The 60948-nt window shown below is 42.9% G+C and overlaps 1 protein-coding gene across 2 annotated transcripts; it reads left to right on the top strand.

Annotated features, from left to right (window-relative positions):
* Window positions 1-21773: 21773 nt before the first annotated feature.
* Window positions 21774-60680, top strand: LOC105028952 (nerve growth factor). Of its 2 annotated transcripts, none has more exons than XM_010902020.3 (3): window positions 21774-21955; window positions 58421-58496; window positions 59416-60680. In XM_010902020.3, the coding sequence occupies exon 3, from the start codon at window positions 59427-59429 to the stop codon at window positions 60321-60323; it is 897 nt and encodes a 298-aa protein (XP_010900322.2). In that variant the 5' UTR covers window positions 21774-21955; window positions 58421-58496; window positions 59416-59426; the 3' UTR covers window positions 60324-60680. The 2 variants fall into 2 exon arrangements, with proteins under 2 accessions (XP_010900322.2, XP_034151985.1); XM_034296094.1 differs by lacking the exon at window positions 21774-21955 and adding an exon at window positions 36017-36089.
* The last annotated feature ends 268 nt before the right edge of the window (window positions 60681-60948 follow it).

Consider the following 60948-nt stretch of genomic DNA (forward strand, 5'->3'; position numbering starts at 1 on the left):
AATGAGATGTGTTAGGGTAGAAGGGAAGTGATTAAGATAATTAGATGTGTTAGGGTAGAAGGGAAGTAGTTAAGAGAATGAGATGTGTTAGGGTAGAAGGGAAGTGGTTAAGAGAATTAGATGTGTTTGGGTAGAAGGGAAGTGGTTAAGAGAATTAGATGTGTTAGGGTAGAAGGTAAGTGGTTAAGAGTGTGTGGAGATATGTTTAAAGTGTATAAAGGAACACACTGATGTGCCGCTGTTTACAAAACGGTGGCTAATGATGTAATGTAATGTTGATGTAAGCAAAAAGCTCTGTGGAACTGGACTGTTGTCAGACAGTCTGCGAGGCCCTGGGCACTTCCCAAATAACACCCTTTTCCAGAGTCCCATTTTTGAACTGAGAACATGGAGGAAAGGGGATGTACCTAACCATACTAAGTATTTTAATGATGCATGTGTTTAGGTGTTATGAGTTTTTGTACCAGGGGTATTCTAGGGAAACCACTGTTAGTGTTTATTCTACTAAACACGAAATTGCATGAAATGTGGCTCATATGTGTGTGTGTGTGTATGTGTGTGTGTCTGTGTAAGTGCGTGTATGTATGTGTGTGTATGTGTGTGTTTAAGTGTGTGTGTGTGCGCTAATGTGCCTGCATGTTGACATTGTTTTGGAGACGTGTCTACAAGGATTAACCTGGATTAAAATGGCATCTACATGTGTATATGAACTCAAAGATCTATGTACACAAAAGGCCTATTTCTCTCAAATATTGTTCACAAACCAGTGCGTCACACCTTATAATTTTGTTCAATATATATATTTACCAATACCACAGGTAATATAAAACCCAATCACTGCCATGTTGTCACATTTGATTCTTCCTGTAATTAGTGGGTTATTTAATGAGCCAGTGGACGTGCCTGAACTAGATCACCAGCCTGATAATTACAGTTGTCAGGTGTGTCATTAAAGTCCTTTCAGAACACTGATGCAAATGCAGGAATGTATTAGACAAATTGGGACAAATTGTGGTTTAAACAACCAATGTCTTAAAAACATCCAAGGAACTAAGACAAAACATTTGGATATTCTAAGGACCCCCTAATATCATAATTATTAACATTTCTAACTTAATCAACATCAGTCCAAGCATACTGGATGCTGAGAGAGACCTTCTACTCCGAAATAGTTTAGTCCTCTGGTGTTGGCCCCGACTCCTGTTGGCCCCGACTCCTGTTGGCCCTGCTGTGTTGGCCCCGCTTCTGTTGGCCCTGCTTCTGTTGGCCCTGCTGTGTTGACCCCGCTTCTGTTGGCCCCGACTCCTGTTGGCCCCGACTCCTGTTGGCCCTGCTGTGTTGGCCCCGCTTCTGTTGGCCCCGCTTCTGTCGGTCCTGCTGTGTTGGCCCCGCTTCTTTTGGCCCTGCTGTGTTGACCCTGCTGTGTTGGCCCCGCTTCTGTTGGCCCCCTTCTGTTGGCCCCGCTTCTGTTGGCCCTGCTGTGTTGGTCCTGCTGTGTTGGCCCCGCTTCTGTGGGCCCTGCTGTGTTGGCCCTGCTGTGTTGGTCCTGCTGTGTTGGCCCCGCTTCTGTGGGCCCTGCTGTGTTGGTCCTGCTGTGTAGGCCCCGCTTCTGTTGGGGCCGCTTCTGTTGGGGCCGCTTCTGTTGGTCCCGCTTCTGTTGGCCCTGCTGTGTTTGCCCCACAGTGTTGGCCCCGCTTCTGTTGGCCCCGCTTCTGTTGGTCCCGCTTCTGTTTGCCCCTCTGTGTTTGCCCCGCTGTGTTGGCTCTGCTTCTGTTGGCCCCCCGCTCCTGTTTGCCCCGCTCCTGTTTGCCCCGCTCCTGTTTGCCTCGATGTGTTTGCCCCGCTGTGTTTGCCCCACTGTGTTGGCCCTGCTTCTGTTGGCCCCACTCCTGTTGGCCCCACTCCTGTTTGCCCCGCTCCTGTTTGCCCCGCTCCTGTTTGCCCCGCTGTGTTTGCCCCACTGTGTTGGCCCTGCTGAGTTAAGGTTAATTATGTTTTAAATATTTTTTAAACATTTAAAGCTGTACTCTAACAATAAGTCTCAGACAATCTTCTTGTTCATATCCTCCTGCCAGTCATCATTAATGTGTATTAGGGCTGAGCTCTTCCTCCTGCCAGTCATCATTAATGTGTATTAGGGCTGAGCTCTTCCTCCAGCCAGTCATCATTAATGTGTATTAGGGCTGAGCTCTTCCTCCAGCCAGTCATCAGTAATGTGTATTAGGGCTGAGCTCTTCCTCCAGCCAGTCATCATTAATGTGTATTAGGGCTGAGCTCTTCCTCCAGCCAGTCATCAGTAATGTGTGTTTGGGCTGAGCTCTTCCTCCAGCCAGTCATCAGTAATGTGTGTTTGGGCTGAGCTGTTCCTCCAGCCAGTCATCAGTAATGTGTGTTTGAGCTGAGCTCTTCCTCCAGCCAGTCATCAGTAATGTGTGTTTGGGCTGAGCTGTTCCTCCAGCCAGTCATCAGTAATGTGTGTTTGAGCTGAGCTGTTCCTCCAGCCAGTCATCAGTAATGTGTGTTTGGGCTGAGCTGTTCCTCCAGCCAGTCATCAGTAATGTGTGTTTGAGCTGAGCTCTTCCTCCAGCCAGTCATCAGTAATGTGTGTTTGAGCTGAGCTGTTCCTCCAGCCAGTCATCAGTAATGTGTGTTAGGGCTGAGCTCTTCCTCCAGCCAGTCATCAGTAATGTATGTTAGGGCTGATCCCGTTGGGCTGTGTTTCCTACAGGCTAGCTGAAAATGTTTTTCATTTGTCGTTCATGATATAACAATATCTTTGATCCAATACTATTTTTTCCCAAAGTTTGCTAAGCACTGGTAGTGTCTGATTGGTCGGCTGTTTTAATCATTAATGGGGTGCTTTCCTGGGTAGCCGAGGACTCTGGGCCAGCTCCCAGGGGAACACACTGTCTTCGAGGCTCAATCATAAAATGTACTGGGCAGAACCAACTGCTACCAACCCCAGTTATTTAACATCCAGGTTGGAAATGGAGCTGGATGTTACTGTGTGTCTGTGTTCATTTGTGCGTGTGCACACTCCCACACACGTGCACTGGCATACATAGATCTAATTGTCCATGAGTAAAAAGTTGAGTCACACCATTGTCTGGGAACAATTCTGGACTATGGATTCCCTGAGCGAGAGAGATGTATTTGCATGTAATTGGTTGTGAGCGGTGAGGCCTCAATGTTCTGTTGCCAGACACAATTAACCCCCTGTAGTGGTCAGACAGACCACAGAAATCTCTGAGACGCTACTGAGGACCGCCAAGATCCAGACATCTGGGACTGTCTCAATGGGGACTTTATTTCTCATATAATGTGCTTCTTTAAAGGAAAACCCTATTCCCGGTACACTGTACTTTAGCCCAAAACACTGTTGCCTATATAGTACTGTACTTTAGCTCAAAACACTATTGCCTATATAGTACTGTACGTTAGACCAGAACAATATTCACTATATAGTACATTACATTCAATACAAACCTTCCTTATTGACTTTTTTGGAAATGAAAATAAAGGTGCAGTGGTCTCTTAATTATTTCCGGAGCTGTAGAATATTACTTTTTCCCTATATACTACAGTACTTTAAACCCAGACTTTATTCACTATTTAATTAATTACCTTAGACCAGAACTCTATTCACTATATAATACAGTACTCTAGACCTACTCTAAACTATTCCTATTAGAGTGCTCTACTTTGGACCAGAACCATATTCCTATTACAGTGCTCTACTTTGGACCAGAACCATATTCCTATTAGAGTGCTCTACTTTGGACCAGAACCATATTCCTATTAGAGTGCTCTACTTTGGACCAGAACCATATTCCTATTAGAGTGCTCTACTTTGGACCAGAACCATATTCCTATTAGAGTTCTCTACTTTGGACCAGAACCCAATTCCTATTAGAGTGCTCTACTTTGGACCAGAACCCAATTCCTATTAGAGTGCTCTACTTTGGACCAGAACCCTGTTCCTATTAGAGTGCTCTACTTTGGACCAGAACCCAATTCCTATTAGAGTGCTCTACTTTGGACCAGAACCCTGTTCCTATTAGAGGCCTATTGGCGCCACTGGGGCTGAGCCCTAATGTATTGTGATCCAAGCAACGCCTCTGGACCAGGGCCATTTTGTCAGTAACCATTTGGGCTGATTTCAAGACAACTTCATAACATCCAGACTAGTGGGTTTGCATGGTGTCTCTGTTTTTCCTCCCACATAGTTAATTGACCAATTACTGTTGAGCCTGCTTACTCTGTATCAACTGGTCTGAATCACTTCTTGATTAGAAGACAATGAAAAACAGAAATACTGTTGAAATGGTTGATATGGCAGTGCGATGCATTCTAAACATAGAGCTCTGCACATTTAGTACATAATCTGCATGTTTTATTTTAAAATTATTTTTATATCATAATTTTCTATCCTACTTGCAGATTAGCCTGGTGGTCTCATGGAGGGCGGCACATTTTGCTAGCACCATTTGGCTTTGGCTGGTTAGATGTTGAATGTAGTTGCTCTGGTATTTAAAGTGTACTGTGGCTACACTATGGAAATGTAATAGAACTTGTAGTGAGGATAAAATCTATGGACTGATGAGGTGAGTTTTGTTTTAGCACTTTACCAGCAGTAGAGCCATCACTCAGGTCCAGGCTACAGAGAGTCTGAAAACAACTTCAGGGTTAGTAAGACAACTACTACCATCACCTGAAAAATGTGAGATATTAAGACTGTGCAGAAATCAGAGCCAGCAAGACTAGATTAACATCATCTGGCATCAACTCATAATCTGATATCACCATCACTAACCAACATCAACCATCATTAACTATCACCTGGTATCACCATCACCAACCATCATTAACTATCACCTGGTATCACCATCACCAACCATCATTAACTATCACCTGGTATCACCATCACCAACCATCATTAACTATCACCTGGTATCACCATCACCAACCATCATTAACTATCACCTGGTATCACCATCACCAACCATCATTAACTATCACCTGGTATCACCATCACCAACCATCATTAACTATCACCTGGTATCACCATCACCAACCATCATTAAATATCACCTGGTATCACCATCACCAACCATCATTAACTCTCATGTGACATCTCCATCACCAACCATCATTAAATATCACCTGGTATCACCATCACCAACCATCATTAACTATCACCTGGTATCACCATCACCAACCATCATTAAATATCACCTGGTATTTCCATCACCAACCATCATTAACTCTCATGTGACATCTCCATCACCAACCATCATTAAATATCACCTGGTATCACCATCACCAACCATCATTAACTATCACCTGGTATCACCATCACCAACCATCATTAACTATCACCTGGTATCACCATCACTAACCAACATCAACCATCATTAAATATCACCTGGTATCACCATCACCAATCATCATTAACTATCACCTGGTATCACCATCACCAACCATCATTAACTCTCATGTGACATCTCCATCACCAACCATCATTAAATATCACCTGGTATTTCCATCACCAACCATCATTAACTATCACCTGGTATCACCATCACCAACCATCATTAACTATCACCTGGTATCACCATCACCAACCATCATTAACTATCATCTGGTATCACCATCACCAACCATCATTAACTCTCATGTGACATCTCCATCACCAACCATCATTAAATATCACCTGGTATCACCATCACCAACCATCATTAACTATCACCTGGTATCACCATCACCAACCATCATTAACTATCACCTGGTATCACCATCACCAACCATCATTAACTCTCATGTGACATCTCAATCACCAACCATCATTAAATATCACCTGGTATTTCCATCACCAACCATCATTAACTATCACCTGGTATCACCATCACCAACCATCATTAAATATCACCTGGTATTTCCATCACCAACCATCATTAACTATCATCTGGAATCACCATCATCAACCATCACCAACCATCATTAACTATCATCTGGTATCTCCATCACCAACCATCATTAACTATCATCTGGTATCTCCATCACCAACCATCATTAACTATCATCTGGTAGCTCCATCACCAACCATCATTAACTACATTCTGGAATCACCATCATCAACCATCACCAACCATCATTAACTATCATCTGGTAGCTCCATCACAAACCATCACCAACCATCATTAACTATCATCTGGTATCTCCATCATCAACCATCACCAACCATAATTTACTATCATCTGGTATCTCCATCATCAACCATCACCAACCATCATTAACTATCATCTGGTATCTCCATCACCAACCATCATTAACTATCATCTGGAATCACCATCATCAACCATCACAAACCATCATTAACTATCATCTGGTATCTCCATCACCAACCATCATTAACTATCATCTGGTATCTCCATCACCAACCATCATTAACTATCATCTGGTAGCTCCATCACCAACCATCATTAACTACATTCTGGATTCACCATCATCAACCATCACCAACCATCATTAACTATCATCTGGTAGCTCCATCACCAACCATAACCAACCATCATTAACTATCATCTAGTATCTGACTATTTCTCCATCTTTATCTATCAAAAAAAACTTGAATGTTTATTAAATATCATTATTTTAATCTGCTTGGAACACAAAGGCCTAAGATCATAAAGGCCTAAGATCATAGAGGCCAAAGATCATAGAGGCATAAGGTCATAAAGTCCTAAGGTCATAAAGGCCTAAGATCATAGAGTACTAAGAATATAGATGCCTAAGTTCACAGAAACCTAAAATGACTGAAGCCTAAGATCACTGAAACCAAAGCGCAGAGAAGCCAAAGATCACAGAAGCCTAAATATGTTTAGGGACATTTGTGATCTAAACAAGTTGCCATTCTTAAATGGCAACGCTTTTGCCAAAGCTTGCCGAACCGCTCAACCGCCATGCTGCCTGGGAAACAAGACCACAACCTGATTACACTCAGAGTACCTATACTGGGTCGGCAATTAAAACACACCGTTCTCATATTCTTCCATTATACAGTGAGGGGAAAAAGTATTTGATCCCCTGCTCATTTGAACACAGAGAGACAGAATAACAACAAAAAAATCCAGAAAAACGCATGTCATCAAAAAATATATAAATTGATTGGCATTTTAATTAATTAAATAAGTATTCGACCCCCCTGCAAAAGTTGACTTAGTAATAGCTGGCAAAACACTTGTTGCCAGTCACAGAGGTCAGATGTTTCTTGTAGTTGGCCACCAGGTTTGCACACATCTCAGGAGGGATTTTGTCCCACTCCTCTTTGGAGATCTTCTCCAAGTCATTAAGGTTTTTAGGCTGACGTTTGGCAACTTGAACCTTCAGATCCCTCCACAGATTTTCTCTGGTATTAAGGTCTGGAGACTGGCTATGCCACTCCAGGACCTTAATGTGCTTCTTCTTGAGCCACTACACTGTTGCATTGGCTGTGTGTTTTGGATCATTGTCATGCTGGAATACCCACCCACAGCCCATTTTCAATGCCCTGGCTGAGGGAAGGAGGTTCTCACCCAAGATGTGACGGTACATGGCCCCGTCCATCAACCCTTTGATGCGGTGAAGTTGTCCTGTCCCCATAGCAGAAAAATACCCCCAAAGCATAATATATCCACCACCATGTTTGATGGTGTTCTTGGGTTCATGGGCAGCATTCCTTCTCCTCCAAACACGGCGAGTTGAGTTGATGCCAAAGAGCTTGATTTTGGTCTCGTCTGACCGTAACACTTTCACCTAGTTCTCCTCTGAATCATTCAGATGTTGGCAAACTTCAGACAGTTCTGTACATGTGCTTTCTTGAGCAGGGGGATATTTCGGGCGCTTCACGGCATAGTGAGTTACCAATTGTTTTCTTTGTGACTATGGTCCCAGCTGCCTTGAGATCATTGACAAGATCCTCCCATGTAGTTCTGGGCTGATTCCTCACCATTCTCATGATCATTGTAACTCCACGAGGTGAGATCTTACATGGAGCTCCATACCAAGGGAGAGTGATAGTTATTTTGTGTTTCTTCCATTTGTGAATAATCACACCAACTGTTGTCACCTTCTCACCAAGCTGATTGATGGGTCTTGTAGCCCATTCCAGCCTTGTGTAGGTCTACAATCTTGTCCCTGACATCCTTGGACATGGTGGAGAGTTTGGAATCTGATTGATTGATTGCTTCTGGGGACAGGTGTCTTTTATACAGGTAACAAGTGTGCTCCTAATCTCAGCTTGTTACCTGTATAAAAGACACCTTGGGAGCCAGAAATCCTTCGAATTGAGAGGGGATCAAATACTTATTTCACTCATTAAAATGCAAATCTATTCATACAATTTTGACATGCGTTTTTCTGGATTTTTTTGTTGTTATTCTGTCTCTCACTGTTCAAATATACCTACCATTAAAATTATAGACTGATAATTTCTTTGTTAGTGGGCAAACGTACAAAATCAGCAGGGGATCAAATAGTTTTTCCCCTCACTGTACATTTTAAAGGTCCCAAAATGGGTCACTTCCCACAGAACTATTTTTTGGTAAAACACAACTAATTTGTATTCTGCTTTGATACTTTTGTGCTGTAGAAATAGTATGATATTGGGTCATTAGGTAGGTGGTATTATATGATCAAGTAATAAAATCCCAAATGGAACTCTGCCATCTCAGGTCACTAGACTAGCTATAAAATGTGAAGAAAACCAATAAAATTGCTATTAGCTCAGTAAGGCCTGTGAAAAAATGCAGACACCCTTTGTATGATTGTATTGTACTGTTACTTCTGTAGTTATGCTGTTGTGTCTGTCCATTATAAATTTTGTTATGAATTTTATTATGTATTTTATAGTTTTTTTGATAGATGTTTGAACCGCAGGGGCAGTAGATGTTGCTTCGGCTGGAGCTAATGGGAAACATAATAAAATACCAAACACTAATTCCTGAGTACACAGAAGTGCAAGATCACATCAGTATTCTCAGAGTCCTTGGCTGGACACCAGCATTTAAATTCACCCAAGATGCAGCTTTGGAGGTAAAATATTTTCCCTGGGAAATATTGTCCCTGGGAAAGGTCTTTCTGAGGCGGCAGAAAATATGAGCACCAGGCTGAAATGTACACACACACACACACACACACTTGGGATGAGGATGGATGAAAATGTATTAGGTGATTGCAGAGCTAATAGAGGTGTTTTCACAATATTGAGATTAACACTCAATTACAGACAAGCTTAATGGATTCAGAGGCTTGAATGACCATGATGGTTCAGATGTTTGTTGGATCTTGATGGTTCAGATGATCATTGAATCTTGATGGTTCAGATGGTCATTTGATCTTGATTGTTCAGCTAGTCGTTGGATCTGGATGGTTCAGATGGTCATTGGATCTTGATAGTTCAGATGGATGTTAGATCTTGATGTTTCAGATGGTTGTTGGATCTTGATGGTTCTGGTGGTCGTAGTATCTGGATGGTTCAGATGTTCATTGGATCTTGATGGTTTAGATGGTTGTTAGATCGTGATGGTTCTTGTGATCTTTGGATCTGGACGGTTCAGATGGTCACTGGATGTTGATGGTTCAGATGGTCGTTGGATCTTAGGGAAGGGAAGACAGAGTGGGCAGAGAAATGAGGAGATGGTGTACCAGAAGAATGAAGAGATGGGGTACCAGAGAAATGAGGAGACGGGGTACCGGAAGAATGAGGAGTTGGGGGACCGAAGGAATGAAGAGACAGGGTACCGGAAGAATGAGGAGTTGGGGGACCGGAGGAATGAGGAGATGGGGGACCGGAAGAATTAGGAGATGGGGGACCGGAGGAATGAGGAGTTGGGGGACCGGAAGAATGAGGAGAATAAGCAACATATGAGAAAGTAATTTATTTTTCAAATGTAACTGAGGAGGCATAAAACACTATTCTGAAAGATATTTAAGAGTCACACACACTAAACTAATACTAACACTAACACTAATCTAATAAATGGCCAGCTTGTTTGTACAGTACATTTTAAAATAATTTATGAATATCAAATACGTTTTCGTCCAACATGTTTTTAATCACTTATTTTTTGTTCAAACACTTCATAAGGAAACATGGATATTTGTTTGCCCACAATGTCCAACTTATCCTTGAGTTCTGCATTTGATCCTCTCATAATTGGAAAAGTACACTGTTATTAACCACTGCAAGCCCAGTCACCCACTATTATTAGCCACTGCAAGCTCTGTGACCCACCGTTATTAACCACTGCAAGCCCTGTCACCCACTGTTATTAACCACTGCAAGCGCTGTCACCCACTGTTATTAACCACTGCAAGCGCTGTCACCCACTGTTATTAACCACTGCAACCACTGTCACCCACTGTAATTAACCACTGCAAGTGCTGTCACCAATTGTTATTAAAACCACTTCAAGCCCTGTCACCCACTGTTATTAGCCACCGCAAGCGCTGTCACCCACTGTTATTAACCACTGCAAGCGCTGTCACCAACTGTCATTAACCACTGCAAGCCCTGTCACCCACCGTAATTAACCACTGCAAGCACTGTCACCCACTGTTATTAACCACTGCAAGCCCTGTCACCCACTGTTATTAACCACTGCAAGCCCTGTCACCCACTGTTATTAACCACTGCAAGCCCTGCCACCCACTGTTATTAACCACAGCAAGCCCTGTCACTCACTGTTATTAACCACTGCAAGCCCTGTCACCCACTGTTATTAACCACTGCAAGCCCTGTCACCCACTGTTATTAACCACTGCAAGCCCTGTCACCCACTGTTATTAACCACTGCAAGCCCTGTCACCCACTGTTATTAGCCTTCTCTGGGTTTCCTGAAGGGAGGTGGTCCTGTAGGAGTGAAGGGTGCCTGTGGGGCTGACCGTTAGGATGAAGGCACAGCATGCTCATCCTTGACCTGTGAAGGGTTTATTTCCATTTGTTCCTCTGGATATAAATGGGCGTAAGCCAGATGACTAAAATGTAAACGTAATTACTGACTGATTACCGCTGTCAGCTGTATCCACAAGGGAAGCTTCACAAAAACCCACTCGAAAGTGACTGGATCCTGCTCATTCAACCGGAACCAATCAGAAGCCTTAGCACTGGACTCACCCAGCACCAGGAAAAAATAGATTAACTAGCTTGTCATCACCAGCTACCTTGGCATGAGCAAAGCGTAGTTGCTTGAAAACAACGGTGCTACACCATCTTCCTCAACTCAACCACCCCAACCGTTCCCTGCAGGACGCCAGCTAGTCAGGCAAAACCATGACATCCCCAGAGAGGTTAGGGTTTCCCTGTTAGTTGATGCCTGTTGTTAATGAAGATGTGGAGAATAGCATGGGATTTGTATTAAACCAATGCTTGATGGAAACCTTTTAGCCAACCAGAATATAAGCCCAGGCAATGGCTGAATGTGACTCCATTGTTTTCCAGTGTTTCTGAATGTTTGCTCATAGCTAATCCTCCCTAGTTCAGCCATAGTTTTAGGTGTGTGGAATGTTTGTTAGGTGTGTTTCTGAGTGTTTGCTCGTAGCTAATCCTCCCTAGTTCAGCCATAGTTTCTGGTGTGTTGCGTGAGTGCGCCTGTCCGTTAGGATGTGTGTGTAGCTGTTTTTATGTTTGTGTTTGCTGGCCTGCGTGTGTGTCTCATAGCTGTCCTTGGCAGGACAATAGTTGTTCTTTACTCTGTATGTGTGTCCATCCGTTTGTGGGAGGGAGGCGCCTATTGAAGACTCGCTGAGTGAGTGACCTTCTGAAATCCGTCAGTGTTCGAGCCTGGCCAGACGATGAGTAGGAGGAGGACAACACACTTAAACAACCAATGAACAGCCTGTGTTGCGCGCACAACACACTCCCGCAACCAATCAACAGCCTGTGCTAGGTGAACAATTCACTTCAACAACCAATCAACAACCTAAACTAGGAGATCAAGGAGAGACACAGAAATCAGACGTTTTACATGGAAACACACAAGCGGGCACACACAGATATGAACACTATGCAGACCCCATTTCTCTTTTTCTCAGACACACACAACACAACAGGACAATCCAACAGCCTGAGTGAGAAGCCATTGTGTTGTGTAAACCTAGTTAGCTAGCTACCTATCTGTCGAGGATGAAAACAAACTAACAAAGGAACAGAGGCATTTCAAATAGACCTGCAATCCCTGCCCCTCCAGATGTGTGGTCTTTTAGATTATGGAAAGATGTCCAGACCTTCTGCATTCATTAATGTATCTGCAGATGGGAACATCACGGAAAGACATCCGATGTCTTGTCAAACAAAGACAAAACCACTCAGTATGACTTGTAGGCTTTGCTAAATGAAACATGACAATATTTTCAAAACTCGCTCACCTTTCAGTTCACTTGTGGCCTTGAAATGCAACCCAGCTGATGGCCCTGAACGCAGCACAGCTGATGGCCCTGAACGCAGTCCGGCTGATGGCCCTGAACGCACCTTGGCTGCTGGCCCTGAACGCAGCCCAGCTGATGGCCCTGAACGCACCTCGGCTGATGGCCCTGAACACAGTCCAGCTGACACCCCTTAACGAGGCCCCCAATCTGGCCTCATCAGGGGGTGGTTGAAAGGACTCCAGGAAAGCAGCTCTGGCCAGCAGAAAGTGGAAGACTAAGGAAGAACGGGATGTGTTTCACCGGCTCCACTTTGTCTTACTAAATACCCTGTAAAAAAAATTTTTTTACAGTGGTTTTCAGTTTTTTCAAATTGTATACAAAACTCTGTAAAATTACGGACATTCTGTAGAATAACAATCCAACTGTTATTTTAAGTAATACACCAATAATGACAGTACATATATTTTCTGAAATTACTGATAAAATTACATCTGTAATTAAATATGTAGCACATTATACATAGGCTTATGTCCATGCTAACAATTTAAAATTTACTTTGTCATTTTAGGGTAAATCTTATTAGTTTTTATGTATGTGTAGCCAACTTATATGTTTAAACTCTGTAATTCTAGGTATAAATGTAGAAAGCTTTTTTTTATTACATCAAATAGTTGTCTAGCCAGTGGGGGGAAAAAAGGGTAAAGAATATTAATGATACTTTTGATATTTTGACTAAATGCAGTTAAGTTTTGTTAATGTAGCGCTTTAAACACAACACAGTTTATCCAAAGTGCTTTACAGAGAAAATGCTAAACAGAGATGAGAAAAGCACATCATTACACATGCACTCATATGGCATACAATCAGCTTAAAGTATTTGTAATGATGTTATCTGATTAGAATGTGAATGTGTTATGTATATAGTAATCTCATGTTTATATCAGTGCCCTGTAGAAGAGTGTGTGAGAGAGAAATACAGTGAGGCAAGTCACACTGGGGCATACTGACACCATTGAAACTAGAAAAAGCAGTTCACGGAGAAAAGGTTTTGAAAGTCCCGGAACGTATCCCAGTATGCACTGGGTGGAAAGCTGCATCACAGAGCTAACACACTTAATTCATAAAAATGTGCGTGTCTTGATTTTATGGAAATAAGAGTCCCTGGAAGAAACACAAGGAGAACATGCAAGCAACACCCAGAAAGGACCAGGGTTGAAGTTTAACCCAGGTCCTTCTTGCTGTGAGGTGACAGTTCTAACCACTGAGCCCTCATGCCACTGCAAGCACTAATACATGGGCCACTCAAGTACCACATTATTAGTGTTGAAATGAATGATCATGCATGCATTGTCTAACTGGACAGTGGCTGTTGAATTGACCATGCTGGTCAGCCAGGCCAGGGTTCATGGCGGAGCTCTGGCTTAGATCCAATCCATTCAAATGTTGTCTTTGCTTACATCACAAACTAAAATCCATTTAAGACTGTCACTGTCTACATTGAGATGTTCCACATTTTAATTTACATTGTCCCTTATCAGGGATGGCTAATGGCCTAACCACTGCGGTCAGCACCTTGGACCTGGCTGGCCCAGAGCTATGCAGAACAATAAAAAACGTATTGGGGGGAAATGGCTTTGCAATGGAATGACTCACTCCATGCAGTTAAATAAAAGTCTGAAGACAAATGTTGTAACTTGTTTGGAATTATGGCAATGTCGAAAATGAGTGTTTAACCCTAAACTAAAAGGAGGTGAAAAACTGCAACACAGTTGGCATTTAGGCATAAGTTTTCTAAAGGAAACGTCAAGTGTTGGTTAAAATGTATGAGGGTCATTCTATGGGCTACATGAATGTAACTAATGTCACAGAGATGTCAATCCAGCCTTAGCTTTTCATGTAGGCCTACATATGGATACATATGCAGTGTTTGATCTGTAGCTGTTTTGTGGCAGTGGTGGCTGTAAGGAGATTTGAAGACCCAGTATAACCGCCATCCAGTATATATATAGTGCATGTATAGTGTGTGTGTGTGTGTGTGTGTGCCTATTGGTATTAACAAAACGTTTACATTTCTATTCCTACACCGCAATGAAAACAAATAAAACAAGTAAGCTGTTCCTATAGTTGGAATGTTTTGACGCTGAAAATATTTATATTGGTTGTCTCACTGTATTGCTTTGAGCATGATTGGTTAATCTGACTGTCTTCCAGGAATCTGGCCAATGACAACGGTGCGCGCCTCTCACCGGTCAAGTTTGAAAATACGTCTGAGTGGGTATGCTGCTGCTGGGCTATTCGGTCGGTGCACTTGACTTACACCACACAATTCATGGTTAGTGAATCAGATTTAATGGTGTAAATTAATTAGAGATACACATGAACACAGTGTTCTAACAGCTGTTGTCGTCATGTTAGCTAACTGGCCAGGCTAGCCTAGCTTGAGTGTAAAAAACGTTGCTAGAGGATGAAAAGTAACTGTCATACTTTTCTTAAATCGGTCACTCTGCCAGGAATCACTCTGTGTTTTATGGCAGCTTAAATAAAAAAAAATACTTTTATCCTTACACTGTCTGTAGAAAAAGAGGTTGCTGTTGTAGCTACTAGCTGGCCAATTCACTCATTTATCTTAGATAGGCTATCTAGCTAACAGAAATATCTAGTGAGTTTTCAAGGGAGTTAACCAGCTGGATAGCATACTATTTTGTTGTAGTACATGCATGTTCTAATTACATATATTATCATTTTGAAATATAGCTGTAGTTTTGATTTACCTTACTCCATGGATATAATACTATTGGATGTTGGTTATGGAAGTGTAAGCATCTTCAAGTTTATGGAAAGCGTAGCCGTTTACTTGCTAATGTTTTTATGGAAGACAACTAGCCATTATGAAACGACAGGGATAGGGACATATTCACAGCTTCTTCACATAAAGAGGCCAAAATATGGTGGTTAATAGTGAGTGGGTATCATGGTTTAATGTTCTTCCTGCAGGACCTTGCCACTGCCTATTCCACCCTAGTTAGCTCGATCAGCTTGGTCACATATGATCTATTTTACATCAACACCTGTTCTTTCCATCCATAATATGGACCAAGCAATACGCCTGTTATAAGTTGCAATGAATCAAAAGCTATGTAAAGTTCCATGTATTTAAATACAGAATATATACATTAACTGATACTAATTCTAATTATTGAGACATTCTCATCAAGGCAAGGTGATGATTGTCAGAGGGAAGTAAGTACAAAAACCATACTCAGAGGATGAATGTGATTGTGAAGGAGACATTTTTTAGAAAACATTTGTTTTTGTGTGTGTTTTCCCCTCATGATCCTGTCATTTTGGAAATGAGAAGTCTCCTGCCACAAGATCTTCAAATGCAGTAAGTATTCATGTCATCCTGACATAAAGACAGTGAATGGATACCATGTACACTAGTGGCCATATTATTGCCAGTTCGTCTGTACATGTAAATTTTATTTGTTTTCTCAATAATTGACAATAACCTTTTTGTGGGAGGAAACGGGATCACAGAGGCAGAACATGCAAAAAAAAGAGGCACCAGTCAGGCTCAAACCCTTCAGACAGCATTTTACTAATCTGTGCTGTTCTTGAGATATTAGGATTTGTTTAGAATAGACTAACACTTCGTTGGTTACACAATTCCCTCATCTTTTCACTTGACGAAAAAGTAAGTTATCGCCACCTGTATGGATAATTCTTGTATAAATGCCATTCACGAATGGCTAATAAGCTGTTAAAACGGCCAGTGGCAAAAGCCATATTGTTCATAGATGCTATTTGTGGTGGAGAGAAACATAATAAGAAGCGTTAGTCAGTTTAACACAATGCGTAATGGTGTCTAGTGAAATATTACTGACTAATATGCTTTTAAAATGGCCAGTGTTATATCAACTCTCAGCAGATGTGTATCTCTGTGGTGTAGTGGTTAAAGACACGGTCTTGAGCATGTGTTAACAGTTTTATTTAGTTTATTTGTGTTTGTTTGTAATAATTATGAAAAAATCTGTGAAAATAAATGTTTTTCTCTGCTGAACTTTTAGTGGCGTCACTATATTGAATGTATAGTGCGTCTCTCCATTCGGGTCCTCGTCTCTACCTTGGGTCCACTTCATGTCTCTTTGTCGGGTCTCTACGTCAGGTCTCTACGTCGGGTCCATGTCTCTACGCCAGGTCTCTACGTCGGGTCCGTGTCTCTACGTCAGGCCTCTACGTCGGCTCTGTGTCTCTATGTCAGGTCTTTACGTCTGGTCCACATCTCTACATCAGGTCTCTACGTTGGGTCAGTGTCTCTATGTCAGGTCTCTACGTCTGGTCCACGTCTCTACATCAGGTCTCTACGTCGGGTCCTCGTCTCTACGTCAGGTCTCTACGTCGGGTCCACATCTCTACGTCAGGTCTCTACGTCTGGTCCACGTCTCTACGTCGGGTCCTCGTCGGGTCTCTACGTCGGGTCTCTACGTTGGGTCTGTGCGTTGGGTCTCTACGTCGGGTCCTAGTCTCTACGTCGGGTCTGTGCGTTGGGTCTCTACGTCGGGTCCTAGTCTCTACGTCGGGTCTGTGCGTTGGGTCTCTATGTCGGGTCCTAGTCTCAACGTCGGGTCTGTGTGTTGGGTCTCTACGTCGGGTCCTCGTCAGGTTTCTACGTCGGGTCTGTGCGTCGTGTCCTAGTCTCTACGTCGGGTCTGTGCGCCAGGTCTCTACGTCGAGTCGTAGTCTCTACGTCGGGTCTGTGCGTCGGGTCTCTATGTCCGGTCCTAGTCTCTACGTCGGGTCTGTGCGTTGGGTCTCTACGTCGGGTCCTAGTCTCTACGTCGGGTCTGTGCGTTAGGTCTCTACGTCGGTTCCTAGTCTCTACGTCGGGTCTTTGCGTCTGGTCTCTACGTCGGGTCCTAGTCTCTACGTCGGGTCTGTGCATTGGGTCTCTACGTCGGGTCCTAGTCTCTACGTCGGGTCTGTGCGTCTGGTCTCTACGTCGGGTCCTAGTCTCTACGTCGGGTCTGTGCGTTGGGTCTGTGCGTCTGGTCTCTACGTTGGGTCCTAGTCTCTACGTCGGGTCTCTACGTTGGGTCCTAGTCTCTATGTTGGGTCCTAGTCTCTACGTCGGTTCCTAGTCTCTACGTCGGGTCTGTGCGTCTGGTCTCTACGTTGGGTCCTAGTCTCTACGTCGGGTCTGTGCGTTGGGTCTGTGCGTCTGGTCTCTACATTGGGTCCTAGTCTCTACGTCGGGTCTCTACGTTGGGTCCTAGTCTCTATGTCGGGTCCTAGTCTCTACGTCGGGTCTGTGCGTCTGGTCTCTACGTTGGGTCCTAGTCTCTATGTCGGGTCCTAGTCTCTACGTCGGATCTGTGCGTCAGGTCTCTACGTCGGGTCTCTACGTCGGGTCCTCGTCTCTACGTCACACACAGCCACATGCACACACACAGACACACATACATACATACGCTCGCACTCACATACACACTAGCACACCTGCAGTGGTAACGGACACATTCACAAGCAGGTCAGTGAAATATGAGAGCATGCATGGACTCTTGACCTCTTTCCCACCTCAACCAAACACATACACAACTTCTTCTACTGAACCTCTGAGGATTTGCGGGAGACCAAATTGTACTCTCATTAGAAATAGACTGCTCTTGGCCTCACAAGTCTAGTTATCCATGTACACACACAAACAATTAAAATAATTTTATATACAAACAATCCGAGAATGTCAAGCACTATGACACCTCAGCCGCTGAGTATTTCCGCCCTGAGCAAGGTTACAATTCTCCACAGACACAAACCCCCTCTCTTCTACTCTCCTCACCTTCACCAAAACTTTCATGTTAACATAATATTCACTTGGATATATCTTTTTCAAAACACATCACAGTTAAACTCAGTCTTTCATGTTAACATAATATTCACTTGGATATCTCTTTTTTAAAACACATCACAGTTAAACTCAGTCTTTCATGTTAACATAATATTCACTTGGATATCTCTTTTTTAAAACACATCACAGTTAAACTCAGTCTGTCATGTTAACACAAAGACTCTCAGTTAAACTCAATGTTGCTAAGAACATAAATAGTCATAGTTAAACATGTTTTTCAGATTAAGCCCTTAAAAATCCAGTCTTTCATTTTAACCTGAATGTTTACAATAAAACCCATGTATTAATACAGCGTTTCACAGGTAACTATTATTTAAACATTATTTAAAATGTCATATATTTTATATTATAATGTTTTAAATTAATGGATCCTTCTGTTTACTTAGAATTCCATATTATATATTTGTTTTTTTGTTTTTCATTCTGTTATTCAATATTTCTTGCTTATTTTCTCTCTTGTTTTGGCAATGTAAACATGAAGCATTGAAATAAAAAAATTATTAAAAGAGCAATATGGGGGATGGGGGGTGAGAGATGGAGAGTGGGGGGAGATGGGGGGAAGATGGAGGGGGGGAGAGATGGAGAGGGGGATGAGAGATGGAGTGGGGGGTGAGAGATGGAGGGGGTGAGAGATCGAGGGAGGGTGAGAGATGGAGGGGGGGTGAGAGATGGAGGGAGGGTGAGAGATGGGGCGGGGCTAGACGTGGGATGAGGGAGTGAGAGAGAGTGAGGTACAGACACACCCTGTATTCCCCTCCAGGCCTACAGACTTCCATACCACATCCATCCATGGGAAGAGACCAAACTATCAGTTACATCTACTTGACAACTCATATTGTTTACTTACGTTAAAACAGTCAGATTATATGTAAATTGTGACAATATTTATGTAGATAAAAAAAATTGTATGTAATATATGACAAGCAATATGTACATTTTGGCACACTACATGTAGAATATATCAAACTATATGTAGATTATGACAAAACAGTTTTTTTCATCCCGCAAGTTTTGTAGAAATCACAACATGTCTATATAACAAAAAAAAAGATCTGTTTGAATTTGAATTGACCCCAAACCTAACAGACAAGTATGTTCATAACACTATGAGGAATGTGTGGAGTGCTCAAGGCAACATGTGGGAGAGCTGAGTGCTGCTTGCTCTTCAATCTGCCTGGGTTCTCAAAGAAACGTTTTTAAGAGACATTTCTCAAGACAATAAATACTAATCTCTTTAGGTGTCAGAATTGGTTAGGGTTAGAATTGGTCCAATTCAATATGGGTCAATTTAGGAAGTAGACAGAAATTCCATCTCCAATTCCTCCATTTTTACTTTTTGAATTCACAGTAATTGAAGCCTGGTTACCCTAGTAACTATTGTTGTATGTGGATGTTGTGATTGTTTTAATTACCACCCTCCGCGCCATGCCCAACATCAGGATGTTCCAGTTTTCTGGAGAATTTGAGAGAGCCTGTGATGAGACATCTACTTTTGGATGTTCACAAGGTGAACCTCAGTTTTAACTCCTTCTTCATATCTACACCTCTTGGATGAACAGAAGACAACCTCCCCAGAAATGTTTTTCTTTTCGTCCAGACCGTAAACAAGGGATACACCTCCATGACCTGGTCAGTCGTGTTTTGTAACACCAGTTATGTTAGGTTTGATTACTCGTGCCTCATGCCGGGGTTGGGGTCCATTCAGGACTTTCACTATAATTCCAACAATATTTTTTTCAAATGATGAATTTGGATAGCTGTTTGAATTGACAGAATTTGAAGTGGATTTGTCCAAAACCTGGCTTTCATCGTTGTTGGTGCTCAGTCTCCCTCATGCAATTCTCAAATTATACTAGTTTCAGAACATTTTCTGGAAGCACTTTGGTTTGACATTTTACACTGCCTTGATGCAGTCACCTAGATGACAAAAGTACTCATCTGGAATGATAAAACATGTATTTGTCTGTAAGGGAGTTAAGAAAAGGTTATCTTTAGAAGCAGTGTGAAACCATGCCGGTCAGTCAGGGGTGTTGCTTGGAGGAAGATGTCATGGCAGCGCAGAAGCATGAGGTCGATAAGGTGTCTTTGTAGGAGGAATCTTCTTGAGTCTTCCTAGTGCCTCACTATTCAGAAAGTAAACAGTTGTCACGGCAGAGTTCAAGGAAAGCTTCCATTTTATACCACCACAACCAATGTGTGTCCACCAGGCCTGAGTAATCCTGTCCTAACCCCAGTGATTGCCAGTTACTGTAACTCTGCTGAGTCATATTCAGGGGCATATTCCTGCGTCTTCCTGCCTCATGGAAGTGTTGATGATGAGATGAGTGACTAACAGAATATCTTAGAAAAAATATTGAGTAAAACGTGACTGTGCGTGTTTGGTGGGTTTAGAAGTTATGGTAACTGCCAAAGTCATGTGCCATACTTCTGTCTGCTGTCTAGCCCTGATTTCATCTCCTATCAGGGGCTGATGCTGAACACAAAATCATTAGTTTACCACCAGGTAGACAAGACAACAGGTAATATTCTGTCTCTCCAGCACCACTGAATAAGGTTTTGACTGAATTACTTTTAGTCACATATCAAGAGAATTTCGGCAACAAGATTAGTAAAATATAACATAGCAGGTTTGGATAACAACTATATCTGTTAGGAAGATTAGGTTACAGTTAAGAAACAGGTTGGGGGAAAATGTTGAACAGGGTCACATTTTAATCACAATTCCCGTTACTTTTTTAATGCTCTGTCACTACTGAACTCCTGAGTTCTACAGGCAGGGAGGGAGAGGAGCGTATAGGAGAGAGAAGAGGTGAGGAGAAAGGAGAGGTGAGGAAAGAGGAGAGCTGAGGAGAAAGGAGAGCTGAGGAGAGAGGAGACGTGAGGAGAGGAGAAAGAGAGGTGAGGAGAGAGGAGAGGTGAGGAGAAAGGAGAGCTGAGGAGAAAGGAGAGCTGAGGAGAAAGGAGAGCTGAGGAGAGGAGAAAGAGGGGTGAGGAGAGAGGAGAGGTGAGGAGAAAGGAGAGCTGAGGAGAGAGGAGAGGTGAGGAGAGCGAAGAGTTGAGGAGAGAGGAGAGCTGAGGAGAGAGGGGAAGTGAGGAGAGGTGAGGAGAAAGGAGAGCTGAGGAGAGAGGAGAGGTGAGGAGAGAGAAGAGCTGAGGAGAGAGGAGAGCTGAGGAGAGAGGGGAGGTGAGGAGAGGGGAGGTGAGGAGAGGTGAGGAGAGAGTAGAGGTGAGGAGAAAGGAGAGCTGAGGAGATAGGTGAGGAGAGAGGAGAGGTGAGGAGAGGAGTGTATAGGAGAAAAGAGAGGAGAGGAGGGTATTTTAGAGAGGAGAGGAAGGTATAGGAGAGGTGAGGAGAGTCTCAGAGAGGAGAGGCACTAGGACCTGTCGACCGCCAGGCTGGAGGGTGGGAGTAGCTTCAGAAGTCCTCTGTGTAACTTTCTGAACAATTCTTTCCCAAAGAGAGTGGGAGGCAGACACACAGAGAGACCGTGGATGGATCGGCAGCTGGGTCTAAGGCTTTGGAGTTTGGAATAATTCAGTCGGAACGAGAGGTGGACTATATATCACTCTTTCACTGGGATCTGTCGTTCATTGGAGGAGGAGAGAAGGGAGGAGAGAAACAGACAGAAGGAGAGAGAAATAGAGGTAAGAGAACATATTTCTATGTGCTATTCACTATTCAGGTGTGTGCATGCACGTGTGTGTGTGTGTGTGTGCTAGCATGGGTGTGTGTGTGTGTGTGTGTGCGTGGTAGCGTGTGTGTATAATATCATGCCTGTTTTTCCCCACCTGTCATTAAGTGAAAGTGGATCCTCTGAGTTTCATGTGGAGCAAACAGCAACTGAATAGGTCCCACAGACAGTACTGGGTGACAACCTTACAAACAGCAACTGAATAGGTCCCACAGACAGTACCTTGTGACAACCTTACAAACAGCAACTGAATAGGTTCCACAGACAGTACCTGGTGACAACCTTACAAACAGCAACTGAATAGGTCCCACAGACAGTACCTGGTGACAATCTTACAAACAGCAACTGAAAAGGTCCCACAGACAGTACCTGGTGACAGCCTTACAAACAGCAACTGAATAGGTCCCACAGACAGTAACTGGTGACAGCCATACAAACAGCAGCTGAATGGATCCCACAGACAGTACCTGGTGACAACCTTACAAACAGCAACTGAATAGGTCCCACAGACAGTAACTGGTGACAGTCATACAAACAGCAGCTGAATAGGTCCCACAGACAGTACCTGGTGACAGCCATAGGAACAGCAGCTGAATAGGTCCCACAGACAGTACCTGGTGACAACCTTACAAACAGTAACCAAATAGGTCCCACAGACAGTACCTGGTGACAGCCATACAAACAGTAACCAAATAGGTCCCACAGACAGTACCTGGTGACAGCCATAGGAACAGCAGCTGAATAGGTCCCACAGACAGTACCTGGTGACAGCCATACAAACAGTAACCAAATAGGTCCCACAGACAGTACATGGTGACAACCTTAATAACAGCAACTGAATAGGTCCCACAGACAGTAACTGGTGACAGCGATAGAAACAGCAGCTGAATAGGTCCCACAGACAGTACCTGGTGACAGCCATACAAACAGTAACCGAATAGGTCCCACAGATAGTACCTGATGACAGCCATAGAAACATCAGCTGAATAGGTCCCACAGACAGTAACTGGTGACAACCTTACAAACAGCAACTGAATAGGTCCCACAGACTGTACCTTGTGACAACCTTACAAACAGCAGCTGAATAGGTCCCACAGACAGTACCTGGTGACAGCCATAGAAACAACAGCTGAATAGGTCCCACAGACAGTAACTGGTGACAACCTTACAAACAGCAACTGAATAGGTCCCACAGACTGTACCTTGTGACAACCTTACAAACAGCAGCTGAATAGGTCCCACAGACAGTACCTGGTGACAACCTTACAAACAGCAGCTGAATAGGTCCCATAGACAGTAACTGGTTACAGCCATACAAACAGCAGCTGAATAGGTCCCACAGACAGTACCTGGTGACAGCCATACAAACAGCAGCTGAATAGGTCCCACAGACAGTACCTGGTGACAGTCATACAAACAGCAGCTGAATAGGTCCCACAGACAGTACCTGGTGACAGCCATAGAAACAGCAGCTGAATAGGTCCCACTAACAGTACCTGGTGACAGCCATAGAAACAGCAGCTGAATAGGTCCCACAGACTGTACCTTGTGACAACCTTACAAACAGCAGCTGAATAGGTCCCACAGAGAGTACCTGGTGACAACCTTACAAACAGCAGCTGAATAGGTCCCACAGACAGTACCTGGTGACAACCTTACAAACAGCAGCTGAGTTTAACAGGAAGTCCCAGCGGAGTGGCAGGCAGCCCATGGTAAACAAACTGCAGAATGATTACTATAGCAGTGACAAGTACCATAAACAGTGAACATGGCAGGGAAGAGTTACTGCTGCCTGTCAACACAGCAGAGTTCCATCAGACGTTTCTTTTGTCTGAACATGGGACCCCGGACCCACTGGGTCTTCAGGTGGATGGTTGTACACAAAGACACAGACGTTGTGGTGCTCCAGTCCTCTGGGCTCTGACCTCTGTGTAAGTTCAACAGTCTGTTACCTGTTAAAACCAGGTGAGAGAGGGGAGGAGGGGGAGTGGAGAGGGAACCCAGGGACTAGGGGAAGGGAGTGGGGGAGGGGAGGAGAGGGGGTCGCCAAACTTCAAGGGAAAGAAGTTCAGTGTTTAGAAAACCCAGAGACCTCAGGTTACACAAACCCCCTCCAACCCCTCTTTCTCCCTTTATCTCTCACCCTGTCTAGCCCTTTATCTCTCTCCGTCTCTCTCTTTATCTCTCTCCCTTCTTTCACTCCTTTCCTCCTTCTCTCTTTCAGTCTCCCTCTCTCTCCATAGATCCCTCTCTTTCTGCCCCTTATCTTACTCTCTCTTAATTTCTGTCTTTCTCACTCCATGTCGCCACAGTAATTCCCTTCACTAAGATCAATATATAGTCAATATAGAGGGCCCGAACGGACAGATTATGTGCTGTTTTTAGAGTTAAAAGAGAGACATAAGCAGTCAAAAAGTCAAGGGCTGTATTATATTTGCAGAAATGTTGAAGAATAATTGATCTGATGATTTTGAAGGACGAACTTGCAAAGATCTCACCCTCAAGTCGCTGTTATCTCAAGTAACCCCTGCCCTCTGAGCATTGCACTGACCTTCCAGAGGGCTGCTTCTCCTGACCTCAGTTTGTACTGTGCATGCAGAGCAGCCTGGGAGGCGCTACAGCATGATGAGATCAGACATTTCCGGATGACTATGCCTTTGCATCATCCCTTGGGGCTTACCAGACCCTCGTCAGCTAGCATCGTGTTCCAGGCTAGAACCTGGAATATGGTGGTCAGCTAGCAACACGGTCCAGGCTAGAACCTGGAAGATGGTGGTCAGCTAGCATCACGGTCCAGGCTAGAACCTGGAATATGGTGGTCAGCTAGCATCATGTTCCAGGCTAGAACCTGGAATATGGTGGTCAGCTAGCATCACGGTCCAGGCTAGAACCTGGAAAATTATGGTCTGCTAGCAGCAGGGCCCAGGCTAGATTCTGGAGAATGATGGTCAGTAGGATGCTGAGAAAGACCGCATTAAATCACAGGTGCTGCACATCACGGGCAAACCATAGGTAACCACATTTCTGGAGTGATCACCATGGACCTTTTTGTCTGTTTATTAAGCTTACAGCTAATTATTTCAGGTTCACATCAGTTTGGGAGCCAATGTTGTTCCTGTAATGCTAACTATTTGTTTGGCCGTAAATGCAGTTTATACAATGCAGTACTGATGGATGGATGAACGTTCAAAAGTCTGCAGAAGTAGCCAAGTTCAGTAATGAGACTTTATCAAAGCATCTGGTTATTCTACGGACTAACTGAGAACATTATCCGAGGCAGCGCGCTAGTAGGGACAGGTCAGCAAAAACAAGGATTGTCACCAGAAAACGTGGATATCTGGAGTGGTCAGCTTTAACAAAATACATGATTCAGGTTGACTATTTTCAGTGGTTGATCATAAAGTATCGACATACATGAAGGATAAGGATGTGAAGTTGCTTATCTCCAGACCTGTAACCAATAATGAACTGTGGCACAGAGATCTGCTCATTCTACCAGGAGCTGGATGGGTTTCTTAGCACAAGGCTGCACGTCTGGGTCCGATAGAGTTATGGGAGATTGAGGCAGAGGAAGAGCAAGGAAATGGCAACTTCATTACTGGCATTCAGCTTGGCATGGCTACATATATTTGATGTAGTCTACATTCTGTATGAAAGGATGTCTGGCCAAGAAAAGGGGCCGGTCACATTGCTCGGAGCGCATATCCCTGGACTTGAGCCCACAAACGTCTCTCCAATGAAAACTTAAACATGACTTCATTATTGTGTAAAATAAGGCACATTTTTATCTTCTCTTCTATTGTTTGTTCTTTCTCAGTCTCAAAGGTCTCAGAGACATGGAATAAAAGGAGAAACAGAAAGAAAAGGTAAAGAAAGAGTTAAGAGAGAGATGGATAGATAGGAAGAGGGCAAAACTGGGGAGAGATGCAGAACGTAACAGGAAAACTGAACATCAGATTGCTGGTCTGTGAAAAGACGATTTATGAGACAGAGTGAAGAAAGTGTACCAGTACAGACAGAGTGAAGAAAGTGTACCAGTACAGACAGAGTGAAGAAAGTGTACCAGTACAGACAGAGTGAAGAAAGTGTACCAGTACAGACAGAGTGAAGAAAGTGTACCAGTACAGACAGAGTGAAGAAAGTGTACCAGTACAGACAGAGTGAAGAAAGTGTACCAGTACAGACAGAGTGAAGAAAGAGAGAGATGGTTCAGACCCAATAGTTCTGTAGTGTTTACCATTCCCCATTCTGTCTCTCTCCCTCCCTTGTCTTTGTGTTGATGGTTAAATTAGATCCATTCATATGGAATAATTATGCATATTAACTCTTTCCACACTCCGTCCTCTCCCCTCATGTTACACGTCAGTGATCCGACCTCCAGCACAGTGTGTCGCCGAGTTTGTCATCGTGTCAGGGTGGGGTGTGTTGTGTGTGTGTTTTGTGTATGTTGTGTGTGTGTGTGTGTGTGTGTATGCATGTGCCATACATGAACCACTCCTCCTACCAAAGAATTCCTCACACGCTTCTGTCAGAACAGGAATGTTGCCACCATTAACATTTCCACACACACACACACACACACATACACACACACTTACAGAAATAGAGAGACAGAAAACCAGTCACTCTAATCCAAGTTCTCAAGAGGTTACAGTAATTCCTGTTCTGTTTATAGTCCTGTGCTCTGGATGTTATAGTCCTGTTCTGTAGAGATTATAATTCTGTTCTCTAGATGTTATAGTCCTGTTCTCTTAGATGTTGCACTAATAGTCATGTAATCTTGAAGTTACAGTAATATTCCTGTCATATGGGAAGTTACAGTAATATTCCTACCATCTAGAAGTTACAGTAATATTCCTATCATCTAGAAGTTTCAGTAATAGTCCTGTTCTCTAGAGGTTACAGTAATATTCCTGTTCTTTAGAGGTCATAGTCCTGTTCTGTAGAGGTTTCAGTTATAATCATGTTCTTTAGAGGTAATAGTCCTGTTCTTTAGAAATGACAGTAATAGTCCTGTTCTTTAGACATCATAGTCCAGTCTCTATAGGTTATAGTAATAGTCTATTCATTACACGTTACAATAATAGCACTTTAATAGTCCTGTTCCCTGAAGTTCACAAAAATAATTATGTTCTTTTGTTCCAGACCCACATCAGCCTGCACTGTTTAAAATCAAATGCAGTGGTCTTGGTTGTTCCAGTGATCTATAAGTAATTGCAGCTGTTAAACTTATACACTGCAGTGTGAGCCTGGCCCGCTGCTCTTCAGCAACAACTCCCTCCTATTTCCTGTCAATATTTTTTTTAATTGTGTACTGATAGAGCGTCCTTCATCTATCATCCACTGCAGGGTATTATTCCCTGGTAAAACTCATCCTCTCCTATCTAGATCATTTACCTAGCTACCTCTATAAATTAAACATAGTTTACCACAATAGTATTCTGTTTGTCAACAGTGCCCCCTACATCAATCATCACTGTGATCTTTACACTAGTGAAGTGGCCCTCACTGCACATACTATGCCAGACTCACTGGTACCAGCTTATCTACAAATCCCTCTTAGGCAAAACCACTCCCTCCTTAACATTTGCAAATCCAATAGGAATCTGCACTCCGATAAATCGATAACACTGGTCATTCCTTGTCAACACTTCTTTTGGCCATCATTCTTTTTAGGCCTCTGTAACCAGTGACTGGAATGAGTTGCAAGACTCTCAAACTTGTCACTTTCATCACTCATCACTTACAGTGGGGAAAACAAGTATTTGATACACTGCCGATTTTGCAGGTTTTCTTACTTACAAAGCATGTAGAGGTCTGTCATTTTTATCATAGGTACTCATCAACTGTGAGAGACGGAATCTAAAACAAAAACCCAGAAAATCACATTAATCTGCATTTTATTGCATGACGTAAGTATTGGATCACCTACCAACCAGTAAGAATTCCGGCTCTCCTGTTCTCCACTCATTACCTGTATTAACTGCACCTGTTTGAACTCGTCACCTGTATAAAAGACACCTGTCCACACACTCAATCAAACAGACTCCAACCTCTCCACAATGGCCAAGACCCAGAGAGCTGTGTAAGGACATCAGGGATAAAATTGTAGACCTGCACAAGGCTGGGATGGGCTACAGGACAATAGGCAAGCAGCTTGGTGGCAAGGCAACAACTGTTGGCGCAATTATTGGAAGAAGGAAGAAGTTCAAGATGACGGTCAATCTCCCTCGGTCTGGGGCTCCAGGCAAGATCTCACCTCGTGGGGCATCAATGATCATGAGGAAGGTGAGGGATCAGCCCAGAACTACACGGCAGGAACTGGTCAATGACCTGAAGGGAGCTGGACCAGAGTCTCAGAGAAGACCAGCTTCTTGCAACCCTTTCCCAGGTTAAATGTCTACATTAAACCATGAGGCAGAAGGTTCGTCTCAGTGCAAAATAACTGGTCCTATTCACTGCAGAAAAGCTGAGGTGGAGTTTTTCCTGACTTTTCCGAGGAGGTTCAAGACAAGAGAAATGCTTTCCCCGAGTTAAGATCCAGCGCCCTCAATATTTATTAGGACAGTATTGTCAAAATTGCTATTTTTCTTGGACATCAGCATATGAAAATATGTTTATTTTCATTACAGATTGACACCTTTTATTTCTGTCTGTTTCAACAGTGTTTTACCAACTAAGAATAGAAGCACTCTCAGGGGGGTGTTGGGAGGTCATTGTATATGACCATAAGTACCTTTTACATTTTAGTCATTTAGCAGATGCTCTCATCCGGAACAAATTACAATTAGTGCATGAATTCAAAAAGAGCTATGTGAAAGAACCACACAGTGTAAGTGTATTCTAATCAATTAATTACTTATTAGCATGCCTCTGATCAGCAACAAAAACAGAAAGGCCAGATTAGAATTAGCTAAAAAGGACAGAGCTCAGCCGTTTTGGAGTTGAGATGAAGGTGACAGATGAGATGAAGGTGAACCTTTATCAAAGCGATGGGAAGGCAAAAAGTGGAATGGAACTGCAAAGCATACCACTTCATCTGTGAAGCATAGAGGAGGTATTGTCATGGCATGGGCATGTATGGCTTCCTCTGCAATGGACTCTCTCATCTTTATTGATGATGGGGTTCTAGCTGGGCCCGGGGATCTACCATGTAGATTCCCTAAGCAAGTGACCCGCTTAGTCCAGAGGTGTTGGGCTATTTGCATTACTCTAAATATTGTGACCAATAAATACATAATGGTCACTAAAGTGTTACAGACATCTCCATTTATAGCAGCATTGAGCCATGTGATTGGCCCTCACTTGATTGGCCCCTGACCCTATTTATCACAGCTCTTGGATCACAGGCGGAGGACATTAGGTTACACCAATCAGTTAAAGGACTTACGCTTTTGCTTGATGCAAATGACATATCACTATTAATGTCAGAACCTTAACTCTCCATACCTCCTTAATTCAAACTAGTAAAGATATCGTGTTAAGATATCTGACAACCTTGACACAATATTGAACAACACTAAACTGGAATTTATAAACTGGAAAAAACGACACATTCCACCATCAGCATGTTCCCTCTGTCCATACCTGTTTGTACATTTAAATTGATATACAAAATGATGACACCGTTTATTTGGGATGAAAAGGGCCAGTATGAAGTTCGTGAATTGATTAACTTAGAACTCAGAAACTCAGGCTGAATTTGGCTCAATGTTGCTCTAACTACAACCAAAATATCAATTTGGCTCAATGTTGCTCTAACTACAACCAAAATATCAATTTGGCTCAATGTTGCTCTAACTACAACCAAAATATCAATTTGGCTCAATGTTGCTCTAACTACAACCAAAATATCAATTTGGCTCAATGTTGCTCTAACTACAACCAAAATGTTAATTTGGCTCAATGTTGCTCTAACTTCAACCAAAATGTTAATTTTATCTCAATGTTGCTCTAACTTCAACCAAAATGTTAATTTTATCTCAATATTGCTCTAACTACAACCAAAATGTTAATTTGGCTCAATGTTGCTCTAACTACAACCAAATGTTTCATCCTGAGAAACTGAAGGACCCTCCCAGCTGTAATGAATGGTATATAGGCCTGGTAGAAACGTATGCTTCATATGAAAAACGGAAAAAATCAATCTGAAGACTTTTCTGACCAGTCCCGTGTTTTCAGGTGTCCCGCCTTATTTTGAACAAATCACGTTTTGTACTGTATTTTCTCTTGGGTGGTGTTGGGCTATTTGCATTATACTCTAAATATTGTGACCAATAAATACATATTGGTTTTGTCTTTCCTCTGAGTGGCAGACATCTACATCCCATTTTTATGTTTTGTTAATTTTCCACTGTTCAGATCCTTAGCAAGCGAGCCAACAAAATTCAACATTAAACCAAGGGTTGCCAGATTCACTGACAATATAGGCCTAATCACCCGCAGACTCCACATAAAAACCGCACACTGTCATTAAAAATAGCCCAATTATGGGGGAACATTTCCCATCTGGCAACACTGGCTACACTCCCACGCGGTCACAGATTGGTCAATCATGCTAATGCATTATGGAATTATATAAAATATAGATGTTTATCACTTCAATGACAACTAAATAGGATGTAGCAAATTAATCATAATATAATTTTATTCTGCTTGCTATAATTTTTTCAACCATAAGATAAACTTCTTAGGGACCCTTGTGTTTGCCTGAAATGGGTGCTGCACACCCATCACACCCATTAAAGGTGCCTCTGCTTCTGGTTAGATGCTAACTGCATTTCGTTGTACTGTTCAATGACAATACAGTTGAATCTAATCTTCTGTCATGTTTTGTCTTCAGGTCCGTCGGTCTGTCTGTAAATCTGTCTTCAATTCTGACTGTCTCTAGTTATGTTTCTAGTTATGTCTGTCTAATTATGTATGAACCTAGTTTTGTATCTATTTCTGTCTTTAGGTCTGACTGTGTTTACTTGGGTCTCTAGTTCTCACTGTCTCTAGTTCAATCAGTGGTTCTGACACTAGTTCAGTATCTAGTTCTAACTGTCTCTATTTCCATCTGTTTCTAGTTGTATTTCTGTTTCTGACTGTCTCTCATTCTGTCAGTAAATTTTTTATTTCTGTCTCTGAATTTCTTGCTCAAATTCTGACTTTAGCTCAGTATTTAATTCTGACTGTTTCAAGTTCAGGCTTGGCATTTTTGCCTTACAAAGAGACCTTGACTCAGAACAAGTGAATTTATGGGTTATTTCTAAAAAGTGTAGTTCAGTTTGTCCGTCTCCATTTTTACCCATTTCTCATGGAGACATTTCTAAATCTTAACACATTTGTTGTGATTTAGGAAAAGTGTATCAACTACATTATTTTATTATTTTTAATGCAATTAATTTTATTAATTGGAAATGGCTTTAAACAAAATGAATGGGCCCCTCTGCCTGCCAAATAATGTCAATAATTTGCCTTCCATTTGGTCTGATTTTGTAATGTCCTTCTTTAGGAATGGGCACTCTGCCATAAACATGTGGTCACTCAAAAAGGGAAAGTCAGGCCACAATTGCTTGATAAACAAATGAATGTTCACAAGATTTAATTATTTATTGTAAACCATTATTTATTCAAACAATCCCTCCTTAACTAGCTAGCTGTAGCTAATCACGTTACTAGCAAAACTAGCTACCTAATATGACATATTGTGACATAAACTGTTTTACTGGTCTTGTTTCACATAACGTAATAAGCTTGCTGCCGTTTGAATTCAGAGTCACTGTTATCTAAAATCGGTCTGTAGATCAACATTTCTGCTATGCTACCTTTGATTGGCTGAATACTGCAGTGCACTTTGCTGTTCTGTATTAAGTTACTGTAAGCATTGCATCAACAACAAGGAGCTGCCATCATGAGAACTCATGTCATTGATAGGTTGTACATACTGAGTTATCAACAGTAGCAGACTTTTCTCTTTTGTAAAGCAACAAGTTTTTGCTTTTCTATCACATCCGGAATGAAGACATGCCTCAACATTTTTGAAATGTAGACACACATCTGCACATGTTAAAACAAGAAACAAACCACCTCACATGTTAAAACAAGAAACAAACCACCTCACATGTTAGACAGCTCATCACGTGTAAGCACCAGAGGTCCGAACTACCGGCACGTCTCATTACGTGTCAGAACTTAAGACATGCCTCACCACATACAAACTTTAGACACACCTTATCATGTACCCAATAGACGCCAATCATAAATACATGCCTCATAACATCTGCACTAGAGACACGCCTCATCACACCAGAACTAGAGACATGCCTCATCAAGTCAGAACTGGAGACAGGCCTCATCAAGTCAGAACTGGAGACAGGCCACATCAAGTCAGAACTAGAGACATACCTCATCAAATCAGAACTGGAGACAGGCCTCATCAAGTCAGAACTGGAGACAGGCCACATCAAGTCAGAACTGGAGACAGGCCTCATCAAGTCAGAACTAGAGACAGGCCTCATCAAGTCAGAACTAGAGACATACCTCATCAAATTAGAACTGGAGACATGCCTCATCAAGTCAGAACTGGAGACAGGCCACATCAAGTTAGAACTAGAGACAGGCCTCATCAAATCAGAACTGGAGACAGGCCACATCAAGTCAGAACTGGAGACAGGCCTCATCAAGTCAGAACTAGAGACAGGCCTCATCAAGTCAGAACTAGAGACATACCTCATCAAATTAGAACTGGAGACATGCCTCATCAAATCAGAACTGGAGACAGGCCACATCAAGTCAGAACTAGAGACAGGCCTCATCAAATCAGAACTGGAGACAGGCCTCATCAAGTCAGAACTGGAGACAGGCCACATCAAGTCAGAACTGGAGACAGGCCTCATGAAGTCAGAACTGGAGACAGGCCTCATCAAGTCAGAACTAGAGACAGGCCTCATCAAGTCAGAACTAGAGACATGCCACATCAAGTCAGAACTGGAGACAGGCCTCATCAAGTCAGAACTAGAGACAGGCCTCATCAAGTCAGAACTAGAGACATACCTCATCAAATTAGAACTGGAGACATGCCTCATCAAATCAGAACTGGAGACAGGCCACATCAAGTCAGAACTAGAGACAGGCCTCATCAAGTCAGAACTAGAGACATACCTCATCAAATTAGAACTGGAGACAGGCCTCATCAAGTCAGAACTGGAGACAGGCCACATCAAGTCAGAACTGGAGACAGGCCTCATCAAGTCAGAACTAGAGACAGGCCTCATCAAGTCAGAACTAGAGACAGGCCACATCAAGTCAGAACTAGAGACAGGCCTCATCAAGTCAGAACTGGAAACAGGCCACATCAAGTCAGAACTGGAGACAGGCCTCATCAAGTCAGAACTAGAGACATACCTCATCAAGTCAGAACTAGAGACATACCTCATCAAGTCAGAACTGGAAACAGGCCACATCAAGTCAGAACTAGAGACACGCCTCATCAAGTCAGAACTGGGGACACGTCTAATATAATTGGATGTAGAGATATGCCTCATCAAGTCAGAACTAGAGACATGCCTCATCAACTCAGAAATGGAGACACATCCAATCAAGTTGGAAGTAGAGACATACCTCTTTAAGTCAGAACTAGAGATACGCCTCATCACATAAGAACTAGAAACACGCCTCTTCATATCCTAAATAAAGAAATGCCTCATCAAGTCAGAACTAGAGAAAAGCTTCATCATGTCAGAACTTGGGGCCTACTTAATCAAGTAAGAACTAAAGACACATTTTACCGCGTCAGGACAAGGGACATGCCTAATCATGTAAGAACAACTAGGGACACGCTTCACCATGTTTTAGAACCAGAGAGTTTAGTACTTTTTAAAGTAGGACATTTTGGGATATTGTTTCTGTTCCTCAAATACACAATGCATTTTTTTAGGCTCAGTGTTAATTTTACGGTTAGTACTTAGCATTATGGTTGTTTAGATATTAGGGGTAAGGTCAAAAGTTAGGGTTAGATTAAATCTTACATTCATGTTAGTGGCTACAAATTAGGGCTATTTATTTAGTATGCTACATTGCTGGTGTTCACAACTCCAGATATGTGTGTCAGCCTGTGCAAACATTCTCCTTCACACTCACACACACACACTCACAGCCGAAGGCAAGTAATAATTAGTATATGTGTTTGTACTAAAGTATTTGATAAAGAATTGCTCCTAAGATCCTAAATGGCTTAGATTTAGAAGGGTTTTTACACCATGATATTTGCCAGCATCATCACGCCATGTTATTTACCAGAATCATCACGCCATGTTATTTACCAGCATCATCACGCCATGTTATTTACCAGCATCATCACGCCATGTTATTTACCAGCATCAGCACGCCATGTTATTTACCAGCATCATCACGCCATGTTATTTACCAGCATCAGCACGCCATGTTATTTACCAGCATCATCACGCCATGTTATTTACCAGCATCAGCACGCCATGTTATTTACCAGCATCATCACGCCATGTTATTTACCAGCATCAGCACGCCATGTTATTTACCAGCATCATCACGCCATGTTATTTACCAGCATCAGCACGCCATGTTATTTACCAGCATCAACACGCCATGTTATTTACAAGCATCAACACGCCATGTTATTTACCAGCATCATCACGCCGTGTTATTTACCAGCATCAGCATGCCATGTTAGTTACCAGGTAAAAACACACCTTATTAGTTACCAGGTAACAAAACGTCATGTTAGTTGCCAGGTAACAACACGCCATGTTAGTTACCAGGTAAACAACAACGAGGTTACTGTTGCATCGATCACCAATCAGATACCTACACAGGACGTGACGGCGACAGAGTAGTGAGTGGAGGTTTAGTCGGGGCAGCACAGTGAAGACAGACAGCGTCCTCTCTGACCACAGGTGACAACATGTATTTTGCATGTGCAAATTCCTAAATGCACAAATGCACACAAATACAGAAACACACATGTTTCCTTTGGTAACCTGTCTGTCTTTCACACACAACAGGCTGTTCATCCTTCAGCCTCCCGGGTTCACACACGCAACAGGCTGTTCATCCTTCAGCCTCCCGGGTTCACACACGCAACAGGCTGTTCATCCTTCAGCCTCCCGGGTTCACACACGCAACAGGCTGTTCATCCTTCAGCCTCCTGGGTTCACAAATGAGGTTTTACTGCAGGAATAACAAAGCTGTAATGTGTTGATATAGTATTGAATGTTGATGGAGACTTCCTCACTACCCACATGTTCATGTCTGTGTGTGTGTTATGTCTTGTCTGTGTGCATGTGTTGTGTGCGTGTGTGTTGTCTGTGTGTGTGTTATGTGTTGTCTGTGTGCATGTGTTGTGTGCGTGTGTGTTGTCTGTGTGTGTGTGTTTTGTGTGTTTAATGATTTAGCAGATCTTTCCGCTCCCTCCTTTCACAGCTGACAGCATGTGTGGCTTGACTCGACATGGTGCTCTTTCCACACACACACACACACACACATGCTGAGAAACACACACACGCTGAGACACACACACACACGCTGAGATACACACAAGAAAACCAAACAAAAACAAACCGCTCCTTTGAAACAATCTGTTTACTGAGAACCTACCGTAAACTGTCACATCAACAAGTGTGTGTGTGTGTGTATTTATGTGTGTGTGTGTGTGTGTGTGTGTGTGTGTGTGTGTGTGTGTGCGTGTCTGTGTGCTGTGTGTGGGACACCGAGAGTAAGTAGCAGAGAGTGAGAGAGGAAGAGAGTGAGAGAGCGTGTTATCTCACACACCCTGTGTGACGCAGATCAGTTATTCCTGACTCATACACACACTCACAAACTTGCACACACAATCATAACCGTACACATTTACACACACATTCTCTAAGTGAAACAGCCTGAGGATATAGTTGTTTAACAATCAATAAAACAATTAGAGATAACTGGGTCAGTTAATTAGAGGGTGGGTTTTGTTCATCCAAATGATGTTGATGTTTCCATCAGAAGAGAAACTGACCTTCTGAACCACATGCAGCAGAATGGTGTTAGAATCAAACAGAAGTTGCACCTGAATCAGGCATGTTCACATGGTAAGTATAAAAAAGCTTCCCCAACAAACAGCCCCACCTTCTGTCAAAGCTTTATTTCTGCTTTATTTCTACCGCCGCAAGGCAAAAGTTGATAACATGAGACCTGCAGTAGCAGCCCAAAGGTTAATTCTCCACTTCAAGTGGTGACGAGAAGCTGGATGTGTAACTGATTTGGTTCTACAACAACTTCTCTTAATCAATGAAATTGATTCTATTACGGCACCTGGTTATTCATTGTCAGCTGGTGATTCATTGTCACCTCGTGATTTATTTCTGTTTCCACTCACTGCTACCTCATTCTGAAATGGTTGGAACACGCCTGTAGAACTGATTGGCCAGTAGGTCAAAACAAACAACTAATATGAACAAGTCACTCTGGAAAGGCAAGTCATGACTCATGAGTATGTTATAACCATATTACTGGACAGATGGATGTGTCATGACATTATAACCATATAACTGGACAGATGGATGTGTCATGACATTATAACCATATAACTGGACAGATGGATGTGTCATGACATTATAACCATATAACTGGACAGATGGATGTGTTCTAGACATTATAACCATATAACTGGACAGATGGATGTGTTCTAGACATTATAACCATAATACTGGACAGATGGATGTGTCATGACATTATAACCATATAACTGGACAGATGGATGTGTCATGACATTATAACCATAATACTGGACAGATGGATGTGTCATGACGTTATAACCATAATACTGGACAGATGGATGTGTTCTAGACATAACCATAATACTGGACAGATGGATGTGTCATGACATTATAACCATATAACTGGACAGATGGATGTGTTCTAGACATTATAACATAATACTGGACAGATTGATGTGTCATGACATTATAACCATATTACTGGACAGATAGATGTGTTCTAGACATCATAACCATAATACTGGACAGATGGATGTGTCATGACATTATAACCATAATACTGGACAGATGGATGTGTTCTAGACATTATAACCATAATACTGGACAGATTGATGTGTCATGACATTATAACCATATTACTGGACAGATAGATGTGTCATGACATTATAACCATAATACTGGACAGATGGATGTGTCATGACGTTATAACCATAATACTGGACAGATGGATGTGTTCTAGACATAACCATAATACTGGACAGATGGATGTGTCATGACATTATAACCATATAACTGGACAGATGGATGTGTTCTAGACATTATAACATAATACTGGACAGATTGATGTGTCATGACATTATAACCATATTACTGGACAGATAGATGTGTTCTAGACATCATAACCATAATACTGGACAGATGGATGTGTCATGACATTATAACCATAATACTGGACAGATGGATGTGTTCTAGACATTATAACCATAATACTGGACAGATTGATGTGTCATGACATTATAACCATATTACTGGACAGATAGATGTGTTCTAGACATTATAACCATAATACTGGACAGATGGATGTGTTCTAGACATTATAACCATAATACTGGACAGATGGATGTGTCATGACATTATAACCATAATACTGGACAGATGGATGTGTTCTAGACATTATAACCATATTACTGGACAGATGGATGTGTTCTAGACATTATAACCATAATACTGGACAGATGGATGTGTTCTAGACATTATAACCATATTACTGGACAGATGGATGTGTTCTAGACATTATAACCATATTACTGGACAGATGGATGTGTTCTAGACATTATAACCATATTACTGGACAGATGGATGTGTTCTAGACATTATAACCATATTACTTGACAGATGGATGTGTTCTACATATGTTACATGTTATAATGTTATATCTAGAACACAATAGAAATGGCTCTGTGGGCAGAATGGAATGATTCAACAATGATTACATGAGCATGAAGCATGTTGAGCCACCAGTGGGTCGTTTATTCTGTGCAGGGACAAACACTCAATCAAGTTGAGGTTTAAGGACATCTTTTATTTTGTGCAGGGACAAGTACAAGCCCCTTTTCTGGTTGTTGATTGCTGACATTTTGCTGATCTGGTTAATTACCTATAGAGCCCTAGTGGCAGGTGAATATGCTTGACTGAACCTGGGAATGACTTATCATGAGAGGAATTAGTAAATGAAATTCCTCTCATCATGTGTGTGATGCACATTCATGGTATTCAATTGTTGTTCAGTGCCATTCTTGTGGTGATATTTCGGTTTTGCTGTCTGTGGTGTGAGGTTCATCAGTTGCTCGGGCAGTAAGCGCTCATCATGTCAAACTCCTGACTCATGGTTTAGAAATGGGAAAGTAATATCTGTGGTCTACGTCATCAAAGAAATGCTTTCTACCTCATTATGAATGCTTATTACATAATCAGGAATGCTTATTACTTCATCAGGAATACTTACTCATCTCTCACAGTCACAGTTAAACAGTGCATTGGTATTCAAACTGGTTTCAGCTGGAGCGCCTTCAATCTGGGGCTGCCTCATCTTACGCCCCCAACTGAAATCTAATAACACTTTAACCCGTACCTTTCTCTAGCTATCTTTCCACCCATCTCTCTTCTGTCTTTAATTTCTGTCAATCCATCTCTCATCTGTCTTTTAATTTCTGTCAATCCATCTCTCATCTGTCTTTTAATTTCTGTCAATCCATCTCTCATCTGTCTTTTAATTTCTGTCAATCCATCTTTCATCTGTCTTTTAAATTCTGTCAATCCATCTTTCATCTGTCTTCTAATTTCTGTCGATCCATCTCTCTCAAACCCTCTCCATTTCTCTCTACTTCTCTCTCCATCTCCGTCTCTTGATTTTTCTTTCTCCATCTCTCCACTCCTGCATCGAGATGTAATGTTCTCACAGATACAAGGGAGTTATACCCGGAGACCTACCTGAACAGTGACCATATCTTCTCATCCCTCTCTTCAGTCCTCCTTTTCATCCCCCTCTTCATCCCTCTCTTCATCCCTCTATTCATCCCCCTCTCCATCTCTCTCTCCATCCCCCTCTCCATCCCCCTCTCCATCCCTCTCTCCATCCCTCTCTCCATCCCTCTCTTCATCCCCCTCTTCATCCCCCTCTCCATCCCTCTCTCCATCTCTCTCTCCATCTCTCTCTCCATCCCTCTCTCCATCCCTCTCCTCAGTCAGTCTGAGACTCCAGCTTCTCGCCAGTGTAAAGTTCTAGTCAGAGTGCAGCCAGAACTCCTCCCTCCATCGCTCCCAGAGACTGCCAGCTTCCTCTGATCGCTAATCATCAGAGTCAAACTGAGTGCCAAGCACTTAAACCTGGAGCTGGAAAACAAATGTATTTTGTGTTTAAAGAAAACTCTTTTACATGTTTTGGTCAGGAAGTATCAGACTGAGGAATGAAATTGGAATATAGTGCTAAGGTATGGGGCTAGGCTATTGGACTGGGGTATTGGACTGGGGTATTGAACTGGGTTATGGAACTGGGATATTGGACTGGGGTATAGAAGAGATCAGGGTGAGGAGGGGAGAACAGGGTGAGGAGGGGAGAACAGGGTGAGGAGGGGAGAACAGGAGGAGGGCGGAGAACAGGAGGAGAGGGGAGAACAGGAGGAGAGGGGAGAACAGGAGGAGAGGGGAGAACAGGAGGAGAGGGGACAGGAGGAAACATCCATTGGGTCTGGATTTCCACAGCTGCTAAACACTATCGATTCAGAGCTTTCAGGGTGAATGTTTCTTGGTTTTAGTCCAGCATGGTTTTGGCAAATGTTCTGTTCCAGTGTTGATTACAATTGTCAGTAAACCTTGTCCCAACCAGAGAGACTGCTCCTGTTCATGTGGTCAAAGGTTACTTAATGTACATTTAAACCCCCAGGACATATGGTTTTCATTAGGCATTAGGAGATAGCGCTTTGAAGCGAAACGAGAATCTACTACCTGAACTTCCTGCTCTGTGTGTTCCGTGTGTTCTGCACTCTGTGTTCTGTGTGTTTTGTGTTCAGTGTGTTCTACACTCTGTGTTCTGTGTGTTTTGTGTTCAGTGTGTTCTACACTCTGTGTTCTGTGTGTTTTGTGTTCAGTGTGTTCTACACTCTGTGTTCTGTGTGTTTTGTGTTCAGTGTGTTCTACACTCTGTGTTCTGTGTGTTTTGTCTGTTGGGTGTTTGGTGTTCAGTGTTCCGAGTATTCTATGTTCAGTGTTCTGTGTGTTTTGTGTTCAGTGTGTTCTACACTCTGTGTTCTGTGTGTTTTGTCTGTTCGGTGTTTGGTGTTCAGTGTATTCTATGTTCTGTGTGTTTTGTGTTCAGTGTGTTCTGCACTCTGTTCTGTGTGTTTTGTCTGTTGAGTGTTTGGTGTTCAGTGTTCCGAGTATTCTATGTTCTGTGTTCTGTGTGTTTTGTGTTCAGTGTGTTCTGCACTCTGTGTTCTGTGTGTTTTGTCTGTTGGGTGTTTGGTGTTCAGTGAATTCTGTGTTTTGTGTTCAGTGTATTCTACACTCTGTGTTCTGTGTGTTTGATCTGTTGGGTGTTTGGTGTTCAGTGTATTCTATGTTCTTTGTTCTGTGTGTTCTGTGTATCTCCTGTCAACTGACTTCTGAAGCTGAACATGGGGAGACATTCCCTTAACATCAAGTTCTAATATTTCAGCTTGGCTCTTCAAAGTGGACAAACGTTTCACCAAGAGCTGAAGCAGGCAGGCTGGCATAATGTACAGTGGTTCTGAATGTGGCATTGACAACTTCAGGGCATGTGTTGCAAATCACACCCTACTCCCTTTGCGGTGTAGGTACCCTCATCAAAAGAAGTGCAATATAAAGTGTGTGTGGGGGGGGGGTGCACTGAGGGCAAGACCATGTCTGTTGGCACTGAAGTCTCTATGTTGGCATCAACATGTCAATTGGAGTGGAGTACATGTTGGACCTGATAGAGTTGCATTCGTATGTTTATCACCTCACCCAGTTAAGCCTTGCCATATGGACTGAGCTCCTCATATGGAGCTGTTTAAGTGGAACTGCCCACTGTATTTTCACTTGAAAAACAACCTTAAAAAACTGCATTGTAATGTGAAGTGAAAAGAGAATTTTTAAACCAGGGAAGTAAATAAAAAGCTTTGTTGCAGTTGACGCTGGTTTCTCTACACCCTCTTGTAAATGTCTCTGTTGGTGTCTCTGACATGTCTCTGACAAGGGTCTCCAAATGAGTCATTCTGCTGGGTTCTCTGTACCAGTCGTTTTGCTGGGTTCTCTGTACCAGTCATTTTGCTGGGTTCTCTGTACCAGTCATTCTGCTGGGTCAGTGTCTCTGACATATTCTCCAAATGAGATATTCTGCTGGGTTCTCTGTAGCTGGCTAGAGCCTCTGTTGACAGTAATAAACTACAGAGTGAATACAGGTGGCGTTTGACCCCACCTCTCAGACTGTGGTTTGGCAATTACGTTTCCAGACTTCTGTTGGTTTTCTGTTGGTTTTTTGTTGGTTTGTGCCAATCTCGGCTCGTGTACAAATTCACAGACATTTCAAGCACCGCCATCACCTAGTCATGAGTCCAAATCATCAAAAGAAAAACCATCTACCACCACCAGTAATCACATTCTTCGGTGTGGGCCTTGACAGATGCTCACTGTTTACGCACAGAATTGGTCCACAAGAGATTAGTTTTAATTCTAGCAGTTTGTTTTGGCTGCTCGTCCTCGGGGTAGCATAATTGTCTAGGTCTGTGTGTGCTTCTCCCCAAGTTAGCTCAGTTGGTTTTGGAACATTCTAGTATTATGTAGCGGTTTGGAACATTCTAGTATTATGTAGTGGTTTGGAACATTCTAGAAGTATGTATAGTAGTGGTTGGGAACAGTCCTGCCACAGTCCCAGAAGGATTCCATCTCTCTATTACCAGCAAGGCTACTTCATACTGCTTCCAGTAAATGACTGGGTAATGATAGAATTAGGAGTAAGGGTTGATACAACAGTGGGATAGGGTTAGGGTTGGTATAACAGTGAGATAGTGTTAGGGTTAATATAAGTGTGGAATAGGGTTAGGGTTGGTATAACAGTGAGATAGGGTTAGGGTTAATATAAGTGTGGAATAGGGTTAGGGTTGGTATAACAGTGGGATAGGGTTAGGGTTGGTATAACAGTGGGATAGGATTAATGTTGGTATAACAGTGGGATAGGGTTCGGGTTGGTATAACAATGGGTTAGGGTTAGGGTTGGTATAACAGTGGGATAGGATTAATGTTGGTATAACGGTGGGTTAGGGTTAGGTTGGTATAACAATGGGTTAGGGTTAGGTTGGTATAACAGTGGGATAGGATTAATGTTGGTATAACAGTGAGATAAGGTTAGGGTTGGTATAACAGTGGGTTAGGGTTATTTATCTCACTGTTATCTCACTGTTATAAGGTTATTTTTACCAAGGGTTTGAATATTTCCTAACACTCAAAATGCTGCTTCTTTGTACTACAACAGAAATTGTTTTAACTTGTATGGCAGTGAACATAGAAATGTCACCTGCTTTGCCCATCTAAGATTTGGTTAACCCTTTAGAGTACTTAACATTGCCATGAGAAGAGAAATAGTGTCTGTCTGGTGAAATCACTCTATGCATCTCTCTCCAAAATGGACTCCCTGTCTTCCGCTAATTTGTGCAGTTCATTTATTTGCTATGTAGTCTTTTGCTTGATATATTTTTAAATATTTATCAATATATTTCTCGTAACTTCCCTTCAGAGCTAACGCAAACCTTTCCATCACTTCACAGAGATTGTAACCATTGATTTAATCTCCATTACAATTATGAATGATGATGACAATATTCAGATTAATCCTCTTATTTCGTTACAACAGTCCTCTATAAGCCTAAACACCTTATAAAAATTATTCTGAAAGCTGAATGCTCAGCAGAGGCAGAAGAGAGAGTAATAAATGCTGGAAGAACCCATTCTTAACCAACTGCAAGCCAATGCAAATGTGATTTAGATATTAGCTATTAATCTGATAACATCTTGCTATTTTCCTCTTTGAATATAGATTTGGATGTGGTCGTCTGTACTTCACAGTTTACACATACAGATCCAAGATCCATGGTCAACTAGCATAACCTGAGCCCTGAACTGAGGGGTCAACTACAAAATGTAACAAAGTTGATCAACATGTTTGTAAATGTTAGACCAGGTGTGTCAATGACCTGAAGTGACAGTTAGACCAGGTGTGTAGACCAGGTGTGTAAATTACCTGATGTGACAGTTAGACCAGGTGTGTAAATTACCTGATGTGACAGTTAGACCAGGTGTGTAAATGACCTGTTGTGACAGTTAGACCAGGTGTGTAAATGACCTGTTGTGACAGTTAGACCAGGTGTGTAAATGACCTGTTGTGACAGTTAGACCAGGTGTGTAAATTACCTGAAGTGACAGTTAGACCAGGTGTGTAAATGACCTGAAGTGACAGTTAGACCAGGTGTGTAAATGACCTGTTGTGACAGTTAGACCAGGTGTGTAAATGACCTGTTGTGACAGTTAGACCAGGTGTGTAAATGACCTGTTGTGACAGTTAGACCATGTGTGTAAATGACCTGATGTGACAGTAAGACCAGGAGTCTGAAAGTTCTGGTGTGTTTATGGATCAGATCAGGATGTTGCAACTAATGGTGATGGATGAGACCGCTCAGGATTGTGCTGCCCCGGCACGGCCTCACACTAACACCCTCAGCCAAGGCCTGTCTGGGAATCATCTGTCCCTGTTAGTAAACACTGGTTTGGCAAAGAAAGAAGAGGACAGAGAGATGAGAGAGAGAGTGGGGAACGGACAAGAGAGAGAAAGACAAACAGACAGAGGGCCATAAAGGGAGAACAGGGTTGAGAGCAAGATTGGAAGTGAGAGATTGAGAGAGATGAGACAGGGAATGAGAAAAATGAGAGACGTATGAGAAAGCGGGAGGACATTAAGCGAGTTACTGAGATGTCAACTCCACCTTCATGTGAAAGTATTGGAGGAGAGAAAAATGACAAACAGATTTAGAATAGATTAGATTCAACTTTATTGAACAGTGTGAGTACAGTACAACGAAATGCAGTTACATTGTACTGTTACAAGTGGAATGTGTAGATGTACAATGAAGGCAAATAGGGGAGGGCAATTTTTTTAGGTATTAAGTGTATGTATGTACACGTGTGCAATATGTTTGAATAGTTGTGTGATGTGGCAAATGCAAGAACAAATGGCAATTCTGACTGTGCAATCAAGCAGGTTGGAGGTTTGACCTCGTCTGTAATGCAGGGATAGCAGCAATGAGGTTCCCGGGGTAGACACATACCTGTGACAACTCAAAACGTCCTTATCAGACTTTGCAAGGCAGTGTCAGAGTTGTACAAAGGGAGTAGTGCAACAAGGTCCCTGAGAGGCGGGGGGGGGTTAGTGATGGGTCACAGAGTTCAGCAGGGTTACACTGGATGGAAAGAAACTGTTCCTGAGCCTGCTGGGGTAAGAACATAGAGACCTGTACTGCCTGCCTGATGGTAGGAGGGCAAACAGTTTATGGGATGGATGTGAAGGGTCCCTGGTGATGCCGTGCGCCCTGCGCAGACACCGTTTGCTCTGGAGGTCTACGATGGCTGGGAGGTGGGCACCAGTGATGTGCTGGGTGGTTTTCACCACCTGTTGCAGGGCCTTCTGGTCAGCTACGGAGCAACCGTTAAACCACACTGTGGCACAGTTTCTCAGAATGCCCTTGATTGTGCAGTGGTGGAAGTTCACAAGGATCTGGGAAGACAAGCGGCCTTCTTCAGCCTCTTTAAAAGGTACAGGCACTGTCTTTGACCAGGGTTGAGGTGTTAAGGGTCCAGGAGAGGTCCTCGGAGATGTGGACACCCAGGATCTGCAGTTTGTGGTCATTTTCAGCCATCTTTTCAGGTTGGCCCTGGATGAGCTGTAGGCCTCTGCATCACCGCATCTGAACGCAGCGTTGCGGGGCTTTAGCAGTTGTTGGACCTCTGTTCATCCAAGGCTTCTGGTTGGGGAAGGTTAGATTATGGCTGGTGACATTGTTGGTGCAGATGTTGATGTAATCCAGAACGGAGGAAGAATGTGTTTCAATGTCTGTATGGGAGTCAAGGGTGGCTTGAGTGGCAAACAAACTCCAGTATGTGTGTTGAATCTGGTGCTGTAGAAGTGAATCTGACCCTTCTTGCCACACTTTGATTGACTTCACTGATGGTTTCACACGTTAAATGAGGCATAAATACTTGGGGATTAGGAACAGTGGAAGGATATCAGACTGTCACAGATCGGGGGGGGGGGGCTTTGTAAGTCTCCGGAATGTTTGTATACATGTGGTTTGGTGTATTGTCCCCTCTGTTTTGGTGGGAATTGGGGGGGGAGGAAATCAGATTGGAATGGTTGAAATCCCCTGCAATCACAAAAACACCATCCGGGTGTTCGGTCTGCTGTTTGCTGATGCAGTTCTTTCATTGCTAGCTTAGCATTAGCATCCGGGTATGTAGACTGCAATAACAACAAAAGGTGTAAACTCCCGAGGCAAGTAAAAAGGCCTGCATCTAATCATCAGGTATTCCAGATTGGTTGAACAGTGACTCCCAGTTAGTGTTTGTACACCATGTTTTGTTTACATTAATGCACAGGCCACCTCCTCTGGTCTTACCACAGCCTACCTCCTCTGATCTTACAACAACCCACCTCCTCTGGTCTTACCACAGCAGTGGGGATTTCTTTAAGACTGCAAGGGAAGCTCGGCTTCCTCTATAATGTCAAAAAAAAGAATGGTAAAATAATCCTGCAGGGTGGCTGGGCGATCCCTTAGAGATAGGGTGAGAAGCTCGGTCACCCGGGAGGAGCTCAGAGTAGAGCCGCTGCTCCTCCACATCGAGAGGGGTCAGCTGAGGTGGCTTGGGCATCTGTTCCGGATGCCTCCTGAACGCCTTCCCGGGTCTTACCACAGCCCACCTCCTCTGGTCTTACCGAAGTCCTCTGCCGTCCAATCAGCCCTGTAGACGTCACACCCTTCTAGCTCAATTACGTTGTCATGTATGTTGTTGTTAAGCCACGGTTCATGAGAAAATCATGGCGGTGCAATCCATAATCCATTTTTGTGAGATGATTATTTTTGTTCGCCGGTGACCGCACGTTGGCTAGATAGTGAAGGCTGTATAGAGTGTGTGCTAGGCTGTAGGCTGTATAGAGTGTGTGCTAGGCTGTAGGCTGTATAGAGTGTGTGCTAGGCTGTGGGCTGTATAGAGTGTGTGCTAGGCTGTGGGCTGTATAGAGTGTGTGCTAGGCTGTAGGCTGTATAGAGTGTGTGCTAGGCTGTAGGCTGTATAGAGTGTGTGCTAGGCTGTGGGCTGTATAGAGTGTGTGCTAGGCTGTAGGCTGTATAGAGTGTGTGCTAGGCTGTAGGCTGTATAGAGTGTGTGCTAGGCTGTGGGCTGTATAGAGTGTGTGCTAGGCTGTAGGCTGTATAGAGTGTGTGCTAGGCTGTAGGCTGTATAGAGTGTGTGCTAGGCTGTAGGCTGTATAGAGTGTGTGCTAGGCTGTGGGCTGTATAGAGTGTGTGCTAGGCTGTGGGCTGTATAGAGTGTGTGCTAGGCTGTGGGCTGTATATAGAGTGTGTGCTAGGCTGTGGGCTGTATAGAGTGTGTGCTAGGCTGTGGGCTGTATAGAGTGTGTGCTAGGCTGTAGGCTGTATAGAGTGTGTGCTAGGCTGTGGGCTGTATAGAGTGTGTGCTAGGCTGTGGGCTGTATAGAGTGTGTGCTAAGCTGTGGGCTGTATAGAGTGTGTGCTAGGCTGTAGGCTGTATAGAGTGTGTGCTAGGCTGTAGGCTGTATAGAGTGTGTGCTAGGCTGTGGGCTGTATAGAGTGTGTGCTAGACTGTAGGCTGTATAGAGTGTGTGCCAGGCTGTGGGCTGTATAGAGTGTGTGCTAGGCTGTAGGCTGTATAGAGTGTGTGCTAGGCTGTGGGCTGTATAGAGTGTGTGCTAGGCTGTGGGCTGTATATAGAGTGTGTGCTAGGCTGTGGGCTGTATAGAGTGTGTGCTAGGCTGTGGGCTGTATATAGAGTGTGTGCTAGGCTGTGGGCTGTATAGAGTGTGTGCTAGGCTGTAGGCTGTATAGAGTGTGTGCTAGGCTGTAGGCTGTATAGAGTGTGTGCTAGGCTGTAGGCTGTATAGAGTGTGTGCTAGGCTGTGGGCTGTATAGAGTGTGTGCTAGGCTGTAGGCTGTATAGAGTGTGTGCTAGGCTGTGGGCTGTATAGAGTGTGTGCTAGGCTGTAGGCTGTATAGAGTGTGGGCTAGGCTGTAGGCTGTATAGAGTGTGTGCTAGGCTGTGGGCTGTATAGAGTGTGTGCTAGGCTGTGGGCTGTATAGAGTGTGTGCTAGGCTGTGGGCTGTATAGAGTGTGTGCTAGGCTGTAGGCTGTATAGAGTGTGTGCTAGGCTGTGGGCTGTATAGAGTGTGTGCTAGACTGTAGGCTGTATAGAGTGTGGGCTAGGCTGTAGGCTGTATAGAGTGTGTGCTAGGCTGTGGGCTGTATAGAGTGTGTGCTAGGCTGTAGGCTGTATAGAGTGTGTGCTAGGCTGTAGGCTGTATAGAGTGTGTGCTAGGCTGTAGGCTGTATAGAGTGTGTGCTAGGCTGTACTGAGTGAATTAACTGATAAATATTAAGTAAATCACTGCAATTTGCAAGAACTTGGTAGACGCTGAGCCTTGCAAAGTACACGTTCCTTCATCTGGGTCTTGACTTCATGAGAAAATTGAGAAAGGAGGAGATTAGGTGAGTTAGTGAGATGACAGCTCCTCCTTGCAAAAATGCAATCAACATAGCAACTACCAGCCCAAACCAACAACCAGCCCAGACCAACTACCAGCCCAAACCAACAACCAGCCCAAACCAACAACCAGCCCAAACCAACTACCAGCCCAAACCATCTCTGTCAATTTCAACTTAAGCACCATTGGATTTTGTTGTTTCATAAATTCATGAAATCTCACTAATAAACTTTGTGCTTGAGATAGTATAAAGACCTATAAGATAATATAGTTTAGATTCTATGGAGGCATATTGTAGTCTATAGTCTGAATATGCTGTAGTCTTTTACTATAGAGTAAATAGAGATATAATGTAGACTATAGACTGTAATGTCAAGAGAATTTGTAAATAAACATGGACAAAGAATCACATAATCTATCAAGCAAAGGCACCAGTGCATCACAACCCATAAGGTGCCATTTCAAAATCCCTTAACTGGCAAAGGGGAGGCATGAACATCCCAATGGAACAATGCTAATTCCTGAACGCTTCTATGCAATTATAGATTTCCCTGAACACTGTCATGGAACTATACATACTGTATTCCTAGAACTATGAAGTTATGGTCTTTTCTGGACATTCCTATGGAATGATGGTATTCTCAAAACACTGAATTACAAAATTTCCAGGACAAATCCACTTACGTTCCATCAGATGACTGTTATTTAGTCTAGAGTCACGCCTCATGCCAGAGGAATGGGCCACAGGGGCTCGTATTCACGAAGCGCTAGTCTAAAATCAGGTTCTCCAGTTGATTCATTATTGACACAAATCACACACTGGAGTACCTGCCAAGACACACCTTGTTAATGCAAGCCCAGATGTAGAACTTTCAGGAGACAGCGCTGGGGGCGTAAACGCTGGGGTTTTGATAGACTGGAGACAATGACAGAAACGTTTGTTTTCAGAATTAGAATCACATTAATTCACCAAGTGCTTCTGTACATACTCCGAGTACAAACGCATGTCTGGTCTGGGAATAGGCTGGAACTTCATATTAAAAATTCATATAAAAAATAATTTGATGTGATTCAATCCGGTTCTAGGTAATTCTATGGAGTTCTCTATGGTTCTGCTTTATTTTACATGGTTCTACAAAGTTTAGCATTTTCATACATGGCTCTATGCATTTCTACAAGGTTCTTCGTGGTTATATGTGGTTATATATGATTCTGCATGGTTTTACTAGGTGATTTTTGCCTGGCGACTTAAACCAAAATTAGTTCTCAACATATTTATGTCTGACACTTCTTCCCTTGAAGAAAAGGTATGTTGTATAAAACAATGTCCCCAGTGATTGGATTGTCTCCATACGGGGTTGAATCCAGTGTGAAAGGTCCTAAGCACGGCCCTTCAAGACTAAGTCACACCATATCTGGCTCATGGGGCTCATGGGGCCAAAAGGGCAGTGTAGCCGTGTGCCTTGCACTTCCATTGGGCAGCCTCCTCCTCGAACTCACTGGCTGCACCTGTTTTATAGGGGCATGGAGACAGGTAATTACTTCCCCAGGTGTCCCCAGTTTGCCCTGATTTCCCCTCACTCACACTCTATGTGGGCCCACTGCTGGGTCCTAAGCCCTGTCTCATGCCTGTCCTGTCACACTAATGACGCTGGGTTTCCTCCTTTGTGATGCTTTGCCAGGCCTTTACTGCAGCTGTCTTCAGTTGTTTGTGGCTCTTTCTGCCTTAAGTTTTGTCTTCAGCTAGTGAAATCCATGCTTGATAGGGTTGAGATCAGGTGATTAACTCGGCCATTGCAGAATATTCCACTTGTTTGCCTTGAAAAATCTTTTTCAAGTGTGTTTTGGGTCATTGTCCATCTGTGAAGTGAAGTGCCGTAAAATCGAAGAATCGAAAAGACAATACATCCCTATATACTTCAGAATGTATCCAGCTGTTTCTGTCACATCGTCAGTAAACACTAGTGCCATTGGAAGCCATGCATGCCCATGCCATCACACTGCCTCCACCGTGTTTTACAGATGATGTGGTATGCTTTGGATCATGAGCCGTTCCAAGTCTTCTCAATACATTTTCTTCCCATCATTCTGGTACAGGTTGATCTTACTTTCATCTGTTCAAAGAATGTTCTAGCAGACTCTGGGCTGACTTTTTTAAATGTGTTTTGACAAAGTCTAATCTGGCCTTTCTATTCTTGAGGCTTATGAATCGTTTGTACCTTGGTGGTGAACTTGGTGGCATTTGGTCTCGTGAAGTCTTCTCTTTATGATAGACTTGGATAATGATATGCCTACCTCCTAGAGAGTGTTCTTCACTTGGCTGGATGTTGTGAAGGGGTTTTTCTTTACCATGGAAAGGATCCTATGATCATCCACCACTGTTGTCTTCCATGGACGTCCAGGCCTTTATGTGTTGCCGAGCTCACCAGTGTGTTCTTCTTTTCTCAGAATGTATCAAACGGTTGATTTGGCTTCTCCTAATGTTCCTGCTATCTCTCTGATGGATTGTTTTTTTGCGGCCAAAGGATGGCCTGTTTCACTTGCATTGAGAGCTCCGTTAACCGCATGTTCTGGGTTCAGAGCAACAGTTTCCAAATGCAAATGCCACACCTGGAATCAACTCCAGACCTTTTACCGGCTTAATTGATGAATAAATAATGAAGGAATAGCCCACACCTGTCCATGAAACAGCTTTTGGAGTCAATTGTCCAATTACTTTTGGTACCTTGAAAAAGTTGGGCCTACATATTAAAGAGCTGTAATTCCTAAACCCTTCCTCCAATTTGGTTGTCAATACCCTCAAATTAAAGCTGAGAGACTGCACTTTAAGCCCATATTCATCATTTTAAACCAATTAATTCCATACCTAACTGTATATACTTATTACTTGTAAATACGTGTACATTTTCTGCCCTCTTCTATTTGCACTTCGGTAGATGCTAACTGCATTTCATTGTTCTGTGCTTGTACTGTTCAATGACAATAAAGTTGAACCTAATCTAATGGTTGAGTTGTTTTAAATAAAGCCACGTTTACATAAACAAATAAAAGACTGTTAAGTCAACTTCATTTTTCAGTATAACATACTATTTAGAGTTGAATCAATTTCCAGTGTTGTAATATCAACATCAAATGTTGTTATCTTAACTAACAGAAGACAATTGACTTAAATTTGGGTTAGGGTTAGGTTTCCCTTTTTTTTGATTTAACAACTACTTTGGAATATACACACAAGCACATCTACATTGCTTTATTCATAAATGTATACATAATGATGTATAATAATCATAAAACTTACAAAGGTTGACGTTCCCTGTTTATCTGATTTGTTGGGTTTAAAAAAAAAAGAAAGTTGAGTAAACACATAATTCATAGTTTTTTTTAACTTGATTGTTTTAAGTTAAAACAATGTAATATCTTGTGGTTCTCATAAATTGACATTTTTAGTTAGTAATCTTGCTCTAATTGATCTAACTTATTAGTTCTGTTGTAAAAGTTTTTGCCAGCTAAACCTGATTTTATACATTTAGAAATGTTGGTTAAGTTGACCTAAACTCACCTTAATATTATGAATACTTTTGCACATTAGTCAACTTGACTAAAATGTATTTTCTATTTTTGTTATTTCATAGGGTACAAAAGTGACACATTTTGCAGAATAATTTTTACAGTGCATAAATACATTAATGACTGATGTATTCTTCAAGCCTGAATAATGTCTTCCATTCTACAAATCAACTACAGTGGGCTTCCTTTCAGTTCTTTGTAGAACCATGTTGTGTCATGTAGATCTTTACAGCCACAAACAGTCACGCAACATCACCATCACATAATATTTCTATGTGATTGATTGTAACAGTGTTGTAAACTTGTAGAGGTTGTGATAACTTTGTGTTGACGTTGAGATCCCAGATGGGAAACAGCACCTGGTTGTTTTAGGAGTGCTTCCATACATGTATTCATGTCACAATGAGCAGTTAATGTACATAGAGATACAAAGAAAACACTGTTCTGAACAAAGACGCTAGAACCACAGGATCCTAAAATTGGATCCAACATCCATAATATAGAAAAGAACCATATGGTCCTAAACTTAGGAACCCATATGTTCTATACCATAGAATGTAACCATAAGGTCCCAAACTTAAGAACCAATATCCTCCATAACATAGAATGGAAAACCTTAAGGTCCCTAAGCCATAATGATTCATGTGCAAAACAGTGCCATCCTAAATAGACCAGAAAGAATAATGTTCTGGTCTTTGAGCCTTTGTAAAGGTGTGTGTGTGTGTGTGTTTATAAATCTGTTATACCATTTTAAGTATTTCCAATCAGCGTCTTGTAAAGCACGGATGAGACACATAGCAGACCATATGTGCCCTCCAAAATCATTAAATGAACCAACCATGTTCTTCAGACAACAAAACACAAGCATATGGAACTACGCTATGCGTGTTTAGTGTGTGTGTGTGTGTGTGTGTGTGTGTGCCTGGCAGAGTTGTGTAATTTCTAAGGTTCTCTGACCTCTGGATTCTGCAATGCACTGTTTATGCGGTTCACACAGGTCTTAAACAAACACACACAGACTTGTATACACAGATTTTCTTCATTAGGACCAAGTGCTCAGCATAGACTAAATAAACACTGAGTCCACTGCCTTTCTGCACTCATCCACCACCTTCCTGCACTCATCCACCGCCTTCCTGCACTCATCCACCACCTTCCTGCACTCATCCACCACCTTCCTGCACTCATCCACCGCCTTCATGCACTCATCCACCACCTTCCTGCACTCATCCACTGCCTTCCTGCACTCATCCACTGCTTTCTTGCACTCATCCATTGCCTTCTTGCACTCATCTGTCCCCTACCTGCACTCATCCACTGCCTTCCTGCACTCATCCACTGCCTTCCTGCACTCATCTGCAGGTTTAGAACATTTCTGTGTTTGTCTGTCTATACTTCTGATGACCAGAAGGGACAAGTGTGGTGTGTGTGTGTGCATTTTATATCACTGCCCCTTTTATTTCCTTCCCAAAAAAGTCGAAAAATAAGGTTTTGTGTGAGGAAAAAAAGGGTTAAAATTAAGAGACCACAAAAAATCTAACCCTTCTGTTCCTCACTCAAACTTTCCTTTTCAACTTTTTTTGAAAGGAAAGAAAAAGGTGCAGTGATCTCTGAATTCTTTCCGGAGCTGTATATACAGTACAAGTCAAAAGTTTGGACATACTTACTCATTCAAGTTAAGGTGCAATTTTTTTTAACGTTTTCCAAACGTTTGACTGGTACTGTACATTGTTATCCTGGCCAGGGTCTGCTCTAAATTATTTGATTTGTGGCTCCTTAGCAGTCTAGAAGCAGCCCTGGTCATTGTTGTGGCCCATGCTGTTGTAGGTGTACTGAAATGCTTGTGATTTGGCTCATAAACCACAAACTTGGCAAATTAGATCTACTATCTAATTTGAGTCACAAAATGTAAATAAACAGTACATATACATTTTACTTGTGAAACACAACACGTACTGATTATATGTGCGTGCGTGTGGTGGCGAGAGAGAGATGGAGTGTGAGCATTAACAAGGGCTTTAACGTGAAGATCACAGTGCAAGACAAGTGACCTGTTTTAATGGTTTGATGGCCTGTGGGTAGAACATTTTGTGATCTCACTGTCCTGGTTATGATCTTGGGGGACTTTGAGACATCATGTCCTGGAGGCCAGTTAGCGTGCCCAGGTGTTGAGTTGAGCACTCCTCAGGGCTCTGAAGTGCTATATGGAGACAGACAGCTCTGTTGTTGTGGCGGTCGGGGGAAATTATATGAACATGTCTTTACCAGAGAGTTTTCAGACCAAGTCAGGCCCTATGTGATGAAGATTTTGGCCGTCTCTATAACCACCCTTGCCAGGAAGGTGTGTCCAGCAGGGTGTCCAGGAGGGTGTGTCCAGGAGGGTGTGTCCAGCAGGGTGTGTCCAGCAGGGTGTGTCCAGGAGGGTGTGCCATCTCTTCCGTCTCCTAAAGTTCACAGTCAGTGTCCCAGAAATTGACAAATCTAAATGTTCTGGATCAGAATGGACACCTTAGGTTGTGAAGGATGTTTTTGTCTGTCTCCGTATGCTAAATGGGTGGGTGGTCTGTGTCTTTCTGTTGTCCCAGTGAGCCTAACATGTGTGTGTGTGTGTTTGTGTTTGTGTGTGATTGTCTGAACTCGGCCCAAGTTCAGAGGACATGTTATAAACAATATTCTCCCTGGGCTTTATGATTCAATTGAAGTTCTCATCTAATTTAATGTTTTCACGTTTAACAACGGAGTCCAAAATAAACCCAACTACAGTTCAACTAAACGAACATAATTCCTGTTTGCGTGGGAACAGGCTCTTTTTCACCCCAGACATGTGGACAGTTGGAGAGCGGCCAGCCAGGTTCCCTGATTAAACGGTTTTAGGGAAAGGCCGGGATTCAACTGACACTAAGCGTTCCATGTAGGGGATGCTCCAGCACTAAGTAGGGAACACTGCAGCACTAAGTAGGGGACACTGCAGCACTAAGTAGGGAACACTGCAGCACTAAGTAGGGGACACTGCAGCACTAAGTAGGTGACACTGCAGTACTAAGTAGGGAACACTGCAGCACTAAGTAGGTGACACTGCAGTACTAAGTAGGGAACACTGCAGCACTAAGTAGGTGACACTGCAGTACAAAGTAGGGAACACTGCAGCACTAAGTAGGGGACACTGCAGCACTAAGTAGGGGACACTGCAGCACTAAGTAGGTGACACTGCAGTACTAAGTAGGGAACACTGCAGCACTAAGTAGGGGACACTGCAGCACTAAGTAGGGGACACTGCAGTACTAAGTAGGTGACACTGCAGTACTAAGTAGGTGACACTGCAGGGAGATTGATAACACCTGAACAAAAGCACATCCACAGGTGTAACATACAACCCTTTATCAGAGTTGCTAAGGGATACAGTACAGAGAAAGAAAGTGCATTGGATGTATACTCGAAATAAAGACACCTTGGAAACATAACAAAGACAGGTTTTAATATATCCTGGTCTTCTTTTAAACACAGAAAACTATGCAAGGGGTGTGTAGACTCACTTTCAGATGGTAATGAGGTCAAGCTGATGTGGTAAATAATTAATGATACATTAATAATGCGTTTATATTCCTGTGTGAATGTATAGATAACACTGCCCTAGAGAGGACATGAATGTATAGATAACACTGCCCTCGTGAGGACATGAATGTATAGATAACACTGCCCTAGTGAGGACATGAATGTATAGATAACACTGCCCTCGTGAGGACATGGATGTATTGATAACACTGCCCTCGTGAGGACATGAATGTATAGATAACACTGCCCTCGTGAGGACATGAATGTATAGATAACACTGCCCTCGTGAGGACATGAATGTATAGATAACACTGCCCTAGAGAGGACATGAATGTATAGATAACACTGCCCTCGTGAGGACATTAATGTAAAGATAACACTGCCCTAGTGAGGACATGGATGTATAGATAACACTGCACTAGTGAGGACATGAATGTATAGATTACACTGCCCTAGTGAGGACATGAATGTATAGATAACCCTGCCCTCGTGAGGACATTAATGTAAAGATAACACTGCCCTAGTGAGGACATGAATGTATAGATTACACTGCCCTCGTGAGGACATGAATGTATAGATAACACTGCCCTCGTGAGGACATGAATGTATAGATAACACTGCCCTCGTGAGGACATGAATGTATAGATAACACTGCCCTCGAGAGGACATGAATGTATAGATAACACTGCCCTCGTGAGGACATTAATGTAAAGATAACACTGCCCTCGTGAGGACATGGATGTATTGATAACACTGCCCTAGTGAGGACATGAATGTATAGATAACACTGCCCTCGTGAGGACATGGATGTATAGATAACACTGCCCTCGTGAGGACATTAATGTAAAGATAACACTGCCCTCGTGAGGACATGGATGTATTGATAACACTGCCCTAGAGAGGACATGAATGTATAGATAACACTGCCCTAGAGAGGACATGAATGTATAGATAACACTGCCCTAGAGAAGACATGAATGTATAGATAACACTGCACTCGTGAGGACATGGATGTATAGATAACACTGCCTTCGTGAGGACATGAATGTATAGATAAAACTGCCCTAGTGAGGACATGAATGTATAGATAACCCTGCCCTCGTGAGGACATTAATGTAAAGATAACACTGCCCTCGTGAGGACATGGATGTATTGATAACACTGCCCTAGTGAGGACATGAATGTATAGATAACCCTGCCCTCGTGAGGACATTAATGTAAAGATAACACTGCCCTCGTGAGGACATGAATGTATAGATAACATTGCCCTCGTGAGGACATGAATGTATAGATAACCCTGCCCTCGTGAGGACATTAATGTAAAGATAACACTGCCCTCGTGAGGACATGAATGTATAGATAACACTGCCCTCGTGAGGACATGAATGTATAGATAACACTGCCCTAGTGAGGACATGGATGTATAGATAACACAGCCCTAGTGAGGACATGAATGTATAGATAACACAGCCTTAGTGAGGACATGGATGTATAGATAACACTGCCCTAGAGAGGACATGAATGTATAGATAACACTGCCCTAGTGAGGACATGGATGTATAGATAACACTGCCCTAGTGAGGACATGGATGTATAGATAACACTGCCCTAGTGAGGACATGGATGTATAGATTACACTGCACTAGTGAGGACATGGATGTATAGATAACACTGCCCTAGTGAGGACATGAATGTATAGATTACACTGCACTAGTGAGGACATGAATGTATAGATTACACTGCCCTAGTGAGGACATGGATGTATAGATAACACTGCCCTAGAGAGGACATGAATGTATAGATAACACTGCCCTAGTGAGGACATGGATGTATAGATAACACTGCCCTAGTGAGGACATGGATGTATAGATAACACTGCCCTAGTGAGGACATGAATGTATAGATTACACTGCCCTAGTGAGGACATGGATGTATAGATAACAGCCTTAGTGAGGACATGAATGTATAGATTACACTGCACTAGTGAGGACATGGATGTATAGATAACACTGCCTTCGTGAGGACATGGATGTACAGATAACACTGCCCTCGTGAGGACATTAATGTACATTACAGCAACATCATCAACATAATAGATCATAAACAGACTAAAACCTGTCTGTGTTTATGTAGGGGGCTGCGTAATGAGGTGTGAAATATATCATGTAGGTCGTATTTTCAATGTGTTAAACATTAACATAAGAGTGTGTGTGGCTGTCTTTGTGTGTGTATGTGTGGGAAGCCGAGAGGGAGAGAAGAGTGATGCCTGGAGGTCAAAGGTCAGGAATGTCTTTACTCTATCTTGGTAATCTCTGGGGTTATGAAAGAAACACTGACCATCGGATTGATGTCATATTGATGTAACTTCCAAACCTCTGAGTTTTGTTGAGCATTAAGAATATTACAGAGATCTCCAGGGAATCAAAGCTATTTTAATTTTTATTATTTAAAGGACTTACATTGATTTAAGTAGCCTACCACAAAATCAGCCCCACTGCCAGTCTCTTTAGCTGATGTGACACATTGCATGAGTTTTAAGGAATGTAGCCAAGTAGATTTCTACAAAGATCTTCTGTATTAGGGATTTTGGGACTTTTCCATCTGTTCCATTCGGCTTGAAAGCTCAATGAACTTTATATGACATCTTGAGAGCTTTCTGGAGAGATTGTGAGAGCCTAACTATCTTGGCCTATGGGCTTCATACCTGTTGAACATTCACTGACGTAATCATCTTTAGCGGTCAGCAACACCACACCTTACATAATCAGAATCAAACCAGATCCTTACAGAATCAAACCAGGTTCATACCAAATCAAACCAGATCCATACAGAATCAAACCAGCTGGTAAACTGAATCAAATCAACTGGCATACAGAATCAAATCAGCGGGTAAACTGAATCAAATCAACTGGCATACAGAATCAAATCAGCAGGTAAACTGAATCAAATCAACTGGCATACAGAATCAAATCAGCGGGTAAACTGAATCAAATCAACTGGCATACAGAATCAAATCAGCGGGTAAACTGAATCAAATCAACTGGCATACAGAATCAAATCAGCGGGTAAACTGAATCAAATCAACTGGCATACAGAATCAAATCAGCGGGTAAACTGAATCAAATCAACTGGCATACAGAATCAAATCAGCGGGTACTGTATACATTATCAAAACCTTTTCTTTACTAATATCCCCACCCCGATAACTCACCACCCCCATGTAATCACATGTATCATTTTTAGGGCTGATCGAAATCTGAGTTTTTCTTCTTTATCTTACGTGATAATAAGCTGGATCTTCCCCGTTCAGATGCTACCTAAAGTATTTGTGTCAAAGGCCATGAATTAGTAGGTCTTAGGAAAACATAGAGCTGTGTGTGAGAAAGACAGTGTTTGTGTATTTGTGTGTGCGAGTGTGTTTGTACATGCTATATCTCAGTAAATGTGTGTGTTTGTGTTCGGTAGGGTGATGCTGATGGAAGACGTGTCGAGAGTCTGGCTTTAAAGGGGCCAAACCACTTCACCTGGACACCTTCCACAGGTAAGCCCCAACATACACAAACACACACGCACACACGAACACACACAGCTGTGCAGATGTTATGTTGATGATATAAAGAGAGATCAACTCCCAGAAATCTAGTGGTCAATCGTTATTGCAATAGACCCATGTCTCTACATTAGCAAGTTAATGATGTCTTTAGTGAATGGTGTCCGTAGTGAATGGTGGCTGTAGCGAATGGTGGCTGTAGTGAATGGTCTCTGTAATGAATGGGGGATGTAGTGAATAGTGGCTGTAGTGAATGATAGCTGTAGTGAGTGGTGGCTGTAGTGATTTGTGGCTGTAGTGAATGGTGTCTGTAATGAATGGTGTCTGTAGTGAATGGTGTCTGTAATGAATGGTGGATGTAGTGAATGGTGGCTGTAGTGAATGATAACTGTAGTGAATGGTGTCTGTAGTGAATGGTGGCTGTAGTGAATGGTGGCTGTTGTGAATGATGGCTGTAGTGAATGGTAGCTGCAGTGAATGGTGGCTGTAGTAAATGATGGCTGTAGTGAATGGTGGCTGTAGTGAATGGTGGCTGTAGTGAATGGTGTCTGTAGTGAATGGTGTCTGCAGTGAATGGTGTCTGCTGTGAATGGTGGCTGCAGTGAATGGTGCCTGTAGTGAATGACAGCTGTAGTTAATGGTGGCTGTAGTGAATGGTGGCTGAAGTGAATGATGGCTGTAGTGAATGATGGCTGTAGTGAATGATAGCTGTAGTGAATGATGGCTGTAGTGAATGATGGCTGTAGTGAATGATGGCTGTAGTGAATGATGGCTGTAGTGAATGATAGCTGTAGTAAATGGTGTCTGTAGTGAATTATAGACGCAACTCTTTACTGTGCCCAGATGGACGTGGTAACTTCAGTTTGGTGGCTATGGCAAGACATGTTGTTGTTGTTGTCATTTCTTACAGGACGTGAGCCCATGAGGTCGTTGCCGCTGGCACTCCTGCTGATCGGCGTCCAGGCTGTATTGAACATGGGAGGGGCCCTGGGCCAGGTGGCAGCCAACCACAGCTCAGAACACCACACAGCAGCCAATCACAGAGCAGATCAGCCAGCCCACTTCACAGAGTCTCCACAGCATCAGCCTGCAGCAGGCAGGGAAACACCTCAAAAACCCAGTCAGAAGATCAGATCGGCTCACAGGACAGCCTTTCTACCCCAGGACAGGAACTCTTCCCTGGGTCACTCTGAGACAGAATCCTCCTCCACGGACTCCATCCCCGAGGTGGACCCCAAACTGTTCAACAAACGGCACTTCCGCTCCTCACCCCGCGTCGTCTTCAGTGACGTACGCCCCACCCATCACGCCCTGGGTGTGGGGACGGGGGAGGAGGAGATCGATGGGGTGCAGGGGGGCGGGTTTAGGGTGAAGCGCATGGCTGGGGTGCAGCACTTGAATAGAGGGGAGTACTCTGTGTGTGAGAGCAAAAACATGTGGGTCAACCTGACCAAGGCCACAGACATGGCCGGCAACGAGGTGGACATTCTCCCGGAGGTTAAAATAAACAACTACAGGATGAAGCAATACTTTTATGAGACGATCTGCGACACGGACACACCCCCGGAGGGAGGGGCGAAGGGCGGTGCCAGTGGAGGGGGTGAAGCTAGGGAAGGAGCCGGGGGGGGCGTTGTCAGAGCGGCCAAGGCCAAATCGGGGTGTCGCGGCATCGACAGCCGTCGATGGAACTCGTACTGCACCAACTCACACATGTACGTACGCGCCCTCACCAAGTTCAAGGAGCTGACCGCCTGGAGGCTGATACGCATCAACTCAGCCTGTGTGTGTGTTATCAGCCGCAAGTCCTGGAAGCATTGACCTCTCACCTGTATGATTATGGACCACGAGCCACACACACACACACCCCATGTTTTCAGGGCTAACATGTTTTTATTTAAAAACCCATTTTCCTGAAACTCTAAACCTAACTTTAACCTACCCACAATAACCTATCTTTTATGCCTAAACCTAACCTAACTCTTACCCCAAGCCCAACCTCAGCCCCGAACTCTAAACCTAAACAATAAGGATTTGAAGTGTCAGGACATTTCTGTGAATTCTGATCCTGAAATAACTAGTGTATACAAACAGACAGACACACACACACACACACACACTAAAGCATTATTGCCAATAAACTGCCCAGAAGTCCCACTCGGACACACGCATACACCCCCCCCCCAACCTCCTGAATACTCTAAGTTATGGGGACAGCATGTCATATTTATAGTTTATACTGTCAGATATGAATATATATATTAAATAAGTGTACATATACAGTGGATATAAAAAGTCTACACACACCTGTTAATATGCCAGGTTCTTGTGATCAGACAAAGATAAATCATAACATAACTTTTTCCACCTTTAATGTGACCTGTAACGTGAACAATTCAATTGAAAATGAACTGAAATCTTTGAGGGGGAAGAATTACACATCTTG

This window comes from Esox lucius, chromosome 12 (genome assembly GCF_011004845.1).
Source record: "Esox lucius isolate fEsoLuc1 chromosome 12, fEsoLuc1.pri, whole genome shotgun sequence".
NCBI lineage: Eukaryota > Metazoa > Chordata > Actinopteri > Esociformes > Esocidae > Esox > Esox lucius.

Coding starts and splice junctions, on each gene's coding strand:
- LOC105028952 (XM_034296094.1), top strand. Junction 58,497..59,415: donor CACCTGGACACCTTCCACAG/GTAAGCCCCAAC, acceptor CATTTCTTACAG/GACGTGAGCCCATGAGGTCG.